The 71,346-nt window shown below is 44.9% G+C and overlaps 2 protein-coding genes across 6 annotated transcripts; both read left to right on the top strand.

Annotated features, from left to right (window-relative positions):
• The first annotated feature begins 13,695 nt into the window (after positions 1-13,695).
• Positions 13,696-29,302, top strand: LOC146353156 (surfeit locus protein 4-like). Its single transcript, XM_084835830.1, has 6 exons — positions 13,696-13,819; positions 21,602-21,788; positions 24,238-24,314; positions 25,764-25,807; positions 26,701-26,887; positions 27,773-29,302. Exons 1-6 carry the CDS (start codon positions 13,769-13,771, stop codon positions 28,037-28,039), a joined length of 813 nt encoding a protein of 270 aa, XP_084691956.1. The 5' UTR covers positions 13,696-13,768; the 3' UTR covers positions 28,040-29,302.
• Positions 29,303-49,419: 20,117 nt separating this feature from the next.
• YJU2B (YJU2 splicing factor homolog B) lies at positions 49,420-65,090 on the top strand. Of its 5 annotated transcripts, none has more exons than XM_084835824.1 (11): positions 49,420-49,458; positions 50,961-51,029; positions 51,672-51,712; positions 53,033-53,086; positions 56,909-56,991; positions 57,275-57,330; positions 58,373-58,433; positions 60,479-60,621; positions 60,708-60,880; positions 63,133-63,271; positions 64,399-65,090. In XM_084835824.1, the coding sequence occupies exons 3-11, from the start codon at positions 51,710-51,712 to the stop codon at positions 64,806-64,808; spliced, it is 1,122 nt and encodes a 373-aa protein (XP_084691950.1). In that variant the 5' UTR covers positions 49,420-49,458; positions 50,961-51,029; positions 51,672-51,709; the 3' UTR covers positions 64,809-65,090. The 5 variants fall into 5 exon arrangements, with proteins under 5 accessions (XP_084691950.1, XP_084691951.1, XP_084691949.1 ...); XM_084835825.1 differs by having other exon boundaries at positions 50,961-51,046; XM_084835823.1 differs by lacking the exon at positions 50,961-51,029.
• Positions 65,091-71,346: the final 6,256 nt, after the last annotated feature.

The raw sequence follows: 71,346 nt of genomic DNA, 5'->3' as shown, positions 1-71,346 counted from the left end.
TGGAATGACAATTGGGTGTTGCACTTGCAAATGTGACCCCATTTTCATCTGTGTTGAAGGATATTTATTTGTTTGCTTGTTGTAAATTATAGACTGTGCCTTCATCTTCAGTTATAGACTGTGCAAAGAATTTCACAGTGGTATACACAAAAATCAAATGTCCAATGTAATAAAAACAACTTAAAACTGAAGCCTCAATTGAGAGGTATAAAAACTATTTCAACCAGCTCAAAATGAAAATGTAAATTTAAAATGCCTGGGCAAATAAAAAGGTTTTAACCTGGTGCCAGAGGGTATTCCGCAGACTTGTTGTTCAGTCGTTCAATCGTGTCTGACTCTTCGTGACCCCATGGACCATAGCACACCAGGCCTTCCTGTCCTCCGCTCTCTCCCAGAGCGTGCTCAAGTTCATATTCATTGCATCAGTGATGCTATCTAGCCATCTCATCCTCTGCCGTCCCCTTCTCCTTTTGCCTTCAATCTTTCCCAGCATCAGGGTCTTTTCCAGTGAGTTTTCTCTTCGCATTAGGTGGCCAAAATATTTGAGCTTCAGCTTCAGTATCTGTCCTTCCAATGAGCACTCAGGGTTGCTTTCCTTTAGGATGGACTGATTTGACCTCCTTGCAGTCCAGGGGACTCGTAAGAGTCTTCTCCAGCACAACAGTTGGAAACCAAAGATATGTGCATTGCTGATGACTTTTCTCTGCCTGTATTGGTTGACTCTGTCAGTCCTGTACTGATTAAAGGGGATAGATATCCTTTGGTTGAAGATACACAAATAAAAAGTATAATTGTCCTCTAAGCTGCAATCCTATACCCATTTTTATTATTATTGCTGTTGTTGTTGTTGTTGTTATTAATACCCCGCCTTTTTCTCAGTGCTGGGACACAAGGCGGCTTACAAAAATTAAAACATATACAATCAAAACATATGAAAATATACAAAAGTTAAAATATAAATTAAACAACAGTATAAATAAAATTATATTAAAACATTAAAGTAGCATTTTAGCAGCTTACCCCCAGGTTCCAACTATGTCCTAAAGGCCTGCTGGAACAAGAATGTTTTAGTCTGCCTCTTGAAACACATCAAGGAGGGAGCCATCCTAGCCTCCCTGGGAAGGGTGTTCCACAGCTGTGGGGCAGCCACCGAGAAGGCCTTCTCTGGGTTCCCACCAAACGTGACAGTGGTAGGACTGAGAGAAGGGCCTCCCCAGAAGTTCTCGGAACACGAGCAGGTTCATAAGGGAGGATACAGGCTTTCAGATAACTTGGACCGGAACCGCTTTACCTCAGAGTAAGCCCACCTGAACTAAATGGAATTTACGTCTGAGTAGATTTGTATAGAATTGCACTGTTAATGTAGTTTTAAGACTTCAAAATGAATCTCACTAGCTTCAGCATGTAAAATGGCAGGCTGTGTACTTAGGTGGAGCCTTTGTGTTCATGCACATTCATTTACATACATGTGCACTAGAGTCAAGATACATCTGTTCCCCACTCAGGCTGCAATCCTATATCAACTTACTTGAGAGTAGGACCTATTGAACTCAGTGGGACTTACTTCCAAGTAAATGTGTATAAGACTGTGCTGTCAGAGAATTAATTTCTAGAAACTCAATGGAGGGGGCTGAAACTTGTAAAATAGCAACCCTAGCAACTTATCCTAACAAATTGGATGGCTGGGTGGTGAGGGGCACAACACACTAAAAATGCAAAGTAGGGGAGAAATAGGGACAGGTGCCAGAAAACTGGACTGTCCTTGGAATAAATAGGGATGTCATGTCCCTCTTTTCTTGCATCTGCAGCGGGCTGGACTATATGACCTTTGAGGTGCCTTCTAACTCTATCATACTATACAGTAAGGATGTTGAACCTCTTTCAGCCAGAAGGCTGAATTCCATTTCAGAGAAGCTCTCAGGATCAGCATTCCACTGGTGGGTGAAAGGTGGCAGGGCCAAAATACTAGCATAGTTTTGCTTAAAGTGTTACTGCCAGTAACTAAGCCTTAGGAGAGGCATTTCAACCTATTAAAATGGGGGAAAGCTGCACAAAAGCTAGGGAAACCACCAAATGCTCAGTAATCAGGGCAAAGGGGGCAGGGACAGGGTGTTGCCATCTGGAGAAACTGGTGGGGTGGTGGGGAATTTAAACATTTTAGTTTTTACAGTGTGGTACTTGGCAGTTTAGCTAAAATAGCACTTAGTTCAAATCCAATTAAAAGTCACCCATACCAGCTTGAAATTCTCCATCATCATCATAATCGTCGTCATCATTATTATTTCTTCAGAGATTTTGAGACATATAAACATTTGAGGCTCTGGGCATGGATCTATTCTACCTGTTGGCAAATTTGGCCCTGTCCACTGATTCTCTTCCAACTCTGTGACTTGTACCTTACCTCAAACTACTCCTTTTTCTGTACTGTTCCTTCCCATTCTCCACTTTGACAACTCTGGCAGGCTTTCTGTTCAGTAATAATTTACTCTGACCTTCTAGGAAATTGTTGCGACAACCAAGCGCTGGTGGGAGCAAAGTGCAACGAGGGAGGCAAAGCAAGGCAGGGCAGGTCCAGGGCAGTGCTAAAGTCACTGCTGTTTACCTCAGGTGGTCCATAGTGCATTGGAGGGCTTCTAGCTGAATCTCTTTTTCTAAATAAACTTTATCTTTATTCAGATAATTGACCCCTGTGTTTGGGCATAATGCAACCAAAGCTAAGCATGTTTGAATCCCATCTGCCACATCCTTGTTCAGAAGCTCTAGCCCACAAAAGTCTGCCTGCTTGGGAAATGACTGTACTCCTTTAGGGCAGGGGTGAGGTACCTGTGGCCCTCAAGAAGTTGTTGGACTACAACTGCCATCATCCCTGTCCACTGGCCAGGCTGCCTGGAGCTGATGGGAGTTGAAGTCTGACAACATCTGGAGAGCCACAGGTTTCCCACCTTTGTTTTAGGAGAAAGCTGCTTTGCAAATTCATTCAGAACACTAACCACCTTTCTGCCCCCCACCCCTGTGGCACAACTAGATGGCAGTTTGCTGTGCTATCAATTGGTGCTTGTGCAGATGAGACGTTTAGTGCGCAATCACTCACACACACACACACACACCTTATTCACACAATTTTACAGGAGGTCCAGATGTGGTGTCTTCCATTTGTAATTCTCCTGTGTTTTCCCACCACTTCTTCCACCTTTTTTCTTACCACAGAAAATCCATTAAGGATGGAAAAGCTTAATAGCTGCACAACATCTCTTCACTGGCAGCACTAGGAGCCCTCTGTCTGTAAGTACCCTCAGGAAGTGAAATGAGCAGGCACCTTGAAAAGAAGATGCACCCTCCTTTTTGCAGTCATATATCACGATTCTTGCATGTGGACAGATGTACCCTGAAGTTTCTGCAATCAGAATTGCTATGACAGAGGATGGAGTTGTGGTTGTATCTGGACTAGGAAAGGGTGTGTCTGTGTGTGTTAGGTGTACATCAAATGCATGTCTCCAAAACCACTGTGTAGTTGCGTCCTACATGCCCCAGTCCACGCTGGTGTTTGTTTTGGCAGTGTTGCTGTGCCCGGCCTCAGAATTACACCCAGATTTTGATTCAGCCTTAACCTTGCCCCAGTTGCATAATCATGCCCTAACTAGGATGAGATAAGGACAAACTGGGATTTTGCCAGGTGGGAGGTGCTGCAATGGGATGGTCACGCCAGCAGTGTGCAGGTGCACCTGATATACAAGCCACCTCTTTCCCAGCATCCAGTGTTCTTCATCCACGCACACACTACAGAGATTACACAAGCCATTTGCTGCTGTTATGTAAGGGTCTGGCGACAAGCCAGGATGTCTTGGTCCACAGCCCAGATCCCTTCACATCAGTCAGGCAGGATCAACAAACACAGCAGGGATGAGGAGGTGGGGAGGAACCAGACAGAACAGAGCCAGTATGTTGTCTTTGTCCAGGCAAACATTTGCAAAGGCTGTGGTGGTGGGGGAATGCTTCTGTGGGCCCGTGTACCACTGAAGCCCACAACTCTTGGCTCCTTGTTGTCTTCCTGCCTACGTTGTGAGCATGGTAATCCAAGCTCGTTCTAGGACATCTTGATGGATTCTCAGCCTTGCCCTAAGTGACCACTCTGTAGACAAAATATGAGCGAGCTGGGATTATTCCTTCTGTGACCAGTAACCCTTAAGCTTCACCTGCCCATAATTTGGAGGGCAGGGAAAGTCCTGCCTTGAATTAGAGCGGGGAGCCAAATGTTTAACATTTTGGATACATGGTTGGAGGAAGTGGAGCAATTAATGCTGACATACTGAGTAGGAGATAGACCAGTCTCCGACATCCCAGTGGACCAGGAAATACCCCAACACAAACTCCATTGAAATGCACAAGAGCTGCACAAGAACTTTTCAGCGCAATTAACTTCTTGGTGGATAGTGCCCACAGTAATTAGCACAAGCAGGGTGCTAGTTGGGTTTTCTGCTTCAGGAATAAAAATGTCTTGGGCCAGCCCTGGGAAAAGATGAGAAGGGGAAAAGCATATGGGAGAAGAAAGGAGAACAAGGAAGTGTGAAAGCGTGAGAGGGAAATGAAGAGCCAGGGGTGTGTAAGTGGTGGGCTCGGGTCGTGTATTCGTTGTGTAACGTGTGTCAGCATAGAACTCAATGTTCCCAGATGGTTATTTATAGCGTTTGCCGCTGCTCTCAGCCTGCCCCCTCTCCCTGCACTGGGATTAGCTGCTCATGGCCGCCCCAGCTGAGGAGGGGGAGTCTGGATTCTCGGTTTCTGGCTGCAGGCCTGGGAAGGGGGTGGGATTTAGTGGTTCATATGGTGCAGAGGATGTAAGTTTGCCACATTTTTACAGACAGCCTTTAACAGCTGAGTAACATGGGCAATCAACTAATGAAGCTTTCCACAGTAGTGCAGCCTCATGCCAATAAAAGCTTTATTCATTTATTTCATATATTTTGTGTATTTATTCATGTAATCGTTCATATGCCACCTTTTAGGACCAAGTCCTCACAAGGTGGCTCACATACATACACACACACACACACACCAACAACAACACATACAGTTTTAAAATCCAAGTCAAAGAATTATACAACAGCAGTTGCCAATTGATTTTTTTTTAAATATAAGCCAATTAAAATAAAATAATCCAGCAGCAAGGCAGCATTAAAACTCAGGGGAAAAGCAAGACAAAAAAGATGGGTCATACTAAGACCCATACTTAGTCATACTAAGACTACTTACAAATAATCAGAGTTGAGGTAATGTGTTCCTCAATGGTCAGAGAGTTTCAGAGCCTGGGGACCAACACTGAAAAGTTCCCTTCCCTTTAGCCTGCCAGCTGAATAGATCTTACAGGTAGGCTTGTGAGTAGAGCCTCTGAGGCAAGTCTTAATGCCTGGGCAGCTTCATATGGGTGCAGGGTGTCCTTCAGGTAACCTGATCCCAAACTGTTTAGGGCCATATAGGTCAAAACTAGCACTCTGAATTAGGCCTAGAAACACAGTGGTAACTAATATAATTGCTGCAGTATTGGTGTCACATGTTCTGACCACCCATGGCTTTATCCATTGACATATTTCTGTTTTGCAGCTTCTAAAGGTGCTTCTGTCCATAAAAATGTGGCAACCCTGGGTGGCAGGGGGCATACCTTCCAATATTTACAGATGAAAATAGGACAGTTTTGTGTACCTTCCGACTTGTATCTTTCAGCCAAAGTTCATTCATTTGCCATAGGCATTCATCAGCCTGTAGAAATAACCTAGCACCACCTTCTGGAATCTACCTGCTAAACAATAGCAGAACCACTGTAGAACTTAGTGTGTATCAGAGTAACCTCTCAGTATTCAAGGGAAGTATCACATAGTACCTGCATGTCATCCTCCTTCCCCCGCTGAGGGACATATAGCAGCTTTGCAGGGTGTACAGGGTTCATTGGGAAAATGAAACAGGGGGAATGGTTAAACTCCACTCCCCGGTGCTGCGGTCCCAATCTGAATCTCTTCCCCTTATAACCCTTTTATTCATGGATCTCCCACATCATATCTACCTTGGCCCTTGGAATGTATTCTTCTACTTTTGCTCAGTTTCGATCTCTGTTGTCACTGGGTCATCTCAATTCTTTCTACTGCTTGTGTAGGAGGGAGATTACAGCAACCACCATCATGGCCTCCTCGGCCCTGATACTGAGTTGCCCAACCTCCACTGATAGGGACCCAGGATGCCAGTGTACAGATGCAATGCCTCCCAAGGATCTGTGTAATATATGGGCCAAGTCCCCATCTACCCAGTCCCCTCTCCCATCTTACTGATCAGTATCCATCTAATACAAGCACATTTCAAACATGCTGTTGCACATTGGAGCGATCAAAAAACAAAACCCGGGATGAGTCCATGCTTATAGAAAGAGGTCAGGCAGGGGCTATGCAGGTAGAAACATGGTAAATTTTGAATGGGTGAGGGAGTGGCAAGTATAGTAACAGGTTTAGCCTCCACCCCAATGATGATCCTGAGTGCAACTGTTAAAATGTTTTCATATAATAAGTGAATGGTGAAAAGTAAAGCGCAATACTTTGGGAAATTTGCAATGGTGGTAAAACCTGCTCTGTCTGTCTGTCTCTCTGTCTTACCATATGTCAGAGCCCCACCAACAAGAATCCCACAGGGTGTGTGGGTGTGTGTGCAATGAGTCTCCTACACCAAAGGTCTCTATAGTATATACAACTTCATCCATAATTTATTTATTTTATATTAATATTCATATAAAAGAAAGTTCCCTGGCTCCATGTGTGAAGTCATGCAACCATTCTAGTGCAGAGCAGTCTCATCCTCTAGAGGGCATGCTGCGCACACGGATGTTTTTCTTTCTGCTGCCATAGAAATAAATGGCAGTGACCTCCGTGCTGGTATGTGTGTCATTTGGATTCCACTTAATTCCAGCCTATTTGTTTTCCCCCATACAAATGGCTCCCATTGACTTATGTAGGACAACAGAAATGGGATGGAAATAGGAAGACTGTTGAGATGGGGGCAAAATGTTCCTCCGCTAGTTACTAGTGTCACTAGTGCCAGGGTAGGGGACAAGTTTGGATTCCATGTAAGCAAAGTCATGGAGGGAGCAATCCTATGGCTGCTAGACAGCGGCTAGACGGCCATAGGGTATGGTGTTTTCTGGGAACCGACCTTGGAGCCCACGCTCCAAGGTCGGTTCCCAGAGAACTCACCTCCCTCCACTTCCGTGCTGCCTTGGAGGCAGTGTGGAACGGCCCTGTCCTCCACGCTCGCAAGAGGAGCGCAGAGCAGCCGGAAAGGGGCGTGTCTGGGGGGCATTCCGGGACAGGGAGAGCGTAGCTGCCTGTATGACACATCCTATGTGTCATACAGCAGCCTCCTTCCCTGCTCCGTGCTCCCGCAGCTAGACAGCCACAATCGGCTGTCTAGCTGAAAAAGCAGGGCAGGAGGAGCACAGAGGGAACGATCCCCTCTGTGCTTCTTCTGCACTGCTTTGGATAGGCAGTTGCCTCCGAGTTCAGAGGCGCCCACCTATCTCGACAGGATTGCATCCTAAGGGTGCAATCCTATGCAAGTTTAGAAGAAAAAAGTCCTACAACTCCCAGCATTGCCCAGCATGGCTGGCTGTCGAATGCTGGGAGTTCTAGGACTTTTTCCCTGTCTAAATTTGCATAGGATTCTACCCCAAATGTTTATTTTACTTTCTACTGTAGAAGTGAATAGCTCCCGCTGACTTCTATGAGAAAAAATAGCAGGGCTATACTTCCACTGACAGTGGGCAGCTGGGCTTCTGCTGACAAAAACCCCTTTAGAAGGTGCAATGTGTCAGTGTATTGTTGGGGGGAACCAAGGGGTCCTTGAAATCTGTGGCCCCTCCACAGCCTATTATTACAACAAACAATTTTCTAGTTTAAAAAATCCCGTCTTGCATCTAAATGTGAACACACCATTTCTTCTTGTGACAAAATGTACATATTATTAAGATACTTCAACAAATCTTTGCCAAAGCAAACGAGATCACAGCTGGTTTATCTGGTTGTATCTCATTCCATGAATCCTCTGCATTTAACATGAATCAAATGTACATCTTTTGCCATATTAGAGCAGGTTATGTAACACCAAGGGTTGGGTATCACCACTGTGCCCCACTTGTGAACTTCTCTTGCTAGTAGGCAAAATACTAAACTAGAAGCGCTTACCCAAGTATGGCTGATATAATAACTATGCATTGCATGTGCCTGAGGTTGATTATACTAGGTAGAAAAACTATTGTGGATGAGGTTTATTCATCTTTTTTTGTGATGGTAGAATTGTGCCTTTGAATAAATATAGATTAACCATATGTTCAGTTTAAAAGAGATGTGGTTGAGAAAAAAGGAACAATAAGTACTAATAACAGTAAATTGTTTAGTAGAAAAATTGAAACACAAAATTGGAGTGTGTGTCTTATTATCTTCAGGGGCAGCCATACAAAAGAGATAGCTGTGTGAAGAGAACTTCCCTGTAGCCAGAAAGAGGCAGTTCTGGAGCCTGAAGGCAAATAGCATTCACATATTCACATGGCTCCTGCGTTTCATAACACTGCACATCAGCAAACACCCTGTGTGTCTACGTGGATGTGGGACAACAGAAAGGGGATGGAAATAGGAAGACTGTTGAGATGGGGGCAAAATGTTCCTCCACTAGTCACTAGTGTCACAAGTGCCAGGGTAGGGGACAAGTCTGGATTCCAAAGTCATGGAGGGAGCAATCCTATGTCTCCCTTCTGAGCCCCTGCCTTCTGTATTTCTTTCTCTCTTTTTTTCTGTGTGTCCATCCCTTGTATGCATGTATCTTCAGCCACTTTCTCTGCTGTGATGTGTGTGTGAGGGCCAAACTAGATGTGATGTAGGAAAGCCATGATCAGATCTCCTGGCCGGGGTCCCCAGTATAGTGCCCACAGACACCTCCTTTGGTGCCTGCCAAGGCTCTCTGCCCCGTTTGTTGTTTGCTAGTTTATTTTTATTTTATTTTTTAATCTTGGCCTGCTGGTGCACTGGAAAGCGAAGCTCTAGCCTCCAGCAGTTCCACTCTCATCCTTTCCCTTCCGCAAAATATCTCTGGGACTATGGGCCCAGCTACACTTGGGGGGGGGGGAAGCTGAGGCTTTGCTTTCCAGCGTATCAGCCAAAAATGCCTTTAAAAAAGAAAAATCCTTCTTCTTGGGCTAGCAGGGAGCATGGGGGGTGGGGAGGTCAGGACAGTGGAAAGCATCTGGTGGGTATGGGAAGGGAGAGCAGGGAGCCAACAGGTGGAGTGGGGGATTCGTGAGGAGTGTCTTGGAAAGAGAGAAGGAGAGGTCAGGGGGAGTGGCAGGAAGTGCTTTGTCTGTGGAGTTTTTGTGGTGTGTGTTGGCTGCCTGTAGGTTTTGTGTGTGTGGGTAGAGCATTACCAGTTTTTCTTCTGTGAAATGGGTATTTTTGTTGGGCTCACACTCCTTACACTGGAGTTGTGGTGCTGTGGGAATTGTTAATCCTTTCCTCCTGCACCTTTTCCCCAATTTAGATTACCCCCACTCCCAAACTGCAATTAGCCATAGTGGGGAAAACCCACAGATACAATATGAGTACCTCCTGGCTTCTCTCCCATCAGTGGCTAAAAGAAGTGGTGTGTGTGTGTTTGTTAATCAGTCTGAGCCAGAAATCAGGAAGGCCCAGACTCAAACCTTACTTCTGCCATGAATTCACTAGGTAGCGTGGCTTAGGCAAACCACTCTTTCTCAGACCCTTACCACCCATTTCCAGCATGGGAACTGTAATCTTGGGTTGTGGCGAAGGGGCTTGTGTAACTCAGTGAAGCCATAAGCTATGCCGTGCAGGGCCACCCAAGACGGACAGGTCATGGCAGAGAGTTCTGACAAAATGTGGTACACTGGAGAAGGAAATGGCAACCCACTCCAGTATTCTTGCCAAGAAAACCCCATGGAACATATCACAAGGCTAAAAGATATGACGCCAGAAGATGAGCCCCTCAGGTCAGAAGGTGTCCAATATACTACTGGGGAAGAGCAGAGGGTATTTCCAAGTAGTGCCAGAAAGAGTGAAGCGGCTGGGCCAAAGCCGAAAGGACACTCAGCTGTGGATGTGTCTGGTGGTGAAAAGAAAGTCCAATGCTGTAAAGAACAATATTGTTTAGGAACCTGGAATGTAAGATCAATGAATCAAGGCAAGCTGGAGGTGGTCAAACATGAGATGGCAAGATTGAACATCGACATCTTGGGAATCAGTGAACTAAAATGGACAGGCATGGGCGAATTTAATTCAGGTGACCATTATATCTACTACTGTGGGCAAGAATCCCTGAGAAGAAATGGAGTAGCACTCATAGTCAAGAAAAGGGTGGGAAAAGCAGTACTGGGGTACAATCTCAAAAACGACAGAATGATCTCCGTACGAATCCAAGGCAAACCATTCAACATCACAGTAATTCAAATCTATGCCCCAACCACTGATGCCAAAGAAGCTGAAGTTGAATGGTTCTATGAAGACCTACAACACCTTCTAGAACTAACACCAAAAAAAGATGTCCTTTCATCATAGGGGATTGGAATGCTAAAGTAGGAAGTCAAGAAATCACCAGGATAACAGGCAAGCATGGCCTTGGTGTACAGAATGAAGCAGGACAAAGGCTAATAGAGTTTTGCCAAGAGAACATGCTGATCATAGCAAACACTCTTTTCCAACAGCACAAGAGACGACTCTACACATGGACATCACCAGATGGTCATATGGAAAACAGATTGATTATGTACTTTGCAGCTAAAGATGGAGAAGCTCTATACAGTCAGTAAAAACAAGACCTGGAGCTGACTGTGGCTCAGATCATGAGCTTCTTATTGCAAAATTTCGGCTTAAATTGAAGAACATAGGGAAAACCACTAAACCATTCAGGTATGACCTAAATCATATCCCCTATGAATATACAGTGGAGGTGAGGAATAGATTTAAGGGATTAGACCTGATAGACAGAGTGCCTGAGGAACTATGGACGGAGGTCCGTAACATTGTTCAGGAGGCAGCAACTCAATCCATCCCAAAGAAAAAGAAATGCAAGAAAGCCAAGTGGCTGTCTGATGAGGCTTTACAAGTAGCTGAGGAAAGAAGGGAAGTGAAAAGCAAGGGAGAAAGGGGAAGATATATCCAACTGAATGCAGATTTACAGAGAATAGCAAGGAGAGACAAGAAGGCCTTCTTAAATGAACAATGCAAAGAAATCAGGAAAACAATAGAATGGGAAAGACTAGAGATCTCTTCAAGAAAATCGGAGATATCAAGGGAACGTTTTGTGCAAAGATGGGGATGATAAAGAACAAAGAAGGCAGGGACCTAACAGAAGCAGATGAGATTAAGAAGAGGTGGAAAGAATACACAGAAGAACTATACAGGAAAGATCTTAATGTTCCCTGATAGCCATGATAGTGCGGTCACTGAACTTGAGCCGAACATCCTACAGAGTGAAGTCAAGTGGGCCTTAGGAAGCATTAGTAACAACAAAGCTAGCGGAGATGACAGTATTCCAGCTGAGCTATTTAAAATCCTAAAAGATGATGCTGTTAAAGTATTGCACTCAATATGCCAACAAATTTGGAATACTCAACAATGGCCACAAGACTGGAAAAGGTCAGTTTACATTCCAATTCCAAAGAAGGGCAATGCCAAAGAGTGTTCAAACTACCGTACAATTGCGCTTATTTCACATGCCAGCAAGGTGATGCTCAAAATCCTACAAGCGAGGCTTAGCAGTATGTGAACCGAGAACTACCGGAAGTACAAGCGGGGTTTTGAAGAGGCAGAGGAACTAGAGATCAAATCGCCAACATTCGCTGGATCATGGAGAAAGCAAGAGAATTCCAGAAAAACGTCTATTTCTGCTTCATTGACTGCGCTAAAGCCTTTGATTGTGTGGATCACAACAAACTGTGGCAAATTCTTAAAGTGATGGGAGTACCAGACCACCTTACCTGTCTCCTGAGAAAGCTGTACGAGGGTCAAGAAGCAACAGTAAGAACCAGACATGGAACAACCGAGTGGTTCAAAATTGGGAAAGGAGTACGACAAGGCTGCATATTGTCGCCCTGCTTATTTAACTTATATGCAGAGTACATCATGAGAAACGCCAGGTTGGATGAATCAGAGGTCGGAATTAGGATTGCCGGGAGAATTATCAACAACCTCAGATACGCAGACGATACCACCCTAATAGCAGAAAGCGAAGAGGATCTAAAGAGCCTCTTGTTGAGGGTGAAAGGAGAGTGCAAAAGCTGGTTTGAAACTCAACATTAAAAAAACGAAGATCATGGCATCTGGCCCCATCACTTCCTGGCATATAGAAGGGGAAGAAATGGAAGCAGTGACAGATTTTACTTTCTTGCGCTCCAAGATCACCGCAGACGGTGACTGTAGCCATGAAATTAAAAGACGCTTGCTCCTTGGGAGAAAAGCCATGGCAAACCTAGACAGCATAGTAAGAAGCAGAGACATCACCTTGCCGACAAAGGTCCGTCTAATCAAAGCTATGGTTTTCCCAGTAGTAATGTATGGCTGTGAGAGCTGGACTATAAGGAAGGCTGAGCGCCGAAGAATTGACGCTTTCGAACTGTGGTGCTGGAGAAGACTCTTACGAGTCCCCTGGACTGCAAGGAGGTCAAATCAGTCCATCCTAAAGGAAATCAACCCTGAGTGCTCATTGGAAGGACAGATACTGAAGCTGAAGCTCCAATATTTTGGCCACCTAATGTGAACAGAAAACTCCCTGGAAAAGACCCTGATGCTGGGAAAGACTGAAGGCCAAAGGAGAAGGGGACGGCAGAGGATGAGATGGCTAGATAGCATCACGGATGCAATGAATATGAACTTGAGCCCGCTCCGGGAGAGAGCGCAGGACAGGAAGGCCTGGCGTGCTGTGGTCCATGGGGTCACGAAGAGTCGGACACGACTGAATGACTGAACAACAAATGTACGTGGAGTGGTTTCAATGCACTAATGTGCTATATAGACGTGGTGGTGGTGTTTGTTTATGGGTTGTAAAACAGCCCATTCTGTTGTAGTGATTACGACTACAGAACCAAGTGTACTAACCCCGTTATTATTAATCCGGAGTAAAAGCGGCCTTGTATACGTGGCACTAATCTTCCTTTAGCTTGACTCAGCCTGGCGCCTGAATGATGATCCTGGTGATGATGACGAGCGGCTGAGTCACCCACATTGCCATGTTGCCACGGCAACAGTAGCCGGCGGCCGATGAAAGGCTGCCATGGGATCCTCCAATCTGAACCATAGAGATAGAAACTTGGAAATAAAGGATCGAACGTTCTGTAAAAATTGGAAGCGGCCGTTAGCCGCGATTCTCCATTGAAGCAGAGTGACGTAGCTATGCGCTAGGATATATGTGGCGAAAACCTGCATTTTGGAAGTTAGAATGAAAAAATCGATTCAATTTTAGACCGGATGTTCCAGAATGGATGACGGGACTATTAAAAGCCTTTGCGAGGAAATACCGCTCTGCACCTTTTCGTACGTCTACGTTCTATGCCCGCACACGGTGGCCGCAAGTCCATGTGATCTAGAGGAGGAGGGGAAAGCTGGTTCAGCCTGCGGTTGGCTGTGCTCTGGCTCCGCCCACTCCCTCGCTGAGCCCCTCAGGAAAGGGAGGAGAGAGCCACTCTGCGAGCTGGCGAGTGCGCGTGGGTGGTCGGGCCTCGCCTCAGCCGACCATGGCGCCCAGCGGCGATTTAATGGGGGCCGCCGAAGACCTTGCTGATCAGGTACGCTTTTCCTCCCCTCCCAATATAGAATGGCCCGGCCCGCTCCGCTGAATGAGCCGCGTGTGGGGACCGTACCATTATGCTTGAGGGTAGGAGGGAGGGCTGCAGGAAGGTACCATTTACTGTATTCCTCCTCCCCCTTTGCCCCTTGCACGCGGAAAGGCTGGCGGGCCGGAGTATACCATTCACTCGGCGGCGTGGGGGGAGCTGTGAACTGTGTGTATGGGTTGATGCGACTTGCTCCGCCGACGAGGGATTCTGATCGCTGAAGGGTGGTGATTCTTCGGAACTGGGCGCCCTTGGGAATCTTCTGCCTGCATTTTGGGAGAGGCATCTTCGGGTGGCAGCATTAAAAATAGAACAAAACCCTCCTGGAATCATTGAATACTGTTAACCATTGAATTATCACCATTCATATGGTGATTTGGAGCGTTCAGAGGGCTTCATGTACAACCTACGTTATCTCAGGTGTCCGTACAACAGCCCTGTATGGTAGCACAGTATTATTACCCTCGCCCCCCATATTGCACATAGGAAGCGGGGCTGAGACCATAGTGGCTCGCCTAAGACTACTGGGCGAGTCTGGTTCCAAGGTGAGATTTGAACCGGGGATTTCCTGGTTTGCAGCTCACTCACTCTCCTAACCAAGACTGTGGCACCTTGACAGCTGTTGAGGTCTGGCCTGTTCCACTGTGCTGGGGAAAGCATCCGTTTTTGGAAAGATGAAGAGTGTTTGTGAGTGATGCAGAATCCATCCCTCTCTAGGTAACCTGTTTCAATGCCCAGTCAGCTTCACAATTTGATGCTCGATCGTGTCATGTACACAATGTCAGCCTTGGGCTCAGTTTTAAGAAACTTGAAGTACATTCCCGTCCCTGGTTCTGTAGCTGCTTAGAACCTGCAGCCCATCCTGCATGCAAACATCCATCCTTTTATTGTTCTTCAACCATCCTGATGCTTACCTGTTTGGTGACCCTTGTGTGTTATGATGGCAGCAAGGGAGTTGCTGCCACAATGTTAGGTTTATGCTGCGCCCGTACTGTGTGACATTGGTTCCTGTATACCAGGGTGGGCAACCTGTAGCTCTCCAGATGCTGTTGTATACCAACTCCCATCAACTGTGTGGGAGCAATTTCAGTGGTGATGCCCAAGGCATGATGCTTAAAGCATCGTAGGTAACTTCATGTATCAAGTGATCCTGAGTGTGCACGCACAGATAAGCTACCCATTGTACTTTTCCACACTTGCAATTACAGGGGGTATAGAAGTATAAAACAGTGCATTTGTAGGAGTGGGGTTGGTTTCTAATTTGTGTTTCAGATTATTAGTATGGAGATGACTGTTCCTCTGTCGGGGTGGGCAAGTTGTGACCCTTCAGATGTTTTGGCCTATAACTCCCATCAGCCCTCACCATTGGCTGTGCTGGCTAGGGCTGATGGGAGTTGTAGGCCAAAAATCTGAAGGGCCACAAATGTATCACTGTGCTCTACATTAATCTGGAATTAAAGGGTGTGATTTTATCTGTGTGCAGTCTTACTTTAAATGGGATTTATCAACTCTTGATACCAACTTTTTTAAAACCATGTCATGAAAGAGCTTCTTTGTAGGTGTACACGTCATAAGAAGATACACTGAGAGAGTTGTTCTCTTAATCTTTTTTTGGTAAACTTAACCAATCCCATGATCTGAAAGACAGATGCATTCGTCAGCAAGATGGACAAAATATGCAACTTCCTTATTTTCTGGTTTCTTCCTGCCTTGGTTATCTTCTGGCAGTCAGAGCTTTTTGATTAGAGAGTACACCAGGGTTTATGTCTTTTCGTGTTACTTTTAAGCATCTTATACTCTTGAAAACATGATATTGGTGCAGGACAGGTATATCAGTAAGCAGTGTGATCCTACACATATATATTTGGATGTTGGTCCCACTGAATTCATTGTGGCTTAATCCCAGATAAGTGCAGAGGATCGCAGACTTGTAACCCATTGCTAAGTGTAACTGATGCCAATGGGTCTTGCCTTCAGGTCAGGTATTTGTCAGCATAATCATTTCTAAACTAATTAACAATTGCTGATTTACAATTTTAGTAAAAAGAATTAGAATGTATAGTATAAACATTGGTGACTTGTACCAAATCAGAACTGGTGGACATCACTGAGAGCGATGTCTGGTTTTGCATGTGAAACAGGAAGCATGAGTGACTTGTGTTTCCTGTTCTCCGCATATATTGTAATGCCCGGAGTTGATCTTAAATTGAACTTAGGGCTGTCACTAAATTAAAGAAATCTTCAGGTAATTATATAACTTCGTTGATTGATCAGTTAAATCTGCATATGTTTCTCATGTGAATTAACAATAGCTCCAAAAAACAAAGTTACTTCATTGGGTTATGCTTGCATGCGCCATGTCAGGCTTATCTTAGAAGAAGCATTCCCTCTTGTGTGAGAGAGAAGCAGGAATGCTTCTTCTAAGAGGTGCCTGCCATCCATTCTTTTTGTAAGTACATTTATTAAAAATAATCAACTAAATGCTGTAGCCCCACTATCACTCCCTGTATTGCTGAAGAGTGTGGACGTCCCAGGGACCTAGATGTGGGTCGTGGGGGGAGGTAAGAGAGGTAAAAAGGGTCTGTAACAAGACTAGTAACCCCTGCAGAAAACAGAGCAAATGGTGGAGGGGCACTGGAAAAAGTCTGCCCATCCCCCGAACTGGCAGGGGCCAAGAGTTGTGCTTGTATGCTGATCTCATGCTGCCAGGGAATGTGCTGTACTGTCTGAGGCTGGGAGAAGGGTGAGTGAAGGATCAGTTGTCTTGCCTCCCCAAACAATCCAAGGGTGGTAGATTGGCCCTGAACCATATGGAGTGTGTTCTGTAGTGTGCCAGGTCCTCCACTCAAGGGCAGTAAAAGGAGCTACCGTGTCACTGCTGAAAGGAGGGAAGGAATTGGGGTTAAACAGTCTTCCTGTGAGCCTTGCATCCCCTTCCCATGTCCACTTTCATGAATCTTACTTATATAGCTTGGGACCCCTAAAAGAGCTCACAATATGGAAAGACCATATAAATAGACCCTAAAGAAGAAACAAGAGGGGGAACAGTGTGTTGGGGGGAAGGGCCTTTAAAATCAGGAGCCCAATAAAAAAAATGGAGATGAACACATGAACTGTCCAGAGAGCTTCAGCTCCTGGGCGGTATAGAAATGTAATAAATAAGCAAGGTGAGAAGGGCAACTCCCAGCTGATGTAGGATTAGGACTATAGACAGCGTTTTTTGCCTCCTGCCTTTCAAGTAGCCCTTGCAAGGCAGCTGTTGGTACGTGGCTGTTGTTGTGCCAGTGGTGTTAGGATGCTCCTCTTTTGAGATCTTTAAAAAAACCCAGTGACTTGAGTGTAGAAATTGTCTGACTTGAAACAGAAGCCCAAATGTATTTTTGTTTCTCTTATGGGTGTTCATTTTTGAAGCTTGCCTCTGTTACCATGAGAGCTAGAAGCTTGCTGCCTGATCCACAGTCTTGCTAAATCAGCACATGACTACTTAGAATGAGGCAAAGCAATGGCTATGCCAGTGCAACATTACAGAACATGATGTAGCGATGTACTGCTGACTGATAACTAAGCAAAAAATGGACCCCTCTGGATTTAAACAACACACAGATTACACAGAAATCCCCTTTCTAGGGGATCTGCACAGAAGAAATTCCAGTTCAGGTTTTTGGTCTGACCATATACAGTGCTGCTTAGTTAATTCTGCTTCTCTGGAGGAAAAGGGTTTTTGTGTAAAACAACATCCATGCTGGGGAGTGGGTCCCTTCCAACTCTTAAAATTCTAGGGTAGTATGGTTTGAAATACGTTTAGACATTATCAGTGAACCCCAGTGTGCTATATTCACACTCCATGAATACTGCCTCTCTTTGCCAACACTATCAGTTTTTGATTGTAAAAAGTTTATTTTGGCAATCTGCTATCTTGAACCAGGAATACAACTAGATTAAAATGAAGGTGGTTGCCTGGAAGGTACAGCTAGAGGGGGAGAGAGCACGTACAATATCTTGGCATTTTTCTTTCGTTCAGTAAGGCTGGGGGTCTAGGATTTTGGGGGAGAGAATTCCTAACTCTGAGAGTAGAGCATGTGGTTCAGTAGCTGGACTTGGGAATTACAAGCTGCTGGCTTGTATGACATCAGGGAGGCACGAGCAAGTAGGCTGCCAGAGATCCTGGTCTGTGCCAAGCCAGGCATCTGGCAAGTATGGTTTACATTGCACAGAGATATTTCTGATAAAAATACGTTCTTCATAGAGTTATCACCACAAAGAAATGCTATACAGCAACTAACTGTTGTGATTAACAATATCAAAGGTGTGATTTATTACACAAAAGGTGAAAATTCAATTTTACAAAACAGTACTACAAACCCCATGTATAAAGAAGGGGGGGAAATATAAAGAAACAATACACAAGTGGAGATCCATTCGAAGATGCACAGTCCGAGAATGCACAGACGGGCATCAGTAGAGTGCCCCTTTCAACAATCTTCCCAAGCTGTCCATGTTATGTTGATCGCTTCCAGTGCCTTTTACCAGCTTTGTCTGATTCACCAAATGTGGTCACCTTGTCAGTCATTTCCTTCTCTCATGCCAATCTTATTTGACCAAATAACAGAAAAAAAGGAAACACCTGACAAGCTGGCTCAGGAGGAAAACATCAGACAACGTTTGGCCTTGTTAAATTTTAAATTGTATGTTAAATGGAAGAAGAACTCATTTTCCTTCTGATGAAAACTGTTGAAACAGGCACTCTAACCCGATGCCTGTCTGTGCATTCTCGGATTGTGCATCTTTGAATGGATCTCCGTTTGTGTATTTTGAAAGTTTAGCCCTGTTTCTTTATATTTTACCCTTTGAACATGGGCTTTGTAATGCTGTGTTTTGCACAATTGAATGTTCCCCCTTTGTATAATAAACTGTACCTTTGATATTGCTAATCACAACAGCTGGGTGCTGTTTAGCATTTTGGGGGGCGTTGCAACTGTTGCCCTCCTTTTTGTTTTGTTTTCTACGTAGACATTATTATTATTATTATTAATCATTTACATTTCTATACTGCCCCATAGCCGAAGCTCTCTGGGTGGTTTGCAAAAGTTAAAACGTTAAAATACAATATACAAAGTTTAAAAACCATTTACACAAAAACGTATGGACAATATATACAAACAACATATAACTAAAAACAACTTTGAACTAAAAACATTTTTTTAAAAAAATCCAACAATAAAACACAGCTTAAAACAACACTGGTTAAAAATAGTATACAAAAGTCAGCAAAAGGAACGAGAGTTCTAAAAAAGGAAGTCCTTTTAGCCGGAATAATAGAGTATTTAATGCCTGCTTAAAAACCTTCAACGAGGTCAGCAGGTGGGTGGTCAGCAGGTGCATTTCACCCAGCAGGTCATTCCACAACTGAGGGGTGGCAAAGGAAAAGGTCCTCTTGCATGTGGCTGCCAGACTCACACAGCAGATAGCCCTCAGAGGACCTTAGGTGGCGGACTGGGACACAGAGAAGAAGGCATTCCCTAGGGCACCTTGGATGTAGACCATGTAAGGCCTTAAAGGTGAGACTTTATATTTTGCTCGGAAACAAATTGGCAGCCAGTGTAAAGATTTTAAAACCGGTGTAATATGGTCTCCACAAGGTGTCCCAGAGACCAATCTGGCTGCCATATTTTGTGCCAGTTAAGTTTCCGAACTAAATATACAGGCAGCCCCAAGTACAGTCATTGCAGAAATCAAGCCTAGAGGTTACCAGCGCTACCAGGTCCGCATGCTCCAGGAACAGGCACAGCTGGCATATCAGCCGACGTTGATAACAGGCACTTCTCACCGGTGTCTCCACCTGTGGTGCCAGGAGCAGGGTTGGGTCAAGAAGCACCCCCAAGCTGCGAACTTTCTCCTTCAGGGGGAGTGCGGCCCCATCCAGAACTGGTTGACATACCAAAATACCTGAATTAGGACCCTTCACAACAAGCACCTCTGTCTTGCCTGGATTCAATTTCAGCTTGTTCTCCCTTATCCAGTCCATTACCTATTTCAGGCAGTCATTCAGAGGAGTCATACCTTCCTTGGATGAAGATGTTAAGGAGGAATAGATCTGGGTGTCATCAGCATACTGATAACACTCAGCCCCAAACCTCCTGATGATCCCTTCCAGCAGTTTCATGTAGATATTGAACAGCATCGGGGATAGAATGGAGCCCTGAGGGACTCCACATAATGGTTCCTTTTTTGAGGAACAATTATCCCCGAGCATCACCAACTGGAATCATCCTGCGAGAAAGGGACAGAACCACTGCAGAGCAGTGCCCCCAACCCCCAACTCCCTTGTTGAGAAGGATACCATGGTCGATGATATCGAATGCTGCAGAGAGATCCAAATGAATCAACAGGAATTCACTCTCCCTATTGAGTCCCAGGTGAAGATCATCCACCAAGGCAACCATGGCAGTCTCAGCTCCGTATCCCGCTCTGAAGCCGGTTTGAAATGGGTCCAGGTAATCAGTTTCATCCAAGACTGCTTGGAGTTGACATCACTCTCTCGATTACCTTGCCCCAGAATGGTAAATTACTTACTGGCCTGTAGTTATTGAAGTCTAGGGGGTCAAGGGAAGGCTTCTTCAGAAGCGGTCTAACAATTGCTTCTTTCAGACATGATGGAAAATTACCTTCCCTTAGGGAGGCATTAATAATATTCAGCAAAAATTGCTTTACCATCTCCCCTCCCTGGACTACAAGCCAGGATGGGCAGGGATTGAGAGGGCAAATTGTCTTTTTGACCAAACAAAGCAGCTTGTCCACATCACCAGGAGTCATAAGCTGAAAATGATCCATTTTAATCATGCAAGCAGAGTTGATGGACACCCCACTGTCGATTTCTGTCCCCATGGCAGTATCCAAGTTGGCTCGTATCTGAGAGATTTTATCTGCAAAAAACTCATTAAAGGCATCACAGTGAGCTACTGAAGGCTGTAAGATCGGATTGGGGGGCGGGGGGACTGACTCAGCTCCCTCACCACCCTGAACAGCTCAGCTGGGTATGAGTTGCGGATGCAATGCGTGTAGAGTAGAAAGCTCTCTTCGCTGCACATGTCGCCACCTCGTAGGTCTTCAAATGATTCCTATGATGTGTCTTGTTGGATTCAGGTCGAGTTTTCCATCATCGGCGCTCTAGTCATCGTCCTTGCCGCTTATATGTCCCGCATTATGGGTAACTGCTGGAGAGCGCTGAGATTGATGAGGGAACAAGGCAGACCAGGCAGATGAGTATAATCTTGGCCTGGAACTCTCAGTCTAAATCTTCGCAAACCAGTCAAAGAGAACAACCAGATACCTTCCTTCCGTTCAGTCAGAAACTGTGCATCTGAAGGCATTTGGCTTGGAAACTGATGTGGAAAGTAAAAATTAAGTGGTCTGACTATCGACAAGACAGCCATCTATTCTATCACCTCATCTTAAGTACACAGGCTTAAATCCCATGTTGTGTGAGAAGACTTTCCCTTACCGAGTTCTAAGAGTGACCCATTCCTGGCCATAACATCAGGTTGTGACATAGCTTCAAGGCTCTGTGTTTGTATCTAGAAAGGGACAAATGCACCTGCCTTCCAGTTGTCACATGTAGCATAGCTTCTTCCTGTGGGGCAGAAATGCCCAAAGTGGTTTGTACGTCCGGGTGGCTTCTGTCTTTGCAGCCTTGCGGGGGCACTCCTCTCTAATGCTGTCCTCCCTTCTCCCCAGTTCTTGCGTGTGACAAAGCACTACCTACCTCACCTGGCTCACCTCTGCCTGATCAGCACGTTCTTGGAGGATGGCATCCGGATGTGGTTCCAGTGGAGTGAGCAGCGCGACTACATCAACATGTCGTGGGGAAGCGGTGCACTCTTAGCCACGCTTTTTGTATTAATCAACATGTGTGGGCAGCTGGGTAAGAGCTCCCTTTTTGGTGACTAGGAAGAGGAGGACTGGCACTGAACTGGCGTCCTCCATAGGTCTTGCCGCAGACAGTGGGACCATGCACGTGTTGGCTTTTTTATAGGGACTTCCAGGGAGTGATTCGCTGGTGTCTGAGCCTATAGCTGCAAACTTGATCCTCCTCTCTAGTAGGCGGTGAGCTCTGGTACCTGCCTGTGTGAGGCAACGGCAGGAATCTACCAGACCTAGGATAATCTCAGCTGGAAAATACCAGCTCCTTAATGCTCTTTTCAGGGTTCACTCTCTTTTCAGGTTGCATTCAAAGGATCTAATAAATCTTCTAATCCATTTCAGCAGATTGAGAATGTTTACACAGCCCATCTGTTTTATTTATTTATTATTTATTTCTTTATTACATTTATACCCCGCCTTTTTTCCTCCTTAAGGAACCCAAGGTGGCGTATATAGTCCTCCTCCTCCTCCATTTTATCCTCACAACAACAACCCTGTGCGGTAGGCTGGGCTGAGAGTCTGTGACTGGCCCAAAGTCACCCAGTGAGCTTCCATGGCCGAGTGGGGACTAGAACCTGGATCTCCCAACTCCCAGTCCAACACTCTAGCCACTACACCACACTGGCCCTCTGTTTTATCAGTCGTCATTTGCATGACTTGTTTGTTCAGTATTTGTTAGGTTAGTGTTCAGATGAAACAGAATAAAAATGTAGTACAAAAGCTAATGACAACATATCTGTTGAAAGTAAGAATAAGATAGTGTAATTTTTTTAACCAACAGTAATGCTTTTCATATTAAGTCCTGATCTTTGAAACCAAATACACAAAGATAGCATAGTAGTTCCCCTCTCTGAGAAACTGGAATAAAAGAACATGTTACATGTTGTAACCCTCATCCTTGCAGTAATGCACACACACATTTGTAATATATGCAGGCCTAGGACTGGACTTGTATTTTATGTGAGAAGCCAGAAAAATTAAGGATTCAAGCTGACACTGGCTGTAAAGACACCTATCATAGTGACAGGGAGTCAACCATATAATACCCCTGTGCTAATGAAGCAACTTATCTGAACCTTTTGCCAGATAACCAACCAGTGGCATGTCCCATAAGTGAGCCTGTGTGGTGTAGTGATGGCATGTTGGGGGGAACCATGGGCAGGAGGTGTGGCAGAGGCACATGTGTGCTCTCTTGCCTCGGGCAGCAAGAGAGCTTGAACCAGCCCTGCCCACTGAATTCAGTGCAGTTTATTCCCAGGTATGTGAGCACAAGATTGCAGTCTTAGTTTGGGGAGAACTGGGTTCCAATTTGCACTCCACTATGAAGTTTACCTTTGAGCAGTCATTGTCTCTTGGCCTATCCTAATTCTTCGGGTTGCTGAAAGAATAAAAGAGGGAGAAAGAGCGAGCAATGCATGCTGCCCTCAGTTTCTTGGAGGAAAGGTGGGGATAAACACTGAATAAATAAACTGAGTTGTTGCAAGGATAGTATGGGACAATTCCATGCATGTTACCTTGAACTTCTTGGATTAGGGCTGGCCCAAGACATTTTTCTGCCTGAGGCAAAGGACAAGATGGCGCCCCCTCCCATTCCATGTACAGAAGCTGACTAGACTGGCAGTTGAATCTTTCTTCATCACTGGCAACGGGACAGAGTCTTCCACCACACTTGAAGGCATCAGGCTAGCTTAGGGGGTGCAGGCCACATGGTCCACAACGCTATCCTCCAGCACCTTGCTGTCACCTCATAGTGTCTGCCACCTGAGGCAACTGCCTCACTCTGCCTAATGGTAGGGCTGGCCCTGCCTTAGAGAATGGGGAGTGGAGGCGGAGAATACAGTTATAATCACAGTCCACAGGAATGCTATTTTTATTTATTAGAGTTATTCTGTTCCAAGTACAAAGACTTTCACAAGAACATTCATTTTTAAAATAGTTCTAAAAATAAAACAAAGCAATAAATATTTAAAAACAGCAGCACAATTGAATAAAAACACATACAGCTCCAGAATAAAAAGATCTGAAAGGTTATACTAAAAAACCTGGGCAAATAAAGAAGGTCTTCATATGTCTTTGCCAGAAAGACAGCTGGGTTGATGCCAGAGGACATTCCAACAAAGATACCACAATAGAATAGGTCTTTTCCCCCAGTCACACCATACACATCGCTTCGGAAAGCAGGAGAACTTGGAGAAGAGCCTCCGAAGCAGATCTTAATATCTTGGCGTATTTATGAGGAGAAAGTGGTTCCTGGCTTATTCTACAACCAAGATGAGACTACACACTCAAATCACTTCAATTTTTTAAAAAGAAAAAATGCATTAATTCTCATTAAAGCTGCTTCAGGCCAAGTGTAGGAAAGGGCCATGTGGAAAAAATCCTCTATATTCTGTTTCCCTGCTGCATTTCTTTTGTTCTCACCTAACCATCTTCTCTGTTCTCTGTTTCAGCTGGGTGTGTGCTTGTCTTAGCCAGAAAGTTTGTTCCGTACGCATGTTTTGGCCTATTTGGGATCATTTTTATGCAGGTGAGTTGAAAAGTTTAAGGAACGAGATCTAGAACTCACAGTGAGAAGGTATGCTGAGCCCCATTCCAAGGATTTAGTGCTTTAGGGGAGGAGAATCAGATTTTACTGTCCAAGGAAATAAAACGTTAAGGGTTAAGGTATATAGAAATCGTACTAAGGGCAGGAACAACTGCTGTAGTGCAGTGGGACTCTTGTGCTGGGTAACACAACTGGGAACTAGCTGAAATTACCATTTCCAGAATGGGGAAGTCAGCGGAGTTCGTGGAAGGGAGCTCTGCTGCCTTGTCCAATTCCAAAAGCAGTCATTTCAGCTAGTTTCCTGGTTGCGCTGTGAGGCTCTGGCTTCCCACTGTGCTAGTGGCCATTCCTGCTAGCACAATTTGATCAGCAGTAATGAACTGCCAGCGCTGGATACTGCCCTAAATTCTGTATTTATTGCAAAATATCAATGGTAAAAAACCCCCAAAATGATAAGCAGATGTATTGTTATTGCCAACAATCTTAAATAACAAAAGTGCTCATTAACTATAAAATCAGTTTTAAATTGCCAATTTAAAATTCTTCGTTGATTTAAAATTATGTTTAGGGGGAAACGTAAAGGGAAAAACATTAAGGGGAAACCCCTCTCATTTACCATTTGACCAAACATCCTTCTTCAGTAGCTTCCGTTTCAAATAATAGAAGGTTATATCTTTAAGGCAAAATACAGGATTTGGTGAGTCCATTAGGGCATCTTGTAAACTTGTGATCCTGAGCAAGTTGTTCAAAAGTATTGCTCTACTTTATTGATGGCTCTCTCAACACACCTACTTTGGTGAAATGAGTATTTTGGTACCGTAAAGTATAGCAGATTATTGTAGTCTGTGCTGCCGTGGACTAGAGCCCACCTCATTAGATATGTGAAGTGTTACTTTCATGGGTACAATGAAGAAAAAAAAAGATTTGTTAACATTGGGGCCAAAAGGCCATGAAATGCAAAGGATAGCAATGGATGTGCAGCATTTATATGCAAAGCCTAAATGTATTCAGGATAAGAGCAGAGTGACACACTCCACATAGCTGGATCATTGATGATACCCCAGCCTAGAAGGAGGTAATTTCGCCAGTAATTGCTGTTGTGAATGGATCACTCAGTTCCTATTTTGTATATATTTCGGTTCTGCCTAGAATTGGGAAACGCGTCTCGAAACTTTTTGCATGTCATTACTGTCTAGGCCCCAGTATTTATGAACTTCTTGTCTCTGTACCTGTGTGTGTACTATGTATGTGTACAGATCTGTCAACTGAGAGTAATACTTCACACCTATGATAAAAGTGGGCTTTAGTGTACAAAAGCTTCTGCCCCAATACATCTCTCAGTCTTTAAGGTATCATCAGACTCTTTGTTTTTCTTCAACAAAAGTGAAGATGGTGTCCCTTTAGTCACAATCTGCTGGCTTTTTTTTCCAGACAATTGCGTACAGTATTTTATGGGACCTCAAGTTCTTAATGAGGTGAGTGAAAGCCACAAGGCATGTTGAGTTGTAACTCCACCAAGGAAACCTGACAGGGGGCTTTGATATACTTGGTAAGGGGGATATCTCACGCCCTTTTCATATAAGCAGGGGTGCCTATCCAAGTTGGACAGGTCCTCACTTGTGTGCCTCAGAAGAACCGAGTTGCCAGCTCCATGGTGGAAAGCTTACTCAGAAGGGGGGATGGGAAGGTGGATCACCCATGGTCCCAGCCCCAGAACTACAGTTCAGTGGTGATACACTCAGTAACATAGTGCAGCTCTGCCCCGTGATTGCCTCCATTGAAGGAGATTCTCTTCATAAGCATCTGGTTGTGATCTGTGTCAACCTCCTTCACATAGAACAAGCATTAAAGTTTCCACTAATCCCTGCAGACTGAAAAAATGCCTTTAGTAATTCTTGAATGCTGTCTATACTAACTCAAGTAAGTGGTTGCAGGAAGAATATCTAATCCTCGACTCCTTGGGTTCATTTGTCCAGGAAGTGGGAAATTTCCCTAGAGTACCACAGGACACTTAAGGTGAAGGGGAAGCCATCAACCAGGTAGCAAGCAAAGCACGGAGAGCTAGATCTTGTTGTCTAGCTCACAGAGAAATACATGCACCAGCTAAGACAAACCAGCTTTGCTGACTCCCCGAGTGGAGGTCCAAGTGGTAATAGCCATGTCAAGCAGGCCAGCATCACCATAGGTGTCGCTTACAGCTATGGACTGGATGCTTCAGGTACATCCGAGCAGCTGGGAAGATAAATATCATGGGGTTAGGGAAGCAGAACCATGAAGAGAAGGTCCAGGTGCCAAATCCTGCTCTGTTACAGAATATGCAGTTTGTGCCTCGTTGTCTGAACCACCTGTGTTTTTTTCTTCCTTGTAGGAATTTGGCTCTTGGGGGTGGGCTGCTTCTGCTGCTTGCAGAGTCTCGTTCTGAGGGGAAGTCTATGTTTGCTGGAGTCCCTACCATGGATGACATCTCACCACGGCAGTACATGCAGCTTGGTGGCCGGTTGCTCCTTGTTCTCATGTTCATGACGCTCCTGCACTTTGAACTTGGCACCTTCACCGTGAGTGGCCTCTCATTTTGTGTTTTTCTGGCTATAGCACTGGCTGATTGCCTCTAGAAATAATAATAATAATAAGAAGAAGCCTGCATGCACACTTGGGCAAGCATGCGTTAACCTCAACACAGCGTAGTGAGGACAGCAAATAAGCCAGGCCTTTCAATTCTAGGACAGTCTCCTGGCCAGTGAAGCAAGTGGCTTAGCATGGCTGTTAGTAACTCAGCTCCTGCCAGACCTCTCCCTTATCCTGGAGGCTTTTGTTAACACTCTTTTGACATATCCTCACAGTCATTTCTTGTTTCTTTCCAAGGGCCACGTGTATCCCAAGATCACACCATGCAGACACAGACTTTGGTATGGGTGCAGAATTTCATATCCTTAGGACTCTTTCATTTTTTAAAAACAGGTTACTAGCCCTTATGGTTGTAAAACATCTAGGCAATGCCTGGTGAAATCTCAGAAGCTGGGTAGGCCATCAAATGTTCATAGACCCAGGATAACACCTAGCAATTGCACCTAGCAACACCTCGCGGGTTCCTAGCAATAGCAGCAGGACTAAAATAAATCCTGTTAAATAAGCAGATATATGCACATGTGCATAATGTATAAGGGGTGACAGAATTTGGTTTACTTCCATGCAGGTTTGATCTTGTTGCATTCACTTGGTTCAGCCTTCCCCAACTGGGTGCCCTCCAGATGTGTTGGACTACAACTCCCAGAGTTGTAGTCTGGAACATCCGGAGGACACCTGGGAGGGGAAGGTTAAACTAGGACTATCTGAGAGCCCGAAGTAGTCTCTTAGGCAAATGTTGAGGCTGGAGGGGGCCAGCCACTGAGCCAAGGAACTGCATTAAATTGATGTATGGTATTTCTGTTTTCTCTCCCCAGATTTTCCAGGACATCTTTGGCATGGCACTCATCATTTTGGTAGCCATTGGCTTCAAGACCAAGCTCGCTGCTCTCACCCTGGTCATCTGGCTCTTCGTCATCAACCTGATCCAGAATGCCTTCTGGAGCGTCCCCACCTACAGGCCCCTCCACGACTTTCTCAAATACGACTTTTTCCAGACCATGTCTGTCATAGGCGGCCTGCTACTTGTTGTGGCATTGGGACCTGGGGGGGTTTCCATGGACGAGCACAAGAAGAAGTGGTGAAGATGGACTGTGAACAGTGCTCAGTGGTGGGAGGGGGGGGGATACTATGGCTTTTACAAACCTGTGTAGAATTTTCTTCTCTTTCGATTGATTCTCTTGAGGTTTATCATAGTTCACGGTGGCCTTATCAGGGTGGGAGAGCCTTTGCTTTCTATCCTGTTTGAGACATGTAAATTAAAGTCGAATTATATATATATATGCATATTGATTTGCTGAACTTTCCTACTTATCCTTTGAGACCCCATGGCCTTCTAGGGCACTAAGACTTTTCATCTTCTGATATAAGAAGCCAGGATGGAAACAAGTTGAACTCCATCTCTTCAGGAGAGCTATTCATCCCCATAACTTACATCTTGGCAGGGCTGAGCTTTGTTGGCCTGCTTCCAGCCCAAATGTTAAAGTTGGGTCTGTCGACTTGAGCATATATACAAGGATATGGAGTATTTTAAAGAATGGTCTTGATTCCTTGCTTCTCTTTGTCTTGAAGGAAGAAGGAGGGGGAATGAAACAGCCCTTATTAGAGGAAGCATACAGGAGGTATCCTCTGTCTCCCTTACCTTTGATGTCAAAACAAGAACAATGGGAACACCCATTTTTATCTGAGCAAGATCTGCAGGTTGCAGAGAAGATTTGCCAGTTGACTAGTAACCACCACAGCAAGAATGTTCCTGCCTCAGTTTTAGAACCTACAGTGTTCTGCCTGGAGTATTCATGAACATCCTGGAGGAAAGGATTGATCAAGGAACAGAGATACCCTTCCTTCCAGAATGTTCTGCAAGACTAAGCTGAGGCTCCAACTTAGGGGAGGAATAGAATAACAGAACAATCTGACTGAGGAGGTTGTGGGAGCTTCTCCAGAAATTTTCAGAAAACAGACACACATACACCATGGGTGCTTCTTCATGGTTGATCACTTATTCAGTTACAGGAAAGCAATCTGTCCTTTTTTTAAAAAAAAAAATGACATCCTAGCTTAGAGCAAAAGGCTTCAGAAGATAACCAATTGGTCCCTTCCAGCAACAGGAGTCTATGAAGTCAATAGCTAAAAGTGATCCAGTGGGCACCAGATGCATGAATTGTCAGTTTGCAGTTGGCAGTTACATCTGCACATGGATGATGGACACATAAGGTGAAAATAATTGTACACAGTGGAGCCAAAAGGTCATGAACTGCAAGAGGTGATAGTAAAGTGTGTGGATGCTGTGAGAATGGCAAATTCCATATTTGGGATTATTAGGAAAGGAATAAAAAAAACTGCCAATGTCAATACATTTATACAAATCTATGGCGCATCCATAGCTGGAATACTGTGTACAGTTCTGGTCACTGCACCTCAAAAAATAGTATTTGTAGAGCTGGAAAAGAGCAACCAACATTATCACAGGGCTGGAGCGATTCCCCTATGAGGAAAAGCTACAACATTTGGGGCTGTTTAGATACAAAATAGTTGAGTAAGCATGGGGCGGACACGATAGAAGTGTATAAAATTATGCATGGTGTGAGGGAAGTGGATAAGGAGAAGTTTGTCTCCCTCATAATGCTAGAACCCAGGGTCATCCAATGAAACATGAGCGGAGGGATATTCAGAACAGGTAAAGGGAAGTACTTCCTCACACAGCACATGCTTAAACTATGGAATTTGCTACCACAAGATGTAGTGATGGACACCAACTTAGATAATTTTCAAAAGGGGATTAGACCAATTCATGGAGACCAAGGCTAGCAGCGGCTGCTAGTTTTGATGGCTGTATATTACCTCAAGTTCCTAGGGAATGCGAACAGGAGGTTGTGGTTGTTGTCTTCATGTCCCTTTTGTGGGCTTCCCATGGGCATCTTTTTGGCCACTGCAGGAACAGAATGCTGGACTAGAAGGGCCTTTAGTCTGACCCAGCAGACCTCTTGTTATGTTCATAGATCTGTGACATGCAAAGCCCAAATACACTACAAGGCAAGAACAGAGGGATCCATACATCACAGCAGTAATAGGCAATAATACTATCTCAGCTCTAGCTGTGCTAATTTAACACCTGTAGAGGGAAAGAAACTTTCAAGCCTGATAATGTCCTAGTTCAGCAATTTCAGTCCTGAGTTTCTTTTTAAAGTCTTTGTGTTGGAGAACAGTGATGTTCAAGTTAGCAGTTGGGTGAGTGAAATGCGCTTTAGCAGGTTTCTGAAAGCTGCCATTTTTGTGGGTCAGATTTGTGCCTATTCGTGCTACGCTGAGAGGGCCAAACTAAAAGTGATGATGATCGCGCAACTGGCAGGTTTTTCTAGAATAGCAGCCTTGAAATGATTTGGATTGGGGCTGTGGAGGAAGAGAGAAGGGGGGCTTTAATTTTTTGCCCTGGCTGTGGTTCTGATCTGGTTCAGGAGCCCTTGTGGCTGCTTTTTCTATTGAGAGGAAGGTTCCCGTTAGCATCTCAAAACTAGCTTTTGTAAATGGATAACTGTCAGTGCTGGATAAGTGGATTGCATGGCTGCTGAAGTGGGGTATGGTGGATGAATTAAAGGGAACGAACAGCAGGCATATTCAAAATGGTGGGAATCTCACATAGTTTGGGCACATCAGGGAGAGACTTTCTCTCCCCTGCCCCCCCCCCTCATCTCCCCTTATGATTGGAGCTCTCCAGTGGAATATCTGCGGTGCAAGTGCTGCACAGGTACCAATATCATCACAGCAGAAAATACATGTCCATCCCATACGCTGGACAAAACGAACAGCCTTTTCCCAGCAGCTGCAACGTTGTTGTTCAGTCGTTCAGTCGTGTCTGACTCGTGACCCCATGGACCATAGCACGCCAGGCCTTCCTGTCCTGCACTCTCTCCTGGAGCATGCTCAAGTTCATATTCATTGCATCGGTGATGCTATCTAGCCATCTCATCCACTGCTGTCCCCTTCTCCTTTTGCCTTCAGTCTTTCCCAGCATCAGGGTCTTTTCCAGAGAGTTTTCGCATTAGGTGGCCAAAATATTGGAGCTTCAGCTTCAGTATCTGTCCTTCCAATGAGCACTCAGGGTTGATTTCCTTTAGGATGGACTGATTTGACCTCCTTGCAGTCCAGGGGACTCGTAAGAGTCTTCTCCAGCACCACAGTTCGAAAGCATCAATTCTTCGGCGCTCAGCCTTCCTTATAGTCCAGCTCTCACAGCCATACATTACTACTAGGAAAACCATAGCTTTGATTAGACGGACCTTTGTCGGTAAGGTGATGTCTCTGCTCCTTACTATGCTGTCTAGGTTTGCCATAGCTTTCCTCCCAAGGAGCAAGCGTCTTTTAATTTCATGGCTACAGTCACCGTCTGTGGTGATCTTGGAGCCCAAGAAAGTAAAATCTGTCACTGCTTCCATTTCTTCCCCTTCTATATGCCAGGAAGTGATAGGGCCAGATGCCATGATCTTAGTTTTTTTAATGTTGAGTTTCAAACCAGCTTTTGCACTCTCCTCTTTCACCCTCAACAAGAGGCTCTTTAGATCCTCTTCGCTTTCTGCCATTAGGGTGGTATCGTCTGCATATCGGAGGTTGTTGATAATTCTCCCAGCAATCTTAATTCCGACCTCTGATTCATCCAACCCAGCATTTCTCATGATGTACTCTGCATATAAGTTAAATAAGCAGTGTGACTCGGTGACTTGTCGTACTCCTTTCCCAATTTTGAACCGCTCGGTTGTTCCATGTCTGGTTCTTACTGTTGCTTCTTGACCCTCGTACAGGTTTCTCAGGAGACAGGTAAGGTGGTCTGGTACTCCCATCACTTTAAGAATTTGCCACAGTTTGTTGTGATCCACACAATCAAAGGCTTTAGCGTAGTCAATGAAGCAGAAATAGACGTTTTTCTGGAATTCTCTTGCTTTCTCCATGATGCAGCGAATGTTGGCGATTTGATCTCTAGTTCCTCTGCCTTTTTGAAACCCCGCTTGTACTTCCGGTAGTTCTCGGTTCACATACTGCTGAAGCCTAGCTTGTAGGATTTTGAGCATCACCTTGCTGGCATGTGAAATGAGCGCAATTGTGCGGTAGTTTGAACACTCTTTGGCGTTGCCCTTCTTTGGAATTGGAATGTAAACTGACCTTTTCCAGTCTTGCGGCCATTGTTGAGTGTTCCAAATTTGTTGGCATATTGAATGCAGCACTTTAACAGCATCATCTTTTAGGATTTTAAATAGCTCAGCTGGAAGACTGTCATCTCCACTAGCTTTGTTGTTAGTAATGCTTCCTAAGGCCCACTTGACTTCACTCTCGAGGATGTCCGGCTCAAGTTCAGTGACCGCACTATCATGGCTATCAGGGACATTAAGATCTTTCCTGTATAGTTCTTCTGTGTATTCTTTCCACCTCTTCTTAATCTCATCTGCATCTGTTAGGTCCCTGCCTTCTTTGTCCTTTATCATGCCCGTCTTTGCACAAAACGTTCCCTTGAGATCTCCAATTTTCTTGAAGAGATCTCTAGTCTTTCCCATTCTGTTGTTTTCCTCGATTTCTTTGCATTGTTCATTTAAGAAGGCCTTCTTGTCTCTCCTTGCTATTCTCTGGAACTCTGCATTCAGTTGGATATATCTTCCCCGTTCTCCCTTGCTTTTCGCTTCCCTTCTTTCCTCAGCCTCATCAGACAGCCACTTGGCTTTCTTGCATTTCTTTTTCTTTTGGATGGATTGAGTTGCTGCCTCCTGAACAATGTTACAGACCTCCGTCCATAGTTCCTCAGGCACTCTATCAGGTCTAATCCCTGAAATCTATTCCTCACCTCCACTATATATTCATAAGGGATATGATTTAGGTCATACCTGAATGGTTTAGTGGTTTTCCCTACGTTCTTCAATTTAAGCCGAAATTTTGCAAGAAGAAGCTCATGATCTGAGCCACAGTCAGCTCCAGGTCTTGTTTTGACTGAATGTATAGAGCTTCTCCATCTTTGGCTGCAAAGGACATAATCAATCTGATTTCAATATTGACCATCTGGTGATGTCCATGTGTAGAGTCGTCTCTTGTGCTGTTGGAAAAGAGTGTTTGCTATGATCAGCGTGTTCTCTTGGCAAAACTCTATTAGCTTTTGTCCTGCTTCATTTTGTACACCAAGGCCATGCCTGCCTGTTATCCCAGTGATTTCTTGACTTCCTACTTTGGCATTCCAATCCCCTATGATGAAGAGGACATCTTTTTTTGGTGTTAGTTCTAGAAGGTGTTGTAGGTCTTCATAGAACCGATCAACCTCAGCTTCTTCAGCATCAGTGGTTGGGGCATAGACTTGAATTACTGTGATGTTGAATGGTTTGCCTTGGATTCGTTCTGAGATCATTCTATCATTTTTAAGATTGTACCCCAGTACTGCTTTTCCCACCCTTTTGTTGACTATGAGTGCTTCTCCATTTCTTCTAAGCGATTCTTGCCCACAATAGTAGATATGATGGTCACCTGAATTAAATTCGCCCATGCCTGTCCATTTGAGTTCACTGATTCCCAAGATGTCGATGTTCAATCTTGCCATCTCATGTTTGACCACCTGCAGCTTACCTTGATTCATTGATCTGACATTCCAGGTTCCTAAACAATATTGTTCTTTACAGCATCGGATTTTCTTTTCACCACCAGACACATCCACAGCTGAGTGTCCTTTCGGGTTTGGCCCAGTCGCTTCACTCTTTCTGGCGCTACTTGGAAATACCCTCTGCTCTTCCCCAGTAGTATATTGGACACCTTCCGACCTGAGGGGCTCATCTTCCGGCGTCATATCTTTTAGCCTTGTGATACGTTCCATGGGGTTTTCTTGGCAAGAATACTGGAGTGGGTTGCCATTTCCTTCTCCAGTGGACCACATTTTGTCAGAACTCTCTGCCATGACCTGTCCGTCTTGGGTGGCCCTGCACGGCATAGCTTATGGCTTCACTGAGTTACGCAAGCCCCTTCGCCACAACAAGGCAGTGATCCATGAAGGGGAGCTGCAACATAGATCTGTCTTTTAAGTGTGGGCAAGCAGCAACACTTCTTTCTGTTCTCTGTGCCAGGAGTATGCAGACATGAGGCTTTCAGGATTAACTTTGGGTTTCTTAACTAGAACCGCATGGTCTACTGACCGGAGAAAGGTGTTAACAAACGGCTCAGGGAGGGTGGGCGGACATAGAGTTAAGTGACGGTGCCTCTGAGCACATGTTTAGTCCAGTAATTTTTTTTCGTGAACGACATGAAAGTCACAGCTCTTTCATACAAAAAGCCACGCTTGGTTTTCCCCCAGGCTTGAATTTCAGCAGCCTAATTTGAGAGTGGGTGGACTTCTTGGGAGTGCTTCATAGTTGGTGCTACATCAGGCAGAGGATGTTATCCTGGCAGCTTCTCCCAGTGCCGCTGACACAAAGAAGTTCACTGGGGCAATATTTTTGTTACTATTGTTAATCAGAAATCCAAATTCTTGCTGTGAATCACCCAGAGATCTACCAGTAGATCCTGGGATACCTTCTCCCTGACACTGATCTATGCAGTACCATAATTTTGCGCATGTCCAAGGACACCCCTCCAGAATCTTCTAGACCAAGGGTCCCCAACAGGGGGAGGTGATGCGGGGGCATTTCCCATTCTCACCCATGGCTGCCTGCCTTGTGTTTGCTTTGGCACTCTGGATGTTGTTGGTGCACGTGGGGAGCATGTGCAAAGTTAAGGATTTTGACGCATGCTCTATCTGTGCTGTTTTTGTTCACTGTGTGTGCTAGATTTCTGGGCTTGCTGGCTGCTGCACCCAGCCCTGTTTGTTTGTTTTGCCATGCACGGCAGGAGGGGGGAAGCCAGAGCCTTTCTCTGCTTGCTTGCCCACCAGGCTCCTTTCTGTTGGCGGTGGCTGCCAGGACTGGCGCTGCATGCAGTAGGGAGGTAGCATGGGTGAAGCTAGGGCATTTCCCTATTCTCTTCCCTCACTTTTGTTTCTATCTACCCCACCACCCCAATTTTTCTGGCCCTCCTCTGCCCCTTCTTAAGTCTGTTTTCCAGCAGCAGAGAGACTTCCCTGCTTCAGCTGTATCCTTCCACCATCATGTTTTCAGAGACTCCTCAACAGCACATTTCTCTCTCTCCCCCTCTCTTTGTGTTTATGTGATATGGAGTGCATGAGTGTGTGAATGTGTGTGTGTGTGTGTGTGAGTGACTGAAGTTGTTTATAGCCCATGAAAGCTTACACCAGTTAGTACTAACATGTTAGTAGTCTTTTTTTATGGTGCCACCAAGCCTCATTGTTGTTTTTAAAGTTGAGTTTCCCAGTAGGATTAAAAGTGGGCATACTCTTACTCATGATTTCTACATGTGATCTCCCCCAACTACCTTAACATCACAGATCTGCAATGTGATATACAATTTCAGGTTGGTTTGAGGGAGATCCCGTATAAAAACCCTGACAACCCATGCCTCTGATCCTTCTATGCAAGCTATGCTTGTGCTGGCAAGTTTGGATGTTTGTATTTCTATGCCAGGAATGTTTGGATGTTTGTAGTTCTGTTATATTTGTTGACAGTGTTTGGGTGTTTGTATTTGTTCTATTCATTTGTTAGTAAATTATTTCATATTTGAACTATTTTGCAGTCTTGTCGTCTTTCTGACCTGACTTCCCCGCCACCAAAGCCATCTTGTGAGTAGCCACGCCTACATGGTGACCATTTTATCATTGGTGCCCATGGCACTTTGTCAGGATTCCAAAGGTGCACACCGGCTGAAAAAGGTTGGGGACACCTGTTCTAGACTCTAGCCCTACCATTAGATAGAGAACAGCATGATTCCTCACATGCCTTGAAGGACCTTCTCACTCACTTCTCTTCAAAGCACTGCAAAAGAAGCAGTTCTTCCTCTGAGATAATTACCTCAGTGTGCTTTTTTTTCTTTTCATCTCAATGGAATTAGCAGGACTCCCTCACAATGGGACTATTTGCTGGGATAGTACCCAGTGGCTGATTGTGAAGAACTCCCAATAGGTCAGCCAGAAAGAGCATTTCCTCAGATGCAAGGAAGCCTGGGGCCTGTTTCCATGAGTGATTTACTCCAAACCGGCTGTGTGTGTAGGTTGTTAGGGATACATGACATCGTGCCCATCCAGCAGCCACCCTGGAGCTTATTGCAGAAAAACCGGATTTCCTGAGACTGCTTATAGTCTGATTCTTTTCCTTAATTCGGCTTGTCTGTGCTTCTGTTGTGGTGTACACCAATCCTCCACATTTACTCCAGTGTGTTAGCCCTGTCCAGAGGTGTGCCTTTCACTGTGACCCCGGTCAAGGAGTATTTCCCCCAAGTTTTCCCTGCTGTGTTTCCCTGATGTTTCTGCCATTTCCCTGCTGGCCACCAGAGTTCTTTTTTTTTGTTTTAAGTGAAGGATTAAACCAAAACAGCGCTTTAGCACTACATTGCAAACCAGAAGTAAGCACTCCCCATTCACCAGCCACCAAGTGTATCAATGTTGGACACTCAAAGCCGTTACTCTATCAGAGGCTAAGGCTTACACTACTAAAAGAGCCATGGGGTGAGGTGTACATATATATGTTCCCAGCCAGATCTAGAGGTAGTTACTGCAGAATCTTCAGTTGCGCATTTAGAAGGCATCGCTATTACTCGACAGCAAAAAAAGCCCCAGTTCTCTAGCAGCACCACTATCCCACCCTCTCACTATCGCATTATAACATGCATTATTATTGAGCATTTCTTCCATCAATACTCATACCCCCTATGTCAGTAACTATCATGAAATAGCACTAACATGCATTTACACTATCGCGGGATAGCACATTAGTTCAGGGGGTCCTGCTAACTCCTGTTGTAGTCAATGAGGCTTGTTCCCGAAAGTGCACTGACTATCATGTGTTTGCGCTATCGTGTGATAGCACATTTACTCAGGGGTGCCTGCTAATGCAGAAGCCTGGTATTTAGAGAGAGAGGGGAAAAATGGGAGGAATCAGGTATAGGTCCAGGGTGTCTACTCAGAAGTAACTCCCATTGCAGTCAATGAGGCTTGTTCCTGAATTTACTGAGATTGCCATTAAGCCAAAAACCCTAAGTACACCCAGGGTACATCATGTATTCATCTGGTGAAAGGCATAATAACTCCCCTAATGGCTGTGAAGCATAGCCAAAGCTGCGTGTCTCTGCTGTTTGGTTCAAGGCTTTTCGGGAGCAATTAATGCCAGCTTCAGTCCTTTGCATTATCGCCTAATCAGGGGGCAGGAGAAAGGGGAGTAGAGCCTGGAGGGGGAAGCCTCTCTTATTGGTTAAGCAGCCCCTGCCAGTCTGATGAAGTTCACTTCCAATCCCCCTACCCCACCCAGAGGTATGTTTCTGTCAGCGACTTATAATGGTGCGGTACTCTCCTTCGTAGAGCCCTGCACAGAGCCATGCTGGTTCCATGAAAAATCCGGTATTCCTTCATCTGTTTCACCCTTCCGTTGTCATGGAAACATGGCCCTGGTTGGCTGTAATTCGAACCCAAGGCTTTCTGCCCTTCCCTCAGGAGCCTACGTCCAATGCCAGCTCTGGGATTTGGAGAGCCCTTGGGCAAGACCCCCTCAGTGGGCCCCCTCCCTCAGGGAATCTGCCTTTTCACTGCCATTGGCACCAGCTGCTCTTGCTTTTCTTCACCTTTCTTATCATCGCTTGCATGACCGACAGAGAGCCAGTAAGCAAGTTGTCTGGGCCAGAGCGAGAGGCAGGTGAACAACCAGGTTGCAAGGGTTAAGAGGAGGAGCAAGTCCAGGGGGCTCTTGTCGGTGGGATCCTGCTGGGGTGTGGGCCCTCGACAGGAGTCCAGCCATGCCTCCCCTTGATGCTGGTACTGCCTAGGCCAACATTCATGACAGCCCTTTGGCCACCTGGCCCCTCCTATGCCTCACTCTATTTAAGAATACAGTCCTCAGCATGTTTAGACAAGGAAAATGGCCTTGTAGGCCCCTTCCAACCCTACTATTCTATGACTATTCTATGAAAAGTCCTACCACTACCAGCACCACCTAGCCAGTCATGCTGTAGGACTTGTTTCTGTCTAAGCATGCATAGGATTGCGCCCTAAATCTATCTACAATTATTTCCAGGCCTCTTTTAAGGGTATTCTTTTTAAGTTTAAACATGTTTAGGTCTTCAATCTTTCCTCTCTTTCTAGGACCGGACTGGCTTACTTTGCCATCTCCCTCTGCTGACATTTTTCTTTTCTTGGCGCTCCAGCCTGATCTTTCTCACATATTCTTTGGTGGTTGCAAAATCTAAAACCAGCCCTGAAAGTTGGCCAACACGCACTGTGCTCTTCAGAGGCAAAGATTTAAAGAGGCAACTGTTGTTTAATGGCTGCTGCCACAACAGAAGACAGATCCACCGTCAAGTTGCTGGCAGCTTTTGGATGGTTGAAAGTAGGGCGGAGGGAGAAAATGGCCTCCCCAAACTCTCCATGCTGTTTGTGGGTGAGGAAATGGGGGGTGGGGAATATTGCCAAATATTCTCCCGGGCAAGGTGGAATTCTCCGACAGTTGTGGGGTGGGGGACTAAAATAATCTAAGACATTTTGGCTCAGTTAATCCTGTATTGTTAGTTCATACTGGTGAATGAAGGGAGACAAAGGGATGAGAAAGGACTGGAAGAAATAGGGGCCGCTCCCATCGCTTCAACTTTTTAAAAATATCAAACAATATTAAAACTGGATCTACATTTGGGCCCAAAATTCACCACTCTGTTCATAGATAGTGAATATGGGAAGGCCATGTTGCTAAGTATTCTCCGGAGGAGAACCCAAATTCTGGAGGAAATTTTTTTTTCCCCCAAAAATCTTCTGAGAAACTCTGGCTAAACCCTAGTGAAAGTGACATGTGTAACAGCCTTAGTTGCTCTGATGGATGATCTGTCAGGAGAGAGATGGGACAGTGTGACCCTGTGGGTTCTCCTTGACCTCTCAATGGCTTTTGATACCATCAACCATGGTATCTTGCTGGACCAACTCTGCGGTTGGGGCTGGGGGCTGCGGTGATACCGTGGTTCCATTCTTATCTGCAGGGTCGGTTTCATAAAGTAATACTGGGGGACTTCTGCTTGACCTCATGGCATTTGAAATGTGGGGTCCATCTTGCCCCCTCATGCTCTTTAACATCTATACGAAGCTGCTGGGTGAAGTCATCTGGGGATTTAGAGTGCGGTGTCATCAGTATGCTGACACACAACTGTACCTCGTCAGATCCAGGTGAGGCAATGGAAGTGTTTAATCACTGGCTTGCCAAGTTAATGGACTGGATGAGAGCCAATAAACTGAAACTGAATCCCGACAAGACGGAGGCACTGTAGGTTGGTGGTTCCCTGGTCCAGGAAGTTGGTGTTCAACTTATTCTGGATGCAGTTGCACTGCACCTGAAAGAGGGTTATGTAGTTTGGGGGTACTTTTTGATCCAACACTGTTACTAGAGACCCAAGTGGCCTTAGTGGCTCAGAACATCTTTTACCAGCTTTGGCTGGTTCACGAGCCGTGGCCTTTCCTAGATAGGGATAGCCTTGCGGTGGTGATTCATGCTCTGGTAACATCCAGGTTGGATTACTGTTATGCATTATATGTGGGGATGCCCTTGAAAACAAGCTGGTTATCATGTTTAAAGCCCTAAATGGTTTTGAGCCCAAATATCGAAGGACTGCCTCCTCCTATACGATCCTGACCATGCACTAAAATCTTCAGAAGAGGCCCTTTTCAGAATACCATCAGTGGGAGATATGCATTATGCATCCACAAAGGAGAGGGCCTTCTCTCTAGTGGCACCCTGACTTTGGAATGCCCACCCAAAGGAGATACGATTGGCTAACACTGACTTGTTTTCTTTTTTCTTTTTTTCTATTTCCATTTTTTATTTTTACAGTGCTGACAATAGTATATAAAATATAAAACAAATGATAATACCAAATATTATCAACAATTTAAACAATATAGAATATAATCAAATTTATCAACAAAACTAGCAAATATCACAAAGTTCCCAATAACACAAAAGGCTGTTCATTCTCTTGATTCTTGTTATACCAATACATTACAAATAATGACCACTTTTCTATAAATCTATTATTTTGCTGTCTTCCCTCTCTAACCCTTACTATATTTGTTAACTTAACCATATATATTATTTCCCATACTTTAATAATCCAGTCATCAACTGTAGGGGCTTTTTTTCCAGTTTGCTGATAACAGCATTCTGGCAGCTGTTAATAAATGCACTATCATCTCTATGTCATCAGATAGAACAACTTCCTTGACATAACCAAAAAGAATAATTACTGGATCCAGAGGTAGTCTATATCCTGATATAATCTCAATTTCATCTATTATCTTTAGCCAATAATCCTTAATGATTGGGCAAAACCAAAAAACATAGACTATATCTGTGTTAGGCATTTTACATCTCTAGCACCTGTTATCACCTTCATGATAAATGAGGGTAAGCCTTGCAGGTGTTAAGTACCAGTGGAACATAAATTTGAAAAAAGAACTATTTCAGGTTTGTGCTAATAGTCTGCTGTGATATATTATTCCAGATCCAAGTCCAGGTACCTACTGGAATCAGACAAGTTAGTTCTCTTTCCCAGCTTTTCTGATAATTATTAATTGTAAAATCTAAATCCAATAGAACTTTATAAAGCTTACTTAATAGGTTTTCCTGATTTTGTATCATCAAATTTTCAAAGGTGGTTTTTTCCCAAAGAGGTCTGGATTTCCTTAGTAACCTTAAGGCTATACCTCTACGCTGTAGATCAGAGCTTTCCAAACTTTTCATGTTGGTGACATACTTTTTAGACATGCATCATTTCGTGACACGGTAATTCAGTTTTACTAGCAAACCGGAGGTTAAACTAACCTGTTATAAGAGATACGGACACATACATAAATTGTAATAATGAAATGCATGGGGACACAACATATCTCATGAAAACCTTTCATTTATATTTTTAAAAATATATGATTTGTAAGATAATAACATACATTGTTGTCATTCATGAGTAACAGTATGTAAATATGTGCAAGAATTTTAAAAAGCTGAATAACACCAGTAACTACTTACCATTTTAATGGGATGTATGAGGTTGATGGGATGAACACAGCTTTTCAATATTTGGTGGAATATTAGATAAAGACACTCGCATTTCGTCATCAAGCATTTTTAAGCTTCCACGTTTCAGTGTCTTTAACTTTGCCATTGTTGAAAATAAATGGCAGAAATCAAATCATAGGTGCCACGTGGTGGGTGGCTTGCTGTTTGCCACATTGGGCTTGGGAGGGTGGCCTCCCTTCAGCCAGCAGCAGGTGGGCTGACTGGGTGACAGCCTGCAGCTGCGCTCGCCCGGGTGCTTGGGAGCACGCTGATTCCGAGGCTTCTGGCCTCCACTGAGCTCCGTTCCGACTGGCCAAGGTGGCGGACGGCCCGCTCGGTGCAGTCCCAGTCCCAGGCGGCGTTTCCGGCTGCGTGTTACTTTGGCCTGGCAGTGCAGTGTGGAAGTCTGCGAAGGGCACGCCCGAAACCACCCAGGGCTGGTGGCCGCTGCCACATCTCCGCGCTGGTGTCGGCCAAGCTCAGCTCCCAAGGCAGCACCTCCCTTCCCCTCTCTTCGCCCTGCGCCTCTACCTTTCCGGGGAGTGCAGGCTCGAAGCTCCTTGCCTGCCTGGCGCAGCCCTCCCTGCTCTAGGGGCGTCCAGGGGGCCGTTGTTCTCCCCCGCTGCCCTGCAGCCGCACCGAGGACGCGGGGAAGCCTCTCACCCGAGCTGATTGCAAATTGCTCGACTAATTGCTCCACTAACTTCGAATTCTCCACACTCCTCATGCAGCCAGCGTTACCACACTCCTCGCCGTACTGCTCCAGCACTGCCAATCACGTGTGCCCTACGTCAAGACACCACGTGATCCTAAAGCAGCTAATGTTAAAGCACCTAAGCCTTAGCTGCTAAGCCTTAGCAGCTAAGCTGCCTTAACATTAGCTGCTTTAGGAAGTTCCGGGGGAGGGGCCAAGGGAAGCAAATGCGAGTAAGGGAGCTCCGCGATGCCCTTCCGCACAACTTTCTGAATTTCGCGTGACACACCTACACACTGCCGGCGACACACTAATGTGTCGCGACACACAGTTTGGAAAGCTCTGCTGTAGATACTGAAAAAATAAAGGTTGGGAGTATTGCATTTCATTCCGTATTTGTTCATATGATTTAAGTGTTCCCTTGTCTATAAGTGCGGTTATTTCTATTAGCCCATGATTGTACCATAAAGATAGATTGCCTAATTGTGTTTCATCTGTCATCTCGTCATTAAACGTAATAGGTGTTAATGGAGATAAACCTGGACTTAACACTCTTTTAAGTTTCAACCAGTTGTTAAACAGGGTTTTGGTGCATGGGTTCATTCTTAATATATTTCTATCAAATTTATTACAGAACCATAAAGTATTTTTCAGCTCTGTTGAGACATTACACTGTTCTAATTCAGTTGCTCCATCTGGATTAAACCACGTCTTCAAATGCATAAACATAGCCGCAACGTAATATTTTTTTATGGATGGGAAAGCTAATTCACCATTCTTTGTTGGTTTTATTAAAGTTTTTTTTTGCTGCTCTTGTTTTTTTCCAGTTCCAAACAAAATCTAAAAACATTGTTGGCCACTCTCTGAGTATCTTTTGTGGGACCTTTAATGGTATGTTTAAAAACAAAAATAAAAATTTTGGAAGTACCACCATTTTTAAGGCAGATATCCTACCCATCCATTAAATATGAAGTCGGTTCCAGCAAGCCAAGTCATCTTTTACTTCATGCATGACCTTACAATGATTATATTCTGTTAAGATATCAAGATTTTGTGTAATCCATACCCCTAAATATCTAACTGGAGTATCTTTCCAAGGAATGTTATATTCTTTGGTAATCTTAGTTTTTGTAGAATTATCCATATTGAATCCAATCCATTCTGATTTTGTAATATTAATTTTATATCCTGATACTTGACCATATTCCTGCAACAAAAATAAAAGTTTACCATAAATATTCATAGGATCATACAAATAAATAACTATATCATCAGCATAAAGACTAATTTTGAACTCTTCTCTACCAATCTTTACCCCCTTTAATATATTTTCCATTCAAATAGCTTGAGGAAGAGGCTGTATAGATAATGCGAATAACAAAGGAGATAAAAGGGCAACCTTGTCTAGTGCCCCTCCTCAGACAGAATTTGTCTGAATCAACACCATTCACGGAGATGCAAGCATTGGGATTTGTATAGATCATTTTAACCCATTCAGCAAATGGGCTGCCTAAACCAATTTTATTCAAAATCTGTAAAAAGAACTTCCATTCTAAGCGGTCAAATGCCTAACCAAGTTGTTTTCTTTTTTGACACCAAATTAAAACATACCTTTTTGCCTAGGCATGTTAACACTGAAGAATTTAAACATGTTAAACATTTTAATTAATTTTAAAAAAAATGTGATTGTGTTGCCCTTCAATTTGTAATTGTATGGTTTTTATATTGGATTTGTTTTTTGTTCGCTTTGGTTGTTGTTGTTTTTTAGTTGTGTGTACCACACTGGGATCCCTTGTGGATGAAGGATGGTTTATACATGTTATTAATAAATAGTTTGTATTTTCACTGTTTACCCTTATTAATTTGGTCTCACTCCTTCTGTTTAATTAGCACTTTCTTTCTCCACTTCATGCATTTGATTAAATAACTTACTGCTTAATTACTGCTCATGCCACAATAAGCCAGTTACAGTGCAATCCTATACATGTTTACACAGAAGTAAGCCTAATTGAGCTCAATGGGACTTACTCCCAGGTACATGTGTAAGGACTGCAGTCTTAAGGCACAATCCTATGGATATTAAGACAGAAAAAAAGTCCTACAACTCCCAGCATTCCCCAGCCAACATGGCTGGCTGGGGAATGCTGGGAGTTGTAGGACTTCTTTTCTGTTTTAATATGCATAGGATTGCCCCCTTAGTCTCACACAGCAATCGCACACAACAATATCTCTGTGTTTTTATCTTGGGGCCCTGTTCAGCGGCTATGTTAACTCAATCTCCACAGCTGTTGATGTCCTTAATTGTATGTTACTTACTGTCTTTTTTTTTTTTTAAGGCATGGTTTTGAAGTGGTCAGCGACTTTTCATAGCTTATCACACATTCAGTATAACCTTTGTTGTGGTAATTACCATTTTTATTACTAATTATTATTATTATTTTAAATTTCAAAGCCCTCTTGAAAAAGCCACATCTTTACCAGGGGGTGGAACATGCCTATAATGATGGAGCCAGGTGGGTTTCCCTGAGGAGGGCATGCCACAACTTTGGTTCCAGAACTGAAAAGGCCCTGCCTCTCACAGCCACCTAACACATTTAAGCTGGTGGAGGGACACAGAGAAGGACCTCGTGATGTAGATCTGAGGGTAGGGGCAGGAGGAATGTGTGTGAGAAGGTGGTCTTCACAATATGTACATTTTTCTCTAATCAGAACAGACAGCCAACCTGTCGCTATTAGCTCACACTTAAGTTTCTGGCCTAAATTTGTTTAGCTGCAACTTAAATCGGCTGAGTCTTGAGTTATGGAAACAGATTATTCCTTCATGAGGAACAGAGGTGAGCAATTGAGAATCCTCTGACAATGCAGGAGGCTTTTCTAGTCCTGCTAACCTCCTCCCCTACATTCCACACCATTTTCTTGATACCTAGCACACGCACATCTGTCCCTTCTTGCACACAGTTGTTGCAGGAGCTGCCAGACTGGTTTGATGCTTACAACATGTCTTCTGGAGGAGGCCATGACCTAGCGTCCTCATTGTGTGCTTCCTAAAGCCAAACAGGGCACAGGACAGGCCGTAGCAGAAGTGGCCTCGCCTTTGGGGAGAAGCCTTTCACTAATCCAGGTATGTGAGAGGTCACCACTTATTTAATAGCCACCTCAGCTTCTTTGCTGAGGTTGTGTCATACATTGGTTTGAATGAATGGCAGAAATTAAAAGTGATTTGACCATGTCTAGATCTAGGTTGAAGGCTGGAGTTGGGACTCGCGAGTGCTTATTTCCAGCCTACGATCCAAAACCAGAGACAGTCAAAATTACTTTAATTTGGGGAAAGAGGTCACAAATACTAATGAATTCATGCAGAGGTACTGGAAACTTTAGGGGTCCTCTAGACAAACATTTAGTCCCACTGTAAAATTCTCTGGCTTCTCTACACCTTCAAACTAGAGGTGTGCATGTCTGACTGCACGCAGACATAAATCCCTAGCCTAGAAAGCTAGCATGCAAGGGAGAATAAAAGGCTATTCTAGAACTCATCTCCCTGACATCTAGTGTTCTATATGCAGTGAGTTTTATTACAGGGGTAAGCTTTCAGTCATGTACTTTGCATTCTGGGTTGGGGGGAGACCAACCACCTGTTTTCTACAGTGCTGTTACTTCTGGTTCTAATCAGAATACTCTATGTGCAAGACGAGAGTCACGGAGGTACATAAACATCAATGTAAAAGTGTAAATAGAGCAGGCTGGGCTAGGGGCTCCTTTTGGTTGCACTGCTTTGAAATAATCATACGCTCTACCCAAAAATGTTATTTTGCACTCTGGACAAGCCTGCTACCTCACTGGTGGTTGGAACAGAACTTTGGGATTTGCTGAGTGTGAGAAGAAAGAAGCCAGGCGACAGGAGATGGGTGGGTAGGGTTAGAAGATGGTATTCAGTGTATTCTACCTACTACAGTTGGGATCCAGAAATACAGCTAGAGAACTATTAAGCCTGTTGCACCTTGATCTGTTGGTTGTTTAGGATGGGCCTGAGATTCTTATCAGTTTTTCAGCACAGCATACTGGAAGTGCAGTTTTTTTAAAACATCCTAAGACCATGAGACTCATGTATTTCTGGGCTTGCAACTGCCCCTTAAGTACTGACCTGGAGCCCTTAATTCTGTGTGGCAGGTAAGAAAAAACAGTGTGCTGTGTCAGCAAGGGAAATTATTGTTGGAAAGACAACCTGTCCCCCTTCCCCATTTTAGATACATTCAGTTCTCAGGACCAGTCAATGAGCCAACATTTGCTTTGTGGGAATCATTCAGGCAGAGCGCACCACCTCGTGGCACAGCAAAGCATCACATGAAGAATCGACAATGGGAGAGTGCATAGAAAAGTGTGGTTCTCACACAGCATGTCTACATTACAAATTATGTTGACTTTATTTTTTTTCAGTTTTGTCATTGTGAATTTCAACAAACAAAAAATGTTGACTTTATATCAGTTTTATTATAATAGCTTCCCACGAATAATCCTAGGAATTGTAGTTCATGAAGGTGCTGGTAACCTGGGAAGAGGAAGTGGCTATTAAACCAGATTAATCATTTAGTATAAATATGCTTCTGGAGATCAGCAACAGTGTGGATATATCCGTCACAGTAGTCAGAAATAATTTCTCCCTAATTTCTCCCTCTTCTGAATGCGGCCCAGGACATGCTTATCAAGAAAAACAATATTGTCTTTGTACAAGGAGTTTTTGGCTTGGGCCTCAGTACGCAGCACCTTCTTTGCCACCTGCTTGTGATGTCCTGGCAAGCTGTTTTCTTCTCTCTGGAAACAAAGAAGCACTTTACTCAGTGCCCGGTTCAAGGATATATCATTTGTTTGCTGTGAGCAGCCCAGCCACCGTGCCAAAAACTACTCTGACATCTGGTTGGCTGCAAAAGACTGTATTTTGGAGCTGAACTCAAAGCCAGTTCAAATGTTCAGGAAAACCACATAGTACAGTCCATATGGGGGTCTATCCCTTCAGATAGTGGAATGATAGTAGGAACCAAAAGTGTTCCAAAGTGTGTGTGTGTAAGGAAGGAGGCAATTCTGGGGAACACCAGTACAGAACTGGAGCTAAGGGCCGTACCCATTTTGAGAGCTAGAGCAGTTGTAAGAGTTGTACTGTATTAAATAAAGCTTGTTCCATACTTCACTCTCCAGCAGCAAATACTGAAATATATTGGAATACTTTATCATACCAAAAAGCTCCTGCACATGGAAAGATAATGGAAACAGAACTGTTGTCTCTGATCTGCTAGCCTTTTGTGCACAGGGAGTTTTTAACAGGAAGGAACATTCAAACATGTGATTCCTTTTCTTGCAGTCCACCTTCCAGGACTGTACTGTGTGCTTTTCTGAACATTTGAAGTCTCTGAGTGTGAAGAAATTGTGCAATTGTTTATATGGCTATCATGAGAGCTGAGTTTGTTATAATTAACTTAACACACTTCCCACACTCATACCTAATCCTGGGGTGACAACTTCTGGCACTCCATTCAGAATTAATGCCATCACTTTATCAAATCACTATAATGTGAGAACCCAGAGGATTATTTTCACATATATCTATTGTCGCAAGTGGTGCTTAAATTGATTTCTGTATTTTCTGAGTCTGAAATTTGACTATAAAAACCTACAGAGATCTGGAAAATGTCTTTTGTTTTTTTTAAATCTTGCATTAGCAGCTTCACAAATGAAGCATTACAGATTTAAAACATCATTTTTAAAGGATGTTTGGGAAACGTTCTCCTGTGAAAACCAGGTGATACAAAACACAACTCTAGCCTGTCGCTTAGAAGGATTTTGCATCCAACAAGACACTATACTAGAAATGTATTGTCATTTCCAGTGTCAGATTAATGATGAGGAATTGGCTGTAACAAATTTCCTAACCATGTTGGGCTTCCATAATAACAGATTTGATCAAAAGGGGATTGAGAAAAATCTGCCATACCCTAGAAAATGGTAAGAGATTTTTTTCCCCAGCTTTTGTCATATTTCTCCCATAGCAAACTAGTTTTGTTGTTGTTGTTCAGTCGTGTCCGACTTACCTGGTCCTTATGTTGATAGGACCACCACTGTTCCACCATGCCCAGTGTTCATGATTAATTCAAACTGCAGGTGTTGTAAATCTGGGAAGAGCTTGGGGGGGAAAGCAAGTACCAACTGGATCTGTTTAGTTTTGTGGAAGGGAAGCCCAAAAGGAAGTCATGAATATATTGGTAGTGGTGGCAGTAGCAAATACAGTGTGGGATGGAAAGGAAATGTTTAGGCATTTAGAAAACATGATGGGCGCTTAGAAAATATAACAGTGCAATCCTATGCACACTTACTTGGGATGCTTCCAGACGAGGCTTTTATCACACCATTGCCCTGTCTCATTCACATAGTTTGATGGGGGTCCAGATGACATTGTCTTCCACTTGTAACCCTCCCATGTTTTCCCACCACTTCTTCCACCTTTTTAGTGCAGAAAAGGAGAAAAAAGCAGAATAGATGCCCACAGTCTCTTCTCACTGGTACTAACTAAAAGCACCCCTAAGGTAAATCCCACTGTGTTGAATGGCACTTACTCCCAGGTAAGCTTGCATAGAATTGCAGGCTAAGGCTGTGATGCTGTGCACACCTACTTGGGAGTAAGCTCCATTGGACATATAACTACATTTGTAAGGGATTGGGCTGTAAACATGGGATTGGACATGGAAAGATGAGTTTAATTCAGGGACAAGGAAGAGGCCTACGTTGCCCTCCATGTGTCCTAACTGGGATTATAGTGACCAGCTTCTGAAATCTCCCTGCATTTGTGGATCCTCCTCAACTGTTCTCCACGTTAATAAATAACTCCCTTTGGGAAACATTTTATCCGCCGTTCCTGTAAACGTTACCAGAATGTTTTGTAAAGTACTTTAAATGCAAAATTGTCACAAAAATGACTTAAGGGTGCAATCCTATGCATGTTTAGGCAGAAAAAAGTCCTGCAACCCCCAAACAGCATGCTGGAAGTTGTAGGTCGTTTCGTCTAAACATGCATAGGATTGCACCCTAAGCCCGCTTGCCTCGTGCATCCCGATGTTTTATGTACGTTTACTCAGAAGTCACTGAGTTACTGGGGACTCAAGGGGGGTTACTCCCAAGTTAAGTGGGCGCAGGATTGCAGCTTTAGGTTGAGTAAATATGCAAAATAATGATGTAAGAATTAGGATCATCATCAACGTCTGAGGTGAGCAGTAAACGCCACCCAGGTACGGCTGCATGCACGCGACGGAGAAGTAAACCACAGCGGAGAGAGTCAGTGGGCTTTACTCCGAATTGCATTGTGGCGCCGCTTTGGTGGAGACAGGCCCAGCGCGGTCTTTTCCTGGATTCCAGAGAAACGCCCCTCCTTCAAAAGAAAAGTCTCTCTTCCCCTCCGGATAAAAAAAGCGACCCCGATCCCCTGCCCCAAGAGAACAAAGCCTGTCTCGCCCCTCTTCCCTCCCCGCGACAGTGGGGCAGGAAGGTGGTAACCAGGCCAGACAAGCTCCGCCCGGGAGGCGAAGCTGGATCCGGATTCGAGCTCATCTGGCGCGGCTTGATGATACGCACCGGAGGAGGCGGAGCAAAGAAGAGCCGAGGAAAGCGAAGCGGGTGTGAGGTCAGTGGGGGCATCTTCTTGTAGTCCGGCCACCCCTTTACCCTTCGGGTGTGCCCCCCCGGTCCTTTCTCAGTTGCCATGGGAATCGCTTATCCATATCCAGCCATCATCCCCAGTGCGTCAGGTCGGGCAGAGCAAAGACCATCCCTCGGACAGCAGCCCCATTTCTGCTGCTGGGCACATAGATATGGGGATTTTGCGGGATGGGGAAAGCCCCTCTGGCTGAGGGCCCCTTCAAGGGGGGTGTATGTGTATGTACATGCAGATGCATGGGGTCTACATGTATACTGTGGTGGTGCTGTTGCTGGTAGTAATGATAATAATAACAACAACAACAATAATAATCAGCATTTATTTAGCACTTTTGAGCGTTCAAACCGTGTCAAAACAACAAAGAGTTTTCCCCATCTCAAAACAGTTGGCACAGAACTAGAACAAGTAAAGACAAAGCAACCAGTGGGGGTGGGTTGGATTGGCAGCACCGTGCTCAAGGCCCCCGAAGTCTGCCACCAGCCCTGCCAACCATAACGGTTAAGGGGCCGGAGTACCTTTCATCCCAACTAGGAAAGGCAAGAGCATTTGGCTAGCACTGAGTAACTTTGGGGCAACACTGAAAAAAAGCCCCTGCTCCAAAGTTGTAATCTAAATTTTGCCCGAGGAAGAAGCGACAAGGGTGACAGGAGAGCCTTCGAGCAACTGAGACTCTGTATGGGTAGGGATACCCTTGCTGCAGTCATCCACACTGGTCACGTTCCTGTTGGATTACTGCATAATATTGTACGTGGGGCTGCCCTTGGAAATGGTCTTCAGTTAGTCCAAAATAGAGCGGCAAGACCGTTGCCAGGGGCTGGAAGGTGTGATCATATTATACCACTGCTTTGCCATCTCCATCAGCTTCCAGGGCCCAAGTCAAAGGGCTGATTTTACCCTTCAAAGCCCTAAATGGCTTGGGTCCAGGTTACCAGAGGGATCACCTCCTCCCATATGTACCTACCTGATCCCTGAGGTCATCGTTTGAGGCCCTTCTTTGGGTGACCCTGCCAAATGCAGTGTGGTGAATGGCTAATTGGAAGAGGGCCTTTTCAGTGGTGGCTTCCTATTCTGGAGTGCCCTTCCCAGAGAGGTTCTCCTGTACACTCTTTTTGGTGTCAGGTGAAGACCTTTTGATTTTCCCAGGTGTTCTAGCATTATACTTTTTTAAATCTTAAAATCTTTCAGAAATTTTAGATTTTTGAATGTTCTGATTGTTATATTCTGGCATTGCTGTGAGTTTTGTATTCTGTTGATGTGTTTATTTATGCTGCTTTTGATTTTTTTGGTTTTATGTCTAATTTTATATTTAAATTGTTTTTATAATTAATTGTAAGCTGCCCAGAGAACTTTATGTTATGTGGCAGCATAGATATGTTATTAATAAATAAATAACAACATGCCCAGATGCAGTTCCTATGCTTATTATTATTATTATTATTATTATCCTTTTTTATTTCATTTCTATACAGCCCAATAGCTGAAGCTCTCTGGGTGGTTTGCAGCAATTCTCTGTGGGCGGTTCACAACAATTGCTTACGGTTAGTTTCTGTATGAGGTGAGGAGTTTTAGCTGAAGGGTTCGTAGACGAGGTGGATTTTGAAGGGAGAGAAAAGTGGCACCACACAGGGCCATAGGAGATAGGACTGTTCTTGGAGATCAGTCTATGAACCATGATAGCTAAATGTGAACCTCCACGTTCTATGGCAGTATACCTCTCAAGACTAGATACTAAACAACAGGGGAAGGCTGTCAGCCTTCATATGCTACTTGGGAGCTTTTTAGAGGCATCTGACAAGCCGCTGCTGGGAAAAGATTGTCGAATCAAATTAACCTTTTGGTCAGATCCAGCAGGGCTCTTCTTTTGAGGCTTACCACATCCCCCAGAAGGTTAGCTTTGCAGCCAAATATCTGGGCCAATGGTTTACTTCTTCTTTTAATCTTTTTTTTAAAGGGCTCAAGCTTGCCTAGCTGTATGGGGGCTGGATGTGCGAAAGACACTTCACTCATGCTCAGAGGCACACCATTACTTTACACGTTCTGTGTCGGTGTCCTGGTATCAAAAACAGCTTGTGGGGCTGAGACTGGTTGGTCCCTTGTTTTGGAGCTGTAAAGGGTGATGTAGTCTGTTCTTTCCTCTCCAGGGAAATCCTAGAAATAACTTTCTCCCATCCTTCTCTTAGGCAGGCCATTCCAGCAGCTCAGCTACACTTCTGTCACCATGGTGAGTGTATGGTTCGTAACACATGCACAGTCAGCGGGGTTCTCCCCCCACATGATGCTTGAACCTCAACAGGGTAAACAAAGCCCTTTCATGCCACGATGTGCGCTTTTTGGCAACATGTTTCTAGCCTCTATAAGAGGCTTGTTGGTTCCCACAAACAGCGCCTCTTTTGGAGTGCCAGCAGACTACCGACTCAGCAGGCGCTGCGTGCGCTCCTGGGGGCTGCTGTCAAATGTCAACTTGTTTCTATAACCTGTAGTCGTCACTGGAAGCCTGTGGTGGCTCTCCATACAACGGCTGTTTTGCCAGCTGAATGGACATTTAAATGGAATAGTTGCCCCAGAGGGCCTGCTCCACATCTGGTGGCAACCTGGGGACCACACAGAGCTGCGCTGCTTCTGTGGAGGCACCATTTGTATGAACCAGCGGTTCCAAATAACGTCTAAATAGGTGTCCATTGTGATGTGCACAATTGCAATAATGCTGGGTGAACCGAATGTAAGGCTAGTTAGGCCTTTGGTTGGTTTCATTGTGGCTTTTCTTATGTTCTTAACCCTTTTGTGAGCTGCCACATTTATGCAAATTGCAGCAGCCATATGTACAGTCTCTCCTTCCGCAGAAGTGCTGACTTACACACACACAGAGAGAGAGAGAGAGAGAGCTTGACTTGGCCTCACCCCTGAATTCCCAAGCTGTTTGCATGGCTGTCATCAAGTGAGAAGTGGCTTGAATCAGCAGCTGTTGCTTCAATAATGTGACTGCTTGGATAAGGCCATAGAGATGGGAGGGGGATTTGCTGGATGAGTGATTTAGCGATTAGCCACAGTACTTAAATGGAACCTCCATATTCATAAGCAGTACAGCTCGGAATACCTGACATGTGGGTGGGGTGGATATTGGAAGCCTTCAAGGTATGCTTGTAAGCTTCCAGAACCATCTGGCTAGGCATTCTGGGAAACGGGATGTTGAACTAGAGAGACCCCAGGTCCAATCAAGTAGGGTTAGTCTTGTGTACTTATACAAAGGGGAAAGACATATGAAAATTGTTTTGCTCTTTGGAACTTTGGCCAAGCTGTGAGTCCTGCCTCGTCCTCACTTTGCCATAAGTTGCCCTTGTGTTTGGGGCTAAAAAGGGGCCCTCTGTTCTGGGCTAAAATAGAACAAGAAAAGAACAAGAAAACTTGTGTCTGGGGTCTGCTTGAAAACCTCTGTGTTCAACAACAACAGCAACAACAGAACTGACCGTGTTTCCAAAGCGCTCATGCACTTTAAATTGCTATCAAGCAAGTGGACTTTAATGGTGTCTTTGGTTTCTTACAGGGGGAAAGAAAAGGCGTCAATAAGTATTATCCACCTGATTTTGATCCAGTCAAGGTAAGAGAGCAATCAGGATTCTCAAGGCAGTTCAGGACTTCCAGTTGTGCACTGACGGTATCAATTTCCCCCCTTTCTGCATTGCAAGGAAATAATTGCTATAGAGCATGCACATGACAACTTCTTAGTGCAGGGGTGGGCAACTTCGGGAGGTCTGGGACCCACCTTTTAACTGCATCTCCCAAAGGAGGTATAACAACAGGGTAAGGAATAATTTTTTTTTAATTAAAGCAAAATGGCATCTGTAGCTGCTATTTATTTATTTATTTATTAAATTTATTAATCGCCCATCTGACTGGTCACCCAGCCACTCTGGGCGATGTACAACCCACCATAAAACAATTTAAAACAATAAAATTTTACCATAATTTTTTTTTTTTTTTAAATACCCTAACCCACCCCAAATGCCTGCCTGAACAACCACGTTTTTAATGCACGACGGAAGCTCATTAAAGAGGGGGCATGACGGAGTTCCCTAGGGAGGGAGTTCCACAGAGTGGGGGCCACCACAGGGAAGGCCCTCTCCCTCGTCCCCACCAGTCTAGCTGTCCTGGCTGATGGGACAGAGAGAAGGCCATCCGAGGCTGATCTTGTTAAGCGGCCTGTCTGGTGTTGCTGGAGGCGCTCCTGAAGATAGGCTGGGCCGGAACCATATAGGGTTTTAAAGGTCAAAACCAACACCTTGAATTTGGCCCGGAAAACAACTGGTAACCAGTGCAACTCCTTCAGCACTGGAGTGATGTGATCTCGCCGGCGGCTGCCTTTAATCAGGCGAGCCGCCGCGTTCTGTACCAGCTGCAGCTTCCGAACCGTCTTCAAGGGTAACCCCACGTAGAGCGCATTACAGTAGTCTAAACGAGAGGAGACCAGGGCATGTACTACCGATGGGAGCAGATGGTCGGGAAGGAAGGGGCGCAGCCGCTGTATCAGATGGAGTTGATACAGCGCTGTCCGGCTCACAGCTGACACCTGAGCCTCCATGGACAGCTGGGAGTCCAAAATGACCCCCAGGCTGCGGACCTGGTCTTTCAAGGGTAGCTGTACCCTATTCAACACCAGGTCAACATCCCCCAGCCTCCTCTTGTCTCCCACCAAAAGTACCTCAGTCTTGTCAGGGTTGAGCTTCAGCTTATTCCTCCCCATCCAGCCACTCACCGTCTCCAGACATTTGGACAGGGATTCTACGGCCAACCTTGGTGAAGATTTGAATGAGAGGTAGAGCTGCGTGTCATCCGCATATTGATGACACTGCACCCCAAACCTCCTGATGATAGCCCCCAGTGGCTTCACATAGATGTTAAATAGCATCGGGGAGAGGATGGAACCCTGTGGCACCCCACAAGTAAGTGGCCACGGGTCCGAAACCTCCTCTCCCAGTGCTACCCTCTGGTACCTGCCAGAGTGCCAAAAGGGTCAAAATTAGCTTGCAATGGATACCCATTTTGTTTGGAAGTTTTAAAAAAATGTTGGGGTCCCTCCTCAAATTTTGGGAGGTGGCAGGGGCTGAACTGGGGAGCTGAAGGAACTGCATGTGGTCCACAGACTGTGTGTTGCCCATCCCTGCCCTAGTAGATTGTATACCTAGTGGTTACAGCATGGCAGGTCAGAATTTGAAATGTCTGTGTGGGCGCAAGTGGGTTAAAATAGAGGTAGGCATAGGAGCTAGGCTTTCTGGATGCCGTCTGGATTTCTAATAACAAACTCTAGCCACCCAGGGGGAAAGGAATTCCAGAGTGTTTGAGCCACATCCTGTTGCTGGGTCATTCAGAGACCACTGTGTTTCTCTTTGGAACTGTTAACACCATCTATTTCTGGAAATAACAATTCTGTTTACATTTATAAACTTACCCAGGAGTTGAAAGGAGGATGGGTCAAGGCCCTCATCTTGCCAGGGACGGATGACTTTCCCTTGCTTCAACCCCTAATTCACCCCTCAACAAATCCAAAGCTGCAATGACTTGAGAGGTTTTTTTTAACCCAAGAAAGCTGACCAGGTGAACAGGCACTCTATTGCTGGTTTATGCCATGGCCATAGGCAAGTTGGCTCTCATATCAGTGCCCCTGTTTCCCTGGTATTGTGACGATCTGAGACAGAGATTGCCTCCTCACTGGAACATCTCTAGCCTCGCAGCCAAGCAGTTTCAAACCCCTTTAGCTCCCCAGATGGGAAGAGCATTGAATGTAATTGGGCTCTTGCCTGTTTGCTGGGTTGAGGATGCTCTCCTCTTCCATCCCCTTCCTTTGCTGAAAAAGTATTCATGCCATAGAGAAAGGGCTTATTTGCACGATGAGCGAAACGGGTGAAGGAAGGCTAGTTTTAAAATGTGATATATTTTTGTTGGTTCTGCTCCAGGCAAGCTGAGATCCTCAGTGCAGCTTTGTTAGTTAACCAAACAAGGTTTTAACTACTTGCAGCAAGCAGATGTTAAAAACAACATGACAAGTAGCGGAATGTACTCCTCTTGCCTGTTTTTTAAATAAGCATTGAGACAGCAGTGGTATCTTGGGGCAGAGGCCAACATTGTGCAAGCAGAAGTCCGGTCACACAATGGGACTTCCTCCCTCTCTTGTCCCCCTGTGCCCCCCCAATCTGCCCTGGAGGGTCCCCCAACCCTCCAGAGCAGATTGTGAGGGTGCGTAGGGGGCTGTCGAAAGGAGAGGGAATTACCACCACCCCCAAATTCCACTGGTTCTGTCAGTGGATAAACTTAATTGGATTTCACCCTTTGTTATTAACAGAAGGATAGATCTCTATAAAACAAAATTGAAAAAGTTATGTGATTGCATATGATTTATGCCATCCTTTTAAACTAATTCTTTTTCTCTTGTTTATATTGACAAATGGGAAATGGGATTAAAGTATTAAAAATAAAATAAAAATGTGAGAAAATGATACAATAATTTTTAAAATACATGATAAAAATATTTTTAAAATCCTAGTACAGGTCATTCGCTTGACCATCAGCTGATTTGTACCTCTGTAAATTCCTTCCTAAGTTTCCAAGCCTGAACAGTGAATCTGGACACTGTGAATGTATTAAATATATAACACTTGGAAAGTAAGAATGTAAGTCTTCTCAGTATCAACTTCTTAACCTAATTTGACAGTTCTTCAAGCAATTTCTTCCTTGGCAAATTGTAAATAGGACAACATAGTAGATATTGAAGATGTTTATTGCTTCCAGCTGTACATCTATTGGTAACTTGCAGTATCACCCTTCTAGAAATTGAGTGGGTATGCTTTGAAGTGACAGGGCTGTGAACGCCCTACAAAAAAAGAAACTTTCAAATATTCTTCAGGGATAGGCAAAGACTTAGAGCCAAGGTTGGCCTGACTACTGCAACCTTATCTTTCCCTGTCAAGGATCGTAACTGGAATGCACTTGCTACTGCTTGCATTTAGCAGTATAAACCTTCCGGAGTTATCCCAGACCTTCATGCTGATATAGGGATTGTAGCATTATGTTTCCAAATGGTTTTTTGGGGTGAGCCTTGAAACCAAGCTGGTTAATGACCAGGAAGAACAAAAATAATCCGGTTCCCTAACAGGATCAACGGGTACATGTAGATTTCCTGCTAATCTAACGTTCCACAAGTTCAGCTACTTCTGTGTAAGCTGGTAGAAAACCTTTGGGGACGCAGGAGCAGTAAGATCTTTCATTCTGGGCACGTGCTTAGCTCCCAGTGGGAAGTTGGGCAGAAACTCTTTGTTTTCCAGTGGCACAGTCAGCATTGCAGGGACTCACAAATGGTAATCAGCTGCAAGCACGAGCGTAATGGATCTATGTACAAGAAATTGAATACCCATCTTCTCTCTCACAGCATGGCTCCCTTAATAAGTACCGCAACAGCCATCCACTGCGGGAAAGAGCTCGTAAACTCTCCCAAGGCATCCTCATCATCAGGTAAGGATACCGAGATGCAGCCTTTTGTGTGCCTGATACTCAGCAGAGTGTCTTGGACTCTTTGGTAGTTTGATCAAGGGATTGCTAACTATATTGTACTCTCAGCAAGAGGGCATTGGAAATGGTTTCCTTTCCTCTCTGTCAGCCCTGCATATCAGGGGAGGGCTGGCTCTGTGCCAGCCGGCTTATGTGTGGCCATCACACAGGACTTGCTCTCCAGCTAGAGGAAACTTTGGCCACCTCTGCTGCCTGCAGTGAACCTCCCTTGGCTACTCTTTCCTAGGTTTGAGATGCCGTATAACATCTGGTGTGATGGCTGCCAGAACCACATCGGCATGGGTGAGTGTGGGGTGCACCCCCCAAAGAGACACCTTGTAAAGTAGGCAGTGAGTGGGGGTTAAATTAAATACTGCTTAAAGACATTTTTAAATACATTCAGGAGTATATACATCTCATTCAGTCAGCCAGTCATTCATAAATAAATAAATAAATAATGAGATAAATTCAGGAGACTTTGGAGAAGGGGGTGGGACAGCTACATGCAGGAAAAGTGTAAGCCCTCTTGAGTGCCGCTTTCTTGGTAGAAGTTCAAATCAAATACGTATATACATACATATATAAATAAATACAGCCTGTTTGACCTCCATCCAATAATTCTATATGCCTATATTGCACCTGGTTTTCTGCTCTTAGGTGTGATCAGGTATGCTCAAATCCCTGGCACCTTAGGGTAAGTCAGGAAAACGCCTGAGAAGGAGGGGTTGGGCATCAAGAGAGAGGAAGGGTGCAATCCTGTGCATGTTTAGACAGAGCAAAGACTTATAACTGTTAGCATTCTCCAGCCAGCTAAGCTGGCTGGGGAATGCTGGAAGTTGTAGAACTTTTTTCTGTCTGAACACGCATCGGATTGCACCTTAAGGGTCGCAGTATTGAATTTGGCTAGTTAGAACAAGAGGAATGAGATTTAGGGTCTCTGGGTTCGATTCTCAGCTCTGGGAAGGTGGAGGTGGTGGGTCTAGACCAGCCTTCCCCAGCCTAATGGCCATGCTGGTTGGGGGTGATGGGAGGTGTAGTCCAACCCAACTGGAGGGCACGAGATTGGAGAAGGCTGGTCTAGTAACTAGAGATTAAAACAGAGGTCCTCGACGCCAGAATATTGGGGGATCTTTTCCCTTCCCTTCCCTTCCCTTCCCTTCCCTTCCCTCTGCTGTTGTGTTGTTTTCACAATTATGGTAAGGTTTGGGCTTGTTTTTTTTTGAAGGGTGGGGTATGAGTATTTAAAATAAATAAAATGGTAATTATTGATGGGGTGTGTGATCAGGAAATCCATTGTAGGTATATACAAATACTAGACATCTGTCCTTCACTCTGTTTGCTGCAGGCGTTCGCTACAATGCAGAGAAGAAGAAGGTTGGCAATTACTACACCACCCCTATCTACCGGTGGGTGCTCTGGAGGCAGAGGGGTCTTGCTGTCTTTGCTCACTGGGTCTGTTGGGAGTGACCAGTTGGGCCTGAGGATCCTCACACTTGCTTTAGCCACTCCTGGATGTCCTGCTTAGTCTCCTCCTGGCTTCTCAGATTTTACCAGGCACTTCCCAATTGTGTTTTCATACTATTCCTGTAATGATAAGGACTAGAAACATACCTTTTAAAAAAGCTGAAGTTCACAGGCTGCTGAGCACAGCATCCGATACCAAATTCAATGCTTGCAGTTTACTGCCCAGCAAAATATGTGTAGCTGTAGCAAGGGACTTACAGTCAGGGCCAGAAATATTGGAACAAGGGTAACTGTTTTGGCAGTTGGCCTCTGTACACCACCACATTGAAGTTGAAAGGAAACACACCCAGATGGGAGTGAAGTCAGGACTTTCAGCAGTAATTCAAGGGGTTTGACAAAAGTGGGGCACTACCCATTCAGGAAGTACAGCCAGTGGCATACACACACCCCTGTCGTTGGTGGCTCATAAGTAATGGAACGAATGGCTGACAAGCATCTGCATGGCCAGGTGTGGCCTGTTTCCTGGGCACCCCATGACCAATCAAGCAGGTAAAAGGCCCGGAGGTGGTTCTGAGTGTTACATTTGCATTTGATAGCTGTTCACTGGAACTCCCAACATGAGGCCCAAAGAGGTGTCCATGCGAGTGAAGGAGGCCATCATTAGGCTGAGGAAACAAAATAAGCCCATCAGAGATTGCAAAAGCAGTGGGAGTGGCCAATACAACAGTTTGGAACATCCTGAAAAAGAAGGAATTAACTGGCAAGTTCAGCAACAGCAAAAGGCCTGGAAGACCACGGAAGACAACTAAAGTGGATGACCGCAGACTTCTGCTCATGGTAAAGAGGAACCCTTTCACAACATCTAGCCAGGCCAAGAATGCTCTTGAGGAGGTGGGCATGTCATTGTCAACATCTGCAGTCCAGAGACAGCTTTATGAATGTAAATACAGAGGCTTCACAACAAGGTGCAAACCACTGGGAATGCTCAAGAACAGAAAGGCCAGATTAGCCTTTGCCAGCAAACACCTAAAAAAGCCTGCCCAGTTCTGAAATAAGATTCTTTGGACTGATGAAACCAAGATTAACTTGTACCAGAATGATGGGAAGAGAAAAGTATGGAGAAGGAAACGAACAGGTCATGATCCAAAGCATACCACATCATCTGTCAAACATGGTGGAGGCAGTGTTATGGCATGGGCATGTATGGAACCGGGTGACTGGTGTTTATTGATGACCTGACTGCTGATAAAAGCAACAGGACGAATTCTGAAGTGTATAGGGCTATACTTTCTGCTCAGATTCAGCTGAATGCTGCCAAACTGATAGGATGCCGCTTCATATTGCAGATAGATAATGACCCCAAACATATAGCAAAAGCTACCCAAGAGTTTCTCAAGGCAAAGAAGTGGGATGTTCTTCAATGGCCAAGTCAGTCACCTGATCTCAACCCAATAGAGCATGCTTTTCACTTACTGAAGACAAGACTGAAGGCAGAAAGACCCACAAACAAGCAGCAGCTGAAGGCAGCTGCAGTAAAGGCCTGGCAAAGCATCTCGAGGGAGGAAACTCAGCATTTGGTCATGTCCATGGGTTCCAGACTTCAGGCAGTCATTGACTGCAAAGGATTTTCATCCAGGTATTAAAGGCGATCCTTCAGCTTGAAATGATGTTGGTTTGTTCCATGACTTATGAGCCACCAATGACGGGGTGTGTGTGTGTATGCCACTGGCTGTCCTTCCTGAATGGTTAGTGCCCCACTTTTGTCAAACCCCTTGAATTACAGCTGAAAGTCTTGACTCCGCTCTCATCTGGGCATGTTTCCTTTCAACTTCAATGTGGTGGTGTACAGAGGCCAACTGCCAAAACAGTTATCCTTGTTCCAATATTTCTGGTCCTGACTGTATCTATTTATTTAAAACATTTATACTGCAGCTTCCAGCAGGACATAGACCATCCAAATAAATCTTAAAAAATCTTTGCCTTCCAGGTTTCGAATGAAGTGTCACCTTTGCCCCAACCACATTGAGATGCAGACGGACCCGGCCAGCTGTGACTACGTCATTGTCAGCGGTGCCCGGCGCAAGGAAGAACGCTGGGATGTGGAAGCCAATGAGCAGATCGTGGCCACAGGTGAGCCTAAGGAGCAGGGCCCCTCCTGCTGCTGGGGCCCTTGGGGGTGTGTCTGACCTGGCCTCATGCATGTGTCTGCTTCTCAGCTCATGAGGAGAAGCAGAAGCTGGAGATGGATGCCATGTACCGGCTGGAGCATGGCTCCAAGGACCAGAGCAAGCTGCAGCGAGCCCTCCCTACCCTGCAGAACATCCAGGAGGCCCAGAGTGCCTGGAAGGATGACTTTGCCCTCAATAGCCTCCTTCGCCGGAAATTCAGGGTAAGTGGGAGGGAGGGGAGAGGAAGGGGAAGGATTCCTGATCACAGCCTTGCAATCCATTTGTCCGCAGCCCTGGACAAATGAGAACAGGATAGAATTGCAATGCCATTCCTAGTTATAATTTAAATTTTAAAAATAGGGCTGCCAACCAATCGTCTACTCCACACTCCAGCTGCCCTGCATTCGCGGCTAGACGGCTGATTTCGGCTGTCTAGCCGTGGGACATCGGAGCGCAGGGTGGGTAGGCTGGATGACACATAGGAAGTGTCGTACAGGCACTTACAAACTCCCCGCTCCTGGGAATGACCCCTTTCCCCCTGTTCCGCTGTTATGAACGCAGGGACAATCCACGCCTACGAGGCTGCAGAGGAGGGGCGGGAAGGCGGTTCTCCGGGAACTGACCTCGGAGCATGGGCTGCGAGGGTGGTTCCCGGGAACCAACCAATCCTATGGCCATCTAGCCACTGTCTAGCAGCCATAGGATTGTGCCTTAAATAGTTAATTAGCCACCTGCCTTTCAACCAATTCATGGACTGCATATAAATTAGATAAAAGTTCATGTGATTAACCCTCCATTTACGTACCTTTTTGAGATATTTAATAATGAAAAGTTACCAGTGCTTGGTAACCTTTTTACCTTTTCTGTTTTGTTTCCTATTATGGTTACATACCAGAGTCAAAAACATGTATAAAAGATGAATGTATGTCTTTAACTTGCAAGACTGCCAATTAAAGTTTGCCCCAACCAATTAATCAACTGAAGTTGAATTGACCCAGTAATCCTCAACTTTTGCAGACCCAGTATCCAACTTTTACCAACCTGTCCTGTACATGGGTCTTATTTGGAATTTCTTTCTGTATATGTCTTTTCCCCTTCCCTTCCCTTCCCTTCCCTTCCCTTCCCTTCCCTTCCCTTCCCTTCCCTTCCCTTCCCTTCCCTTCCCTTCCCTTCCCTTCCCTTCCCTTCCCTTCCCTTCCCTTTTCTTTCTTTCTTTCTTTCTTTCTTTCTTTCTTTCTTTCTTTCTTATTTTCTGCCCTTCTCTCTTGTTTTCCTACTACCTCACCTCTCCTCTTGTTTCTCCTCTTAAAGCTCTCCAAAACAAAAATCTGGGCTATGCTGTTGGGTACAATCCACCTTCAATTGAAACATGACCCAATAGTTCAAGAGCAGTGCAGTCATCTAGATTAAGACTGGAGTCCTATACCCATTTATCTGGGAATAAGCCCCATTGAATTTAATGGGACTTATTCCTGAGCAGATACGTATAGCATTGCAGTGTAAGTCAGTTTTGCAGATATGTCCATCAAAGTGACTAGCTCTTGAATACTTTTACTATCCTGCATGCCACACGCTTATCTTAGTCATTTGCATTTTTGATTGCTTTTAATTGATTTCTTTTTCTTATAATTCCTAATGAAACCAACCTCAAGCCCAGTAGGAGTAGACAGAATAAGAATTATTCAATAAATAAAATGTGTGGCCTACAGAGAACCAAGTTTTATACAGCTTTCCTACTAGGTGTCCTGGAGGTAACTTTATTAGCTACAGGTGACCAGGCGAGAAACAGTTGTTAAGCTTGGATTAAAGCTTCCTGTCCCATTTTTCTTATTTTTTAATTATTTTATTTATTCATTTATTATTACATTTATATCTTGCCTTTTTCCCTCTTGCAAGGATCCCAAGGTGGCTTACCTAAGCCTCCTCTTCTCCACTTTATTCTCACAACAACCTTGTGTAGTAGGTTAAGCTCCTGCAGGAAACTGGGCACTCATCAGGTGATGGGGAGAGCAATCCTGTGGCCCCTAGACAGAGTCTGGGGGCCATGGGATAGTTCAGAGTCCTGGATCCGAGGCTGGAGTCCGATCCTGGGCCCAGGAGTCCGAGCTCCCTGCCCCCTTGCAGCCAGCAGAGAACTGCACCGGCTGCCTTTCCGAGGTTGCAAAAGGGACCTTGCAGGGGAGGGAAAGGGGGTGTACCGGTGGGCAGGGAGGGGACTGGGGAGGCCAGCTTAGGTAGTATCCAGAGGCCTCCCCAGCCTCCTTCCCTTCCCCTCCGCCTCAGCTAGATGGGCGAAAACTCCCTTCCAGCTAAAATGTGGAGCGAGGGGAGCACAGAGTCTCCTGCTGGCTTGCATTCCTCAGCCCTCGTTTGCCCTTGGCCTCTGTCTTGTTTTGTCCCTGCTCAGCCTCCTCTGGCTCAGTGGCAATGCCAATGTGGACTTTGTTCTTGGTCCCCCTTTCCCGTCCCATAGGAAGAGAAGAAAGTCCTGCAGGAGGAAGAGGAGAAAGATCTCGCCTTGCAGACGAAAGCGAACCTGAGCATCCCACTTGTGCGGGAGTCTGACGAGGACCGGCACCTGGCAGCACTGCTGAAGTATCAGAGCCTTGGCTGTACGTGAAGACTTCACCGTTGGGGACGTTTGCAGGGTGGGGTAAGGATGCGGGGCCACGGCTAGGGCTGCCCCAGCCAGCACTGCGGGGGTGTAAAGGTCCAGCACAGTTGTTGGCAGTACAAAACAGGTGGCTGCCTGTCAAAGACAGCATTCAAAGCGTGGGAGGTGTCCTGTCCCCCCTTGTGTCCTTATCAGACGTGCAAGGCTAAATTAATATATCTGACCCTGGGCACCCCCTCCCCCCCAAAAGCCCTGTGCAGATGAGTCCTTGGAGCTCCAGTCCTAGCAGCTGGGCTCCCTGCCCTAGTTTTCTGACTTTCTTTGCTGATTGATCCCTTTGGTATCTTTTCAAAAGAAATATCTGTCAAGCACCCACCATAACCCAGAGTGCAAGGATATAATACTCATTTTAATAAAGTATGTACTAACACAGAGGATTTTCCTTTCAGACAGCGAGACCATGCACTTGTGTTTTTGAATTGATGTATTTTTGCATGGGCAGAGTTTGTCTTGTCTCCCTCATAATCATTTTTAGATTTCCACCCCAAATACAGTTCCTAAATCATGGTTGGAGAATCACTGGGCTGGAGGCCACAGTACAAAAGTACTGTTGCTCACGCAGTGTGCATCTCAAGACCCTGTTACTGCACCAAAGTATCTGTGCCCCAAGATCCTTGCAGCGTTGCAGAGGATGCTGGGGCGCAGCTATTCACAACTCAGTGCTTTAGATGCAGAACATCCCAGGTTCAGTATTCCCCTGGCATCTCCAGTTTAAAACAGGTTCAGGTAGGAGGTGATGTGAAAGACCCCTGCCAGGGATCCTGGAAAGCCTCTGTCAGTCAGAGTCAACCAGGGGTGGGCAACTAGTGGCTCTCCAGAAGTTTCGGCCTGCATCTCTCATGATCCCTCACCATTGACCCTACTGGCTAGAGCTGATGGGAGTTGTAGGCCAAAGCATCTGGAGGGCCACAAGTTTCCCACTACCGGTAGGCAATATTGGGCTTTATAGACAAATAATCTGTCCTGGTGTAAGGCAGCTTCTGATGTTCCTTTTGCATTGCTGTGTTCCTGTCACACACAATCCTGCTGTTCATCATGGTAACCCGTTCCCCTTTTCCCCTCCAGCCTATGAAGACAAACAGAAGCAAAAACGCAATGAGATTGTTGAACGCCCATGGTTCTCATCCACTCCGGCCTCAAGCACCAAAGCAAATGACACCCTGAAAAGGCTGGCATTTGCTGGGAGATGCCCAGCTGGCAAGTCACCTGTAGCTATGGAGAACCTGGGTGTCGTGCGTCGGAAATCCAGGGACAGGGAGCGAGCGTCCACTGACGAGGAGAGTGACGCTTTGGGTCCCGTGGCACAAGCGAAGAGACAGGACCAGGACAGTGTGGCAAGTGGAGTGTCCTTCCACTCTCCCATGGCGCCTGGAGCAGGCTCCCAAGAGGCTGAAGGAAGCCCCCCATCCAGTTTTGCCACCTCTCTAGTCGCAGATTATTCAGACTCTGCATCTGATCCTGAAGCTGGACTATGAACAGTGCTCTGTGGAGGGAGAGGGAGAGAACATGACTGGAGCTGGTGTGCAGACTGCAGTGCTTTTCAAGGAAGCGAGACTGTGCTGTCTGCAGTCGCTGCACCAGCCAATTAGATGCCTGAATATGATTGAGCGAGTGAATGAGTGTGTGCATGTTCCCTTGGGAGTTACATTTTCTTGCCTTTTCTTGGACTGTGTGCACCTCTGCCCCTGGTTATTTAAACAAGACCCCTTCCTTATTTTGTCCAACACACTATAAAATAAACACAGCTATCCCTATGACCCTGTGTGTCTTGTCCTGCCCAGAATATGGCACTCGCACATGCATGGCTGCTAGCAAAGGCCACCAGCCTGGGCTAAGGAAAGAAGCAGAAATCAAGGATCCGTATATGCCATCAGCAAACAATACTAGTCCATCTCACAGCCCTTTAACCAGTAAACCCATGTTTTGAAACGGCGATTCAGATACATTGAAACAAGTTCAGAGAAGGGCAACAAAGATGATCAGGGGGCTAGAAACTAAGTTGTATGTATGAGGAGATCTGATTTGATTTGTACTCCGCCTTTCAAACATGAGATGGCAAGACTGAACATCGACATCTTGGGAATCAGTGAACTAAAATGGACAGGCATGGGCGAATTTAATTCAGGTGACCATCATATCTACTACTGTGGGCAAGAATCCCTGAGAAGAAATGGAGTAGCACGCATAGTCAAGAAAAGGGTGGGAAAAGCAGTACTGGGGTACAATCTCAAAAACGATAGAATGATCTCAGTACGAATCCAAGGCAAACCATTCAGCATCACAGTAATTCAAGTCTATGCCCCAACCACTGAATCCGAAGAAGCTGAGGTTGATTGGTTCTATGAAGACCTACAACACCTTCTAGAACTAACACCAAAAAAAGATGTCCTTTCATCATAGGGGATTGGAATGCTAAAGTAGGAAGTCAAGAAATCACCGGGATAACAGGCAAACATGGCCTTGGTGTACAAAATGAAGCAGGACAAAAGCTAATAGAGTTTTGCCAAGAGAACTTCCTGATCATAGCAAACACTCTTTTCCAACAGCACAAGAGGCGGCTCTACACATGGACATCACCAGATGGTCAATATCGAAATCAGATTGATTATGTCCTTTGCAGCCAAAGATGGAGAAGCTCTATACTCTCAGTCAAAACAAGACCTGGAGCTGACTGTGGCTCAGATCATGAGCTTCTTCTTGCAAAATTTCGGCTTAAATTGAAGAATGTAGGGAAAACCACTAAACCATTCAGGTATGACCTAAATCATATCCCTTATGAATATACAGTGGAGGTGAGGAATAGATTTCAGGGATTAGACCTGATAGACAGAGTGCCTGAGGAACTATGGACGGAGGTCTGTAACATTGTTCAGGAGGCAGCAACTCAATCCATCCCAAAGAAAAAGAAATGCAAGAAAGCCAAGTGGCTGTCTGATGAGGCTTTACAAGTAGCTGAGGAAAGAAGGGAAGCGAAAAGCAAGGGAGAAAGGGGAAGATATATCCAACTGAATGCAGAGTTCCAGAGAACAGCAAGGAGAGACAAGAAGGCCTTCTTAAATGGACTATGCAAAGAAATTGAGGAAAACAACAGAATGGGAAAGACTAGAGATCTCTTCAAGAAAATCAGAGATCTCAAGGGAATGTTTTGTGCAAAGACAGCATGATAAAGGACAAATAAGGCAGGGACATAACAGAAGCAGATGAGGTTAAGAAGAGGTGGAAAGAATACACAGAAGAACTATACAGGAAAGATCTGAATGTCCCTGATAGCCATGATAGTGCGGTCACTGAACTTGAGCCGGACATCCTAGAAAGTGAAGTCAAGTGGGCCTTAGGAAGCATTACTAACAACAAAGCTAGCAGAGATGACAGCATTCCAGCTGAGCTGTTTAAGATCCTAAAAGATGATGCTGTTAACGTGCTGCACTCAATATGCCAACAAATTTGGAACACTCAACAATGGCCACAAGACTGGAAAAGGTCAGTTTACATTCCAGTTCTAAAGAAGGGCAATGCCAAAGAGTGTTCAAACTGCCGCACAATTGCGCTCATTTCACATGCCAGCAAGGTTATGCTCAAAATCCTACAAGCGAGGCTTAGCAGTATGTGAACCGAGAACTACCGGAAGTACAAGCGGGGTTTCGAAGAGGCAGAGGAACTAGAGATCAAATCGCCAACATTCGCTGGATCATGGAGGAAGCAAGAGAATTCCAGAAAAATGTCTATTTCTGCTTCATTAACTACGCTAAAGCCTTTGATTGTGTGGATCACAACAAACTGTGGCAAATTCTTAAAGTGATGGGAATACCAGACCACCTTAACTGTCTCCTGAGAAACCTGTACGAGGGTCAAGAAGCAACAGTAAGAACCAGACATGGAACAACCGAGTGGTTCAAAATCGGGAAAGGAGTACGACAAGGCTGCATATTGTCACCCTGCTTATTTAACTTATATGCAGAGTACATCATGAGAAATGCCGGGTTGGATGAATCAGAGGTCGGAATTAAGATTGCTGGGAGAATTATCAACAACCTCCGATATGCAGACGATACCACCCTAATGGCAGAAAGTGAAGAGGATCTAAAGAGCCTCTTGTTGAGGGTGAAAGAGGAGAGTGCAAAAGCTGGTTTGAAACTCAACATTAAAAAAACTAAGATCATGGCATCTGGCCCCATCACTTCCTGGCATATAGAAGGGGAAGAAATGGAAGCTGTGACAGATTTTATTTTCTTGGGCTCCAAGATCACTGCAGACGGTGACCGGAGCCATGAAGTTAAAAGACGCTTGCTCCTTGGGAGGAAAGCTATGGCCAACCTAGACAGCATAGTAAGAAGCATAGACATCACCTTGCCGACAAAGGTCCGTCTAATCAAAGCTATGGTTTTCCCAGTAGTAATGTATGGCTGTGAGAGCTGGACTATAAGGAAGGCTGAGCGCCGAAGAATTGACGCTTTCGAACTGTGGTGCTGGAGAAGACTCTTACGAGTCCACTGGACTGCAAGGAGGTCAAATCAGTCAATCCTAAAGGAAATCAACCCTGAGTGCTCATTGGAAGGACAGATACTGAAGCTGAAGCTCAAATATTTTGGCCACCTAATGCAAAGAGAAAACTCTCTGGAAAAGACCCTGATGCTGGGAAAGACTGAAGGCAAAAGGAGAAGGGGACGGCTGAGGATGAGATGGCTAGATAGCATCACCGATGCAATGAATATGAACTTGAGCACGCTCCGGGAGAGAGCGCAGGACAGGAAGGCCTGGCGTGCTATGGTCCATGGGGTCACGAAGAGTCGGACACGACTGAACAACAACAACCGCCTTTCTACCAAAGAATGGCAGTGAAGGCAGAACTGATTGAAGGAACTAGGTAAGTTTAGTTTTGAGAAGAGAAAATAAGACTGAGGGGAAATATGAGAGCACTTTTCAAATACCTAAAGCGTTGTCATATAGAAGAGGGCCGCAATCTGTCATCCGAGACTGTAGGACATGAAATAACTGCCTTAAGTTAGGGGAGGGCAGATTTCAGCTGAACATCAGGAAAGCCTTCCAAATGGTCAGAAAGCCTTCCAGTTCTGTAATTCTATACAGCTGTGGGATAAAGGACAGGTTTCCTTAGCAATGTCAGGAATGGGGAACTGGTGAGGTAAGTCAAGATCTTCCAACCTGGCCACAGTGTTGTGGTATGTGCTTGCATACATAGGAAAAAATCCTGACTTCACCACAAAGCTATCTTCAATTTTAATTCTAAAGTCTAGTGGACCAGAAACGTATGCCTTTGTTTTGTTTAAAATATGACAGCTGTGTTCTCTAGATTCCACATTAGAGACCTCTCTAATGTGGATAATGCGGCCTCTATTCATAGTGCATAATGTGCCCACAGCCATAGAGATTCCAAATCCATAGCTTGCTCTGTCTCTTTAATGTGCTCATGCTATGAAGATATATGAAATCAATAGAGATGAGCTAGGCCTTGACTGTGAAAGGGGCTGTGTTCCAGTTTCTTATTGGTCCAAACTGACTGCTGTTTGAGGCTGGGTCAAAAGCCATGCTGAAGGTATATAGTTACTGAGCTAAAGCAGGAAACTGGTTACACTGAATCTGCTGAGATTTTTATTTTTTTTAATGCTGTCCTGCCCTATCCTGAAGTGCTAACAAATTAAAAGAGCTGGGCTCATTGTGGGTTGTTTAACCTTTGATGAGCTGTGACTGTGCCAGCTGCCATCTTGAAAATGCAACCCCGATTGGAGCCATCGGGGGGTTGCCTTGTTGTGAGACCCAGCCACCGTGGGTTATTGGGGGGTTAAACAACCTTCACATAACCTTACTACAAACCAAGGGTCATTTAACCTTAAAATAACCCACAGTGGCCGGGTCTCATGACAAGGCAACCCCCCCCAATGGCCCTGATCAGGAGATGCATATTCAAATATGCAAATAAGGACCATATAAGCTGCCTTGGGTTCCTTGCAAGAGGGGAAAAAGGCAGGATATAAATGTAATAAAATTATTTTTAAAATTCGGGTTAACCCATGGTGAGCACGGCATGTTGTGTGAACCGGGTCAATATGTATACCCTGTCTACACATTACACACTTACAATTTTTAGTCTCTGTAGACAGGGTATACCAACCCACCTACTTACATGACCACTTCATGCATCTGATAAAATGTGCTCTGACCCACAAAAGCTGCAAGAAATGTGTTAGTGGCTTTAAGGCAAGGATAGGGAGACTTCATGCTTGCAGAATCTTCCTTGTGTGTGGTTTGTTTGTTTTTTACCTGAGGAACTGGAGTTGGGTACAGAATAGTGGCTCAGAGGGGAGGGTGTTATATATGTATATACTTAGAATTAAAGAACAGAGCCTCTGACCCACATGCTCAGTCTAGGAGGTCTTTTTCAGTACTCAAACTGAACTCATGGCCCATTCACATAAAGATCCACTCCTGGTTTCCCCTGCAGAACTTCATTAATTTCAGAAAGTTAATTTGGAGAGAAAGATAAAAAAAGCTTTCAGCTGTTGCTAAAATGGAATAATGACTTAAGGAAAGATGTTCTGGAAGCAGTGTGGGTCTGGATATCAAACATTGTACCACAGGTTATGGTATGTGTGAATGGACCTAAAAGACATTTTCATTGGGCTGTCCTTTACAACTTCCAAATCACTTCCTTGGTGAGGCACCGCTAGCTTGGATCACATCAGTAAATACGTGAAGTTGGGAATTTTTGCCCCAACGTGCATCACTTTACACTTGCCTGCACTGAACCGCATTTGCCATTTTGATGCCCATTCTCCCAGTTTGGAGAGATCCTTTTGGAGCTCTTCACAATCCCTCTTTGTTTTAACCACACGATATAATTTGGTGTCATCAGCAAACTTGGCTATCGCGTTGCCCACGTCTAATTCCAGATCATTTATGAACAAGCTGAAAAGCATTAGTCCTTCTGGGACCCACACTGTTTACATCCCTCCATTGGGAAAATTTTCCATTTATTCCTACTTTCTGTTTTCTGTTCTTTAACTAGCTGCTGATCCATAAAAGGACCTCTCCTCTTACTCCATGATGGGACGGTGTAAAAACCAAAAAAGAATGGAATGGGCAGGAATGGCCCCTTTATTTAAAAAAAAATTCCAAAAACAATGGCATGTGTTAAAAACACTTGAGAACAATATTTTAGGACTGAAACACTTGCAATATTATATTACTATTAACCCCAAAATGCCCAGAACCCATCTGGAATAGAACTGAATGGCCTGGAATGGCAACTTCCAAGCGAGCCAAGCCCACCAAATTTGTCAGTCACGCATAACTACATGACATTGATATAATAAGCTACACAATGTCCACAGAACCACGTTCAAATACCTGTTCCAGGCAATAGTCTGTATTCTGGAGAATGGCCTGGAATGGCAGCTTCCAAGCGAGCCAAGCCAACCAAACCCATCATCATACATAACTACAATAGAGAGATGTAATGAGTCACAAAATGTCCACAGAAACCGTGTTCCAATACCCGTTCCAGGCAATAGTCCATATTCAAGAAAAATGGTCTAGAATGGCAACTTCCAAGACAGCCAAATCAACCAAACTCACTAGTGACATATCACTAGATGGGATTGATATAATAAGCTGCAAGTCTATGTTCTGAAAAAAAGGCCCAGAACAGCAACTTCCAAGTGAGTCACTGATGAGCTCGGTTGATTTGGCCTGCTTGAAGGTGCCGTTCTGGACCATTTTGTGGAATATTGCCCAGAATCACTACTGAAATGTGGTTTCTGTGGACGTTTTGTCACTTATTTATTTATTTGATTTATTAGCCGTCCATCTGGCTGGCTACCCGGCTACTCTAGGCAGCATACAATACTAATAAAATGAAATACAATGACTTTTCATAACTGAACAAAACAACACTGCTCTAAAAAACCCTAGCCCACCCCAAATGCCCACCTGAACAGCCACGTTTTTAAAGCCCGGTGGAAGCTCATCAAAGAGGGGGCATGGCAGAGGTTACTAGGA

The sequence above is a fragment of the Heloderma suspectum genome, chromosome 2, assembly GCF_057233095.1.
Source record: "Heloderma suspectum isolate Gila_16-S chromosome 2, 16-S_ref, whole genome shotgun sequence".
Classification (NCBI taxonomy): domain Eukaryota; kingdom Metazoa; phylum Chordata; class Lepidosauria; order Squamata; family Helodermatidae; genus Heloderma; species Heloderma suspectum.
Note: the sequence above shows the minus strand (reverse complement) of the source record. Positions and strands in the feature narration are given on the sequence as shown.

What these genes read in the sequence shown, in the direction of transcription:
- LOC146353156 (XM_084835830.1), top strand. Translation starts at nt 13,769, where the DNA reads ATGGCGCCCAGCGGCGATTTAATGGGGGCCGCCGAAGACCTTGCTGAT. An exon ending in CAACATGTGTGGGCAGCTGG is followed by an intron (nt 21,789 to 24,237) that starts GTAAGAGCTCCC and finishes TCTCTGTTTCAG; the next exon opens with CTGGGTGTGTGCTTGTCTTA. An exon ending in TTGAACTTGGCACCTTCACC is followed by an intron (nt 26,888 to 27,772) that starts GTGAGTGGCCTC and finishes TTCTCTCCCCAG; the next exon opens with ATTTTCCAGGACATCTTTGG.
- YJU2B (XM_084835828.1), top strand. Translation starts at nt 51,464, where the DNA reads ATGGGGGCTGGATGTGCGAAAGACACTTCACTCATGCTCAGAGGCACA. An exon ending in AGCTTGTGGGGCTGAGACTG is followed by an intron (nt 51,576 to 51,671) that starts GTTGGTCCCTTG and finishes TCCTTCTCTTAG; the next exon opens with GCAGGCCATTCCAGCAGCTC. An exon ending in CTGATTTTGATCCAGTCAAG is followed by an intron (nt 53,087 to 56,908) that starts GTAAGAGAGCAA and finishes TCTCTCTCACAG; the next exon opens with CATGGCTCCCTTAATAAGTA.